Source organism: Cololabis saira, chromosome 15 (assembly GCF_033807715.1).
Source record: "Cololabis saira isolate AMF1-May2022 chromosome 15, fColSai1.1, whole genome shotgun sequence".
NCBI classification, from domain to species: Eukaryota; Metazoa; Chordata; class Actinopteri; order Beloniformes; family Belonidae; genus Cololabis; species Cololabis saira.
The window spans coordinates 42,070,452-42,142,540 of record NC_084601.1 but is presented as its reverse complement, the minus strand read 5'-3'; the positions used below and the strand labels follow the sequence as shown (position 1 = coordinate 42,142,540).

The 72,089-nt window shown below is 44.0% G+C and overlaps 3 protein-coding genes and 2 non-coding genes across 5 annotated transcripts; 3 read left to right on the top strand and 2 right to left on the bottom strand.

The window, feature by feature from the left end:
- Positions 1–6,666: 6,666 nt before the first annotated feature.
- LOC133460786 (zinc finger protein 502-like) lies at positions 6,667–7,613 on the bottom strand (the record flags this gene model as incomplete). Its single annotated transcript, XM_061741561.1, has 1 exon — positions 6,667–7,613. A coding segment is annotated over one exon (855 nt), but the record flags the coding sequence as incomplete, so codon positions are not given.
- A 21,652-nt stretch (positions 7,614–29,265) lies between these two features.
- Positions 29,266–48,309, top strand: LOC133460954 (zinc finger protein 501-like). The gene is made up of 4 exons (XM_061741667.1): positions 29,266–29,313; positions 31,223–31,369; positions 47,063–48,050; positions 48,266–48,309. The coding sequence occupies exons 1-4, from the start codon at positions 29,266–29,268 to the stop codon at positions 48,307–48,309; spliced, it is 1,227 nt and encodes a 408-aa protein (XP_061597651.1).
- A 2,148-nt stretch (positions 48,310–50,457) lies between these two features.
- On the top strand, positions 50,458–50,529 carry trnaw-cca (transfer RNA tryptophan (anticodon CCA)). The gene has a single exon. It is a non-coding gene; the product is annotated as a tRNA-Trp (tRNA).
- A 1,109-nt stretch (positions 50,530–51,638) lies between these two features.
- trnat-agu (transfer RNA threonine (anticodon AGU)) lies at positions 51,639–51,712 on the top strand. The gene has a single exon. It is a non-coding gene; the product is annotated as a tRNA-Thr (tRNA).
- Positions 51,713–55,179: 3,467 nt separating this feature from the next.
- On the bottom strand, positions 55,180–56,697 carry LOC133460953 (zinc finger protein 665-like). Its single transcript, XM_061741666.1, has 2 exons — positions 56,487–56,697; positions 55,180–56,318 (listed from the first exon to the last, which is right to left on the bottom strand). Exons 1-2 carry the CDS (start codon positions 56,632–56,634, stop codon positions 55,180–55,182), a joined length of 1,287 nt encoding a protein of 428 aa, XP_061597650.1. The 5' UTR covers positions 56,635–56,697.
- Between the last annotated feature and the right edge of the window lie 15,392 nt (positions 56,698–72,089).

Sequence of the window (72,089 nt, the reverse complement as noted above, 5' to 3'; positions counted from 1 at the left end):
TTTTTTTTTCACACCCATGACATCTCTGTGGTGAGTGATTTTTTATTCTACCACAATCGTACAACTTATATAAAGCCATACATTTATTTCTAATATCATTGATGTTGTGCCACAGGGGAGGTGCTGGTTCAGTTATCAAAGAGTCATTAATGATTGTCTAAGGACAATCATTAATAATTTATAAAGTAGATTATTTATCAAATTGAATTATCAAAATGACTTAATCAAAACGAGGCACCAACTGATGTAATCAGGAAAATGATAACTAAACAGCAAAAATCAGTCTCAAGGTAGATTATTCTTCAGAATAATAGTGAAGGGAGGAGTTTGAACAAAGGCCTTGCAACAACAGTTGTGACAAATAAGCACAAACAACTTCTCTCATTCAAATTAATCCGAATTTATTTACACAAGTGTCAAGAAGATGGTAAAACAACACTTCGGATAAATTCTGATGGCTAAACTACCCAAAAACAACAACTAACTAAACATGTACACAAAACTTCAGATTACCTATGTGTGTGTGTGTGTGTGTGTGTGTGTGTGTGTGTGTGTGTGTGTGTGTGTGTGTGTGTGTGTGTGTGTGTGTGTGTGTGTGTGTGTGTGTGTGTGTGTGTGTGTGTGTGTGTGTGTGTGTGTGTGCGTTGGGTGGGGGGTAGTAGGAGCAGAATGAAGGGAGAAAACATTAAACAAACACACTCAACTAATGAGCACAGTTGTGACGGGATCACCAGTCCGGCTCACAACGTAAAACTAACTTTTCAAATGTGTTACTAAGTTTCTCTGCCCAGACACAGAACAGCCTCTTACGTGAATCTTTGTAAATGAAGAGAAAGTGGTTTGATCCGGCTGGTCAGTGTTTCTTGATGAAACAAAGAGTAGTTACGCTCAGCAGGGGATCCTGATAAAGAGCGTCTCTCTCTCTCTCTCTCTCTCCTGGTCCAGATGAGGATCAGTGTGGATGAGGGGAATACATGGGCACAGCAGCTGGGCCTCCTTCAGCTCCAGGTCGGTCCAAAGGCGTTCACGTCGAGGCCTGCAGGGACCCTGGTTCGGCTCCTGTTTGGGCTCAGAAAACTCGCTGCAGCGCTGCAAAGAAGAGAGCGAGGAGAAGAGAGCTTTTCCTTTTATAGCTGGCCCAGGAAGTCAAGGCCCCCCCCTGTGGCTTGGGGTCTGTGTCCAATCAGGGGCTGTTCCTTATCACTGCAGGGCCTTAGATGTAAATCCTGGTTGAGCTTTGCGTCCATGGGGTTTCCTTTGTTCCAAACCATGCGGTCAGGTATCATAAACTCGAGGCTGGTCTCAGCCTGAGGCCCCAGAACTGGGCCTCAAAGCTGACCCAAGGCCTCAACTGTTCATATAATCACACAATCCATAGTTCATATCGGACTGTGGCCCAACAAATATTTCTCTTATCTTTTCTCATCATTTGTATTGTGCTGGCCGATCGAGACGGCTGACTTCCTCATTCTGCGCTGGGTGAGGGGATGGTGGACTGTAAAAAAGTATAGTATTATTAAATTGTTATATATTATAGTATGGTGATATCATTTTGTTATGTTGTATTATAAAAATTATGTTATATTAGGATATTACTATATTTATATGCTATTATAGTATTACATATATTTATATTATGCTACATCACTCTATATGATAATTATTTCTTTATTTATTAATTCTCAAATTAATATTCTAAATTTTTCTTCTTTCATCATATTATTCACACGCACGCACGCACGCACTCTCACACACACACACACACACACACACACACACACACACACACACACACACACACACACACACACACACACACACACACACACACACACACACACAGTCTTTTGTCACTGTTAGTACTGTATGTTAATAAAAAAAAATGCTTTTATGTATAGATAATTACAGGGACTCATGGTAAATAGTGTTTATATAGAGGGGCATGTAACTGCAAATGGCCATAATCACCCAGGAATCCACAAATTTATACTCACGTATACCACAATATGTTTACACTGTCTCAAATTCTTAAAGGAGCTTGCGGCTGCTTTTAAGAAATGAGACTCTCTATCGCCACCCTTCACCACGACGGCCGTTGGGGGTACTGCAGCCAACAGTGAAGCCGGCACAGGAGAACGGGGAGAACGTGCATGCAGCGTCATGTGACGTCACATCCGCAGCCCAGCGCGGGAAAATCGGGACCGAATTGCAGCATATTTTGCAAATAAAAAAAACAGCCTCAAGCTCCTTTAATATTAATTTGTATAACTTCTCAATACATCAAGATTTTTGACATCTAATAACAAGGGTCTATGTGAAAACATGGTATTGAGTTCAAGGGGAAGGAGACATTTTTTTTACTTCTTACTTCTTTTTTAACATGTCAAAACTTCTGCTGCTTCAAAAAAAAAATCTCTTGCATTCATTGTTCAAGTATGCTCGAGCATGTCTGTGACTTACACTACCATCATGTTCAAAATAAAGACTTTTGAATTGAATTCTTGTACTTGCAGCTGTAAGAATCTGCTGCTTTTTAGAAAAAAATATTTAAAATCTTTGCCACAATCGAACCACCAGAATTATTTCTTTCAAACTAAAATAACTAAACTAAATTGGTGCCTTTTAACTGAACTCTCAAAATAAATGATGGCCCTAGCACTGAACCCTGCGGAACACCCTGCGGCATTACAGAACCAATATTTAAATTGCAAAAAAAAGCGCTTCGCATCATTCATTCTGTCCCAGCCAGGGCACATACGAACGAACTGTTCATAAAGACGAAATATCTAAAACTGAGAGAGATACTTCATTTTCAGATGCTACAAACAATTTACAAAGCAACACAGGCGGCATTACCAGTAAATGTTCAGAAATTGTTCACTCTTAGTCAAGGTCCTCACAGCATGCGCAGCTTGCTGCAGTTTCAACAGAAAAAGATAAGGACAACGATGGGAAGCCATAGTTTGTCAGTAGCTGGTGTGAAAATGTGGAATAGCCTAAACAATGAATTAAAGTTAGCAAGAAATGTAACTGTTTTCAAACATGGGTTAAAGAAACTGTTATTGAAGGATTATCAAACCTAGGTACAGGAAGGCAATGTCTGGCTATGTGTACAAAACAATGGCAATGTGGGAAATTCAGAAACAAAACATGGAAACAAAACAAAGTCACTATAAAATGTGTGTGTGACATTGAGCTCTATGTATGGTCGGAGGTGTCCAAAGCTCGGGAAGAGATGAAGTCAGTACGAGCGGAGGGGGCAAAGGCGGCTAGAGAGCCAGAGGACGGCGACTAATCAAAATCTGCATTGACACACGCACCTCCATTGCAAAGTGGATTGCATGCAAAAAGAGGCTTGGACATAAAAATAACTGAACAGTGGACACAGTAGTAAATCACAGGAACGGTGATCAGGATGAGTGGACTGGACACGTGTACAAACATACATGCTATCTGGACTGTGAAGGATGAAATTAGACAAATTGCTATGTGGTAAACTATGTATCTTACTGAATTCTGTTGTTGATGTGATCATGAATCTTACATAGAACGGGGCGGGACTTTGATAAGCGTCAGCTTCTCCCGTACCCTTTTCGTCATGTGCTGAGTATGCAATGTATAATGTTCTGGAGATGAAATGTGTCTATATAAACATGCCGAAATAAACGAAATAAAAAAAAAAAAAAAAAAAAAAACACCATAACAGACCCTTGACTGTTCTGAAGAAACCTCATGTACATGAACAAACTGGAACCTGTCAGATAGATATGATTTAAACCAACGTAGAGCTGTCCCTTTAATCCCAACAACTTGCTCTAACCTGTGCAGTAAAATGTCATGATCTACAGTGTCAAAAGCAGCACTGAGGTCCAGTAGAACCAATATGGACACTAATCCCTTATCTGAGGCCATAAGGAGGTCACTCGTGACTCGAACGAGTACTCCCCAAGTATTTGGGAGAGCAAATCATCCCCACTTATGAAAACCATGTCCTCCACATATATTCCTATTTCCCACAAAATTCTCAATGTTCCAAGCACTTCTTATGGACCTCAAGTCCTGCATATGCTATACGTCCCACTGGACTATTCTCTTGGTACTCAGACCAACCATGGCGCTCTGGCCATTCTCTCTTTAATGTTACCCGAGATATTAAACCTTTTTTAGAAGAGCGAGTTAAATTCGAAGGCAGGAGAAGCAAAGCATTCTCACAACACAATCAAAGTCAAGTGTTATGAAATTGCAAGCGTTCCTAAACATCTCTACAATAACGTTCTCAATAACCTCGGCTCACAACCACACAGCGGACTTACCTAAAATTTTGGGATGACGTCAACCTTTCTCTGGTACTCCAGTTCACAGACTTTCGACAACAGCCCAGCAACAATAATTTGGGATTTTATAAATGGACCCCTTTTACCTCTGAGTAATTGGATAAAAGTCACTGGTGTGTCGTTGGACTGGAAAGAGGAGTTTCCATCGAAGGTCTATTGTCATCCGGGTCACAGCACCAAATTGTTGAAGAATAATATAAAATCCAGTTCAGGAATCCTCTGTGGGGTTGAGAGTTTTATTTCAGTAAGCCGGCGGTGGGCAGGACCAGCACAGATCGTGTCTGAAGTTGGTATGCCGACCCAGAGAGGTTTGACAACAGGGCTTTTATACAAAAAGTTCAAAGCACAGAGTGCAAGAATCAACAACCCAAAGGTGAAAGACAAGGAGCAATTAAAAGCTATTTACAGTCAGATGTGATCGTTCAGTTTGGAACTACCCCATAGTAAGTCAGGAAGTCCATCATATGGCATCCCCGAGGATCAAGTCCTCGTCTCTGCAGGGGCAGGAAGCCAAAGCCACTTCGATGGTGCCATCTCAGCAGGGGTGCAGGAAGCCGGAAATTGCGTGACAATGTGTCTCAAGCAGGAGTATGAGGCTGAAGCCACCTGCAAGGCGTCGTCCCTGCAGGGGTTCAGGAAGCTGACATTCAGGTCGACCACGGTGCTGTCACAATGCCTCATCACATGGAATTTTTAATTTTGCATACTGATTTCAAAGAATGTCAGTTTCTGTAGTTCAGAGGGAAGCAAGAGTTAAAATATGTCCCTCAGCATGAGCCTCTCAGAGCATGCAGGAGAAAACCTGCAGTATCCATCTTGCTGTCAAGACTTGTAGCAGAATTCTTTTACAGGATTTTTCTTGTTATGCCCGCCGACTTTGCAGGTCAAAGCATGTCAGTTTCTGTAGTGTAGCGGTTATCAAGTTAGCCTAACACGTGAAACGTCCCCTTTTTGAAACTTGATGGAAAATTGAAACTTTACAGTGTCATTATTTGGACTTGGAAAACCACTCCAGTCCTCTTCAGGACAGGAAGGCCGACCATCTCTTTCTTGCATTGGCTCTCATTGCAGTTCCACAACTGTCAAAAAGAAAGTCATTCACCTACATTTAAAAAGGCCAACTTTACAGGAAAAAAGAAACAAAAAAAGGCAAAAATTGTTTTTTCTCAATGTTTCTTTTCACACCCATGACATCTCTGTGGTGGATGATTTTTTAATTCTACCACAACAGGACAACTAATATGAAGCCATACATTTATTTCTAATATGATTGATGTTGTGCCACAGGGGAGGTGCTGGTTCAGTTAAAGAGTCATTAATGATTGTCGAAGGACAATCATTAATAAAGTAAATTATCAAATTGAATTATCAAAATGACAATCAAAACAGCAATGTAATCAGGAAAATGATAACTAAACAGCAAAAATCTGTTTCAAGGTAGATTATTCTGCAGAATAATAGTGAAGGGAGGAGTTTGAACAAAGGCCTTGCAACAGCAGTTGTGACAAATAAGCACAAACAACTTCTCTCATTCAAATTAATCCGAATTTATTTACACAAGAGTCAAGAAGATGGTAAAACAACACTTCGGATAAATTCTGATGGCTAAACTACCCAAAAACAACAACTAACTGAACATGAACACAAAACTTCAGACTACCTGTGTGTGTGTGTGTGTGTGTGTGGGGGGGGGGGGGGTTTGGTAGGAGCAGAATGAGGGGAGAAAACAATAAGATAAACAAACACTCAACTAATGAGCACAGTTGTGACGGGATCACCAGTCCGGCTCGCAACGTGAAACTAACTTTTAAAATGTGTTACTAAGTTTCTCTGCCCAGACACAGAACAGCCTCTTGCATGAATCTTTGTAAATGAAGAGAAAGTGGTTTGATCCGGCTGGTCAGTGTTTCTTGATGAAACAAAGGGTAGTTATGCAGAGTTTTGGGGCCTCAGCCTGAGGCCCCAGAACTGGGCCTCAAAGCTGACCAAAGGCCTTAACTGTTCATATAATTACACAATCCATAGTTCATATGGGACTGTGGCCCAACAAATATTTCGCTCCGAATTAGAGCACTTTTATCGGTAAAAGCCGCTCCACACTGATCACACCTGTAAGGCTTGTCTCCAGTGTGAATACGTTGATGACGAATTAGAGCACTTTTATCGGTAAAAGCCGCTCCACACTGATCACAGCTGTATGGTTTATCACCAGTGTGAGTTTTCTTATGGATCTTCAGCCTGAGGCCCCAGAACTGGGCCTCAAAGCTGACCAAAGGCCTTAACTGTTCATATAATTACACAATCCATAGTTCATATGGGACTGTGGCCCAACAAATATTTCTGATATCTTTTCTCTTTTCTTGATGCATGTTAACTGAACTCTCAAAATAAATTATATCAGCACTGATCACAAATGTACAATTTTTATCCAGTGTGAATACGTTGATGTTTCGTCAATTGATCGTGCCGGGCAAAAGCCGCTCCACACTGATCACACCTGTAAGGCTTGTCTCCAGTGTGAATACGTTGGTGACTCGTCAAATGATCTTGCCGGGCAAAAGTCGCTCCACACTGATCACACCTGTAGGGCTTGTTTCCCGTGTGAATACGTCGATGTCTCGTCAAATGACCTTGCTCGGCAAAAGTCCCTCCACACTGATCACACCTGTAAGGCTTGTCTCCAGTGTGAATACGTTGGTGTCTCGTTAGAGTACCTTGCTCGGCAAAAGCCGCCCCACACTGATCACACCTGTAAGGCTTGTCTCCAGTGTGAATACGTTGGTGACTCGTCAAATGATCTTGCCGGGCAAAAGTCGCTCCACACTGATCACACCTGTAGGGCTTGTTTCCCGTGTGAATACGTCGATGTCTCGTCAAATGACCTTGCTCGGCAAAAGTCCCTCCACACTGATCACACCTGTGAGGCTTGTCTCCAGTGTGAATACGTTGATGTCTCGTCAAATGACCTTGCAGGGCAAAAGCCGCTCCACACTGATCACAGCTGTATGGTTTATCACCAGTGTGAATACGTTGGTGATTCGTCAAATGACCTTGCCGGGCAAAAGCCGCTCCACACTGATCGCATCTGTAAGGCTTGTCTCCAGTGTGAATACGTTGATGACGAATTAGAGCACTTTTATCGGTAAAAGCCGCTCCACACTGATCACACCTGTAAGGCTTGTCTCCAGTGTGAATACGTTGATGACGAATTAGAGCACTTTTATCGGTAAAAGCCGCTCCACACTGATCACAGCTGTATGGTTTATCACCAGTGTGAGTTTTCTTATGGATCTTCAGGTTTGATGAAGTGGTGAAGACTTGTTCGCAATCATCACAGCAGTATCTTTTGGGTCTTCCTTTATGATTCTGTAATAGAGAAGATGACTTACATTATCTTGGCTGCATTATCAAAAGCCTTTTCGGTTTCAAGTATGGAGCTAGAACAGTCTCATAATTCACACATGGACAGTACAAAATTCACAAATGCACACGCCGATCCACAAATGCAAAAGCACAAATTCACACGTGCTTAGGACAAGATACACAAATGTATTTTTGATTCACACACAAATATAACCTGATTTACAAACGTTTTTTTTTTGTCTGTGAACTGCGCTGGATTTGCGTGCGACTTTTGAGACTCCCCTGACTTGACTCGATTCACAAATGCGTTTTTTTTAACACAGAAGGATCTGCAACCAATCAGATATCTTCCTTTGTTTCAGCCAGTCATAAGAGCGCACCCTACGTGGGAGATGATTTACTCGTAAACCAGTCAGATTATAGGGCGGATACACCTGCCGTTTGAGCTGTGTCACGCCGTTGGCTTAGAAAAGTGATTCAATACTTCAGAGTTGGTGGAGTAAAGATAAATAAACAAGACAGCAACACAGGATGGAGAGGAGATCACTGCTCTGCTTTTCTTGTGATCCCGGTAAAGAAAACAGCGTGATCGGAGAATGCTTGTCGGGCCGTTCAACCAGAGCCGCCGGGAGACTGGAGAGCTCAAGTCCTGCCGATGCAGCAAATGATGATGAGAAACAGCGGAGATATTTATGTACGTATTACCACCCACTCGCCCCCACTAGGTAATGAAGCCTATAATCGGGGACCAGAGAGAATGCAGTTCTGCCGGATGATGTTTAGTGGAGGCAGACATTATCTCATTACTGATATCATTTAACAGAAGATTCCTAAATTGATTAATACATAGATTGGATTTTTGTTTCCAGTTCATTAGAATGGTTTTCTTTGCGATACATAAGGCAGTGAGAACCAAGTGAGCCAGGTTTTTTTGATTTGATTTATTTTATTTTTGTACATGTAAAAAAAAAAAAATACACTTCATGAGAAGTTTAAGAAAACAAAACATCAAAACAAAGAATTTCATCCTTTAAAACTTGCTATCTTGATTTACATGTGCCAAAAAAGGAGAGGGAGGGGAGAAAAAAAAACATCTTCACACTGAGTATAATATACAGTGTCAAGGTGCAAAAAACACCTCGGCACACAAAGCAACAAACATCATCACAAGACTTGCATGTGGGGGTGGGGGGGTTGGTGGGGGGATCCCGGCACAGTACATCCAAGTAATCGCCGCGGCTTCGTGGCGCTCGAAACCCGGAGACTGCGTTGGGGGGGGGGGGCGGCGTTGAGAATAAGAGAGGTGTGGTTATCAGCAAGTGTTTGTGTGAGCGGTAGGTCCGTGAACTTCGCTCAGAGCTGCTCCTCAGCCAATGTCCTTGATGTTATCAGACGGCTCAGTCAGTTCTGAAAACAGGTCCACAGATGTTCCTGGAGAGGGGAGGATTAGTGGGGGCAGAGTCCCTTGTTTACATTCCACCAGAGAGATTGTGACTAGAGCGATCGGCCAAAACCGCTCTGTCAAGGCCAGATTATAGAATAAACTATTATATTGCAAAGAACAGAGAGACTCAGTAATTTTCCGTCTGCCTTTAGTCTCTGGTTCATCAATGGCGACTCCAAACAGGGTTAGGGTTAGGGTTAACCCTAACCCTAACCCAAAGCCGAGCTTCCAACTTCTCCAAGGTCTTCTCCATCTTGCCAATGAGCTCAAAGACCGCCGCTAGCCTGCAATTCTGTTCAAGAATTGCATCCAGTTTACGGCTTTGCTCCCCCAGCGTTAAAGTCTGAGTGTTGATCGCCGTGCTTATCCCCTCGGCCACGTCCGGCAGCTCGGAAAGGGCCAAAACAGCTGTTGACGACTTGCGCGTTTGTCGGTAGATCAGGATTCCCCCCCCGGGTGGGGCCGGGTCCGGGGAGCGGGCCTCCCCTGACCGGGGGGTGCACGGGCGGGCGCGGCGGCGGGGTGGCACCATTCCCAGGTATCTATGTCTTATGTTGTCAGTATGAATGGGAGGATGTTGGACCGTTTCCCCCTCCGTCTGGGGGCTCCGGCGGCGCCGGGGGCGCCCTTGGAGGTACGGTGGGGCCCTTGCCCGGCTCGGGGGGCCGGCCCCCGTCTACTGGACGGCCGGTGGGGGGACGCGGGTGTCTTATCAGGGCCGGCTTTGCTGGTCCTGCTTCCTGGCTTCGGCCTCCGCTCCCCCTCTTGCCCCCCCTACACGATTCATACGCACATAGGCGAAAGGCGGGGGGTCAGGGTCGTGGGGGGCACTGTCCCGCGGGGCCTGGCACTCCCCGCCTCACGGTTTTAACAGCAAAATAGACACTGCACATTCAACATTTTATAAATACACTTGACAAGGACACGTAGTTCGGGAGGGGGGGGGGGGGGGCGGGGTCGGTGTCAATCGATACTTGGCCCTCCCTCCTCCCTGTTTTTATGGCATTAATCACATGCACTCAACACAAGGGGCGGGAGGGGGTCCCACATCACCCGCGTTCCCTCACCGGCCTGGGCCTGGGACGGGTGGGTCGGGTTACCCGGGCCTGGCGGGGCCCGCCGTGCAGCCTGGGGTGCCTTCTGGTGGTGCTGGACCCCCCCGGGGAGGGGGAAACGGTGCGTGATTGTATGTCTGTGTCGGTGAGAATGCGGTATGGAAGGGTCCTGCCATGGAGGATTTGAGCCTCCATTGGCAGGACATCAAAAACTTAATAATTTATCAATATTATATTATACAAAGATGGTTATTATTATTATTATTATTAGTATTATTATTAGTATTATTATTATGTATAGTATATTATATTATTATTAGTATAGGTATCGGATAGGTGAATGGATGAATGAATGGGATGCCTGGGTCTGGGGCCCTCCGTTGTCGGGCCTGCGCGGGTGTCGCCTTGTTGGGGGGTTCCCTCTCTCCGGGCCCGTCTCCGGTCCCCCCCGCTGCCTCTACGGCGGGGCGCCCCTCTGGTCTTGGAGGGCCACTTTCGTGGGGGACGGGTGCGCCTGCCCGCGTCGGCGGCCGGGGCGGCTCTGTCTCTCCGGGCAGGCTGGCCCCCTGCCGGGTGGGGGTCGTTGGCCTGAAGGGTGAGGGCCTCCTGGCCGCGTGTCCGGCCCGGACCGGGTGGCCGGGGATTGCCTGGGTCGCGGTCCGCCGCCGCGGGATCCCTGGCTGCTTCTTTCCGCGCTGTGGGGGCCCCGCCCGCGGGCCCCCTCGGCCGCCGCCGGGTGGGGGGGGGGCCTTGCAGGCGGTGGGTTGCCTCCCTCCTACTTCTCCCCTCTGTGGGGTTGCCGGTGGCCTGGGTTCCGGGCTCTTCCTTGTCGGCCTCTGGTCTCGCGGGTGGCGGGGTTGCTCCCCCCCCTCCCCCACTATAGATACACTTCAGGTGGAGCTTTGTTTGGTTTATTACACACACACACACACACACACACACACACACACACACACACACACACACACACACACACACACACACACACACACACACACACACACACACACACACACACACACACAGTCATTTAGTCACATGCGCGCGCGCACACACACACACACACACACACACACACACACACACACACACACACACACACACACACACACACACACATGATCATATACATACACACACACACACATAGACATACACACTGGCTTGTTCACCTGCATGCTGGCTCTCTAGTTTTTGGGTTTAGGTAGCGGTAGCGATAGCTTAGCTCAGACTGCGATCAGATCTCAAGATTTAGGTCGATTGCTGTTCGTGTTTTGGATGGCTCCGTGCCGGTTTCGTGCTTTGTTTGTGGTTTTTTGTTGCAGATTTCCAGTGCTTGACGTGTGTCTCCGTGTGTTCCTGCTTCCTGGATTGGCAGTGGATGTCGTCACCCCCCCCCCCAAAAAAAAAAAACACTGGGTTTGTATGTGTATATTTATGTATGTGTACGCATATGTGTGCGTATATATATGTATATATTACATACAGTAATAATGCACATATATACACTTTTGGTTTCTACCGTCATGGTATCAATCAATAATATGTGTGCAGACAAGGTGAAAAAAAAAAAAAAAAAAAAAAAAAAAAAAGGATTCCCCCCCCTCCGATTAGGAGAAATCCTGCTATCATACATCCAATTATGAAGGCATCTTCAATGTCCTCGACAGACAGGATCGCCAAACACAACGGTTTCCAATGTTTCCAGGAATCCATTGTGTATCCAGCAAAAAATGTCCCATCGGGGCAAGAGGGCTCTCTTATCCCCCGACTTCTCATCGCAAAAATGTGGTCAATTGTGCTGAGAGACCAGTTAATCAATTCCATGATTGTAGAATTTCGGAGGAGTGAAAAGGAGAGAGAGGACAAAAAGCAGTAGCAGGGCAGATAGATAAGGGAGAGGAGCAGAAAAGAGTCCGCCTTCGCCGAGAGCCGGAAGAACACACACACACACACACACACACACACACACACACACACACACACACACACACACACACACACACACACTTTGCTGCCCATTTCTGTACATAAATATACACAGATCTACCCATTCACCTTATAGTGTATTCTGCAGGCTCCTAAAGGCCGTTAAACCCCTTCCTCTTTGTACCTCATGAGAATCATGTTTTTATATTTGTTTTTTAAACTGGTTAATGTTTGGACATTGTTTTAATTCTCAAGGTGGCCGCCGAGGGCAAAGGTGGTTTGTTGGGCACCATTCAGGCCATTTGTGTTTCACAAATAATTGTACTGTTCCTTCTTGTTTGGACCTATAACGTTTTAGCACATGATGGTACTTTGACCAATCTGCCAATAAGTGAAACTGGCAAGCTCTACATGTTTGGACATGGACACAGCACGCTTTACTCCACATGGTTCTCATCTTGGTGGAGCAGCAGTAAGACATCCATTACCTATAGGACAATTTCAAGGCAACAGGGATGGGTGCGCTCATACAAGGCACTCTTGGTGCTCCTGCTCCTGGCTGGTGATATACATCTTAATCCTGGCCCGACCATTATGGAACAACAGGCGAGCTCTATGGCGCAGGTGAGGCCCATGTCGCTGCCACGGCTCCTGCGAGCTGAGCCGCCCGGAGCTACAGCGCAGCAATGCTGGTCCAATCGGCTGCTGGCCCAGATCCAGGAAGCACTGGAGCAGCAGTGCGAAGAGCGGATTGCGTCTCCAGTCTGCCGCGGGGAATCATGCAGCCATGAGTCTCCAGTTCCGGGTGCAGAGGCTGAGCATGCACCGCTGACACCCACAGGTCCAAGCTACACAGCGCCGGGCGATGAGCGCGCAGCACACAGGGAGCTCAGCCAACCAGCCGGGGAACATCGAGGGAGCATCGAGTTGCGCGCAACTGTGCACGGGGAACCAGCAGCACACCACAACCCGGAGGACACATCTACTTGCCTGCCAAAGCGAAAACTAATCTTCGGCCTGTGTGGACCAAGAAACCAATTGACGCCAAGGTAAAATATATTCAACAACAGACGAAACTGTTCCAAACTATAAATCATGCAAAGATTCTCTGGGACCCGGATGCTAAACCTAAAGGGGTTTTTGGTGGACATATTAATATTAGGAGTCTTCCATCTAAAACAGAACAACTGAAAAAAGTATTGAATGACTAATCTTGATTACTTGGGGCTTTCAGAAATATGGCTGGGCAAGAATACTCCTGCAGGTGTCTATACTATGCCAAACTACAATTTATTCAGAAGAGACAGGACCCACAAAAGAGGTGGTGTGGTACTCTTGTATGTTAAAAGCCGTATCAGATGTAAACAGTTAGATTTTCCCTCAAATGATCTGGATTGTGTGGGAGTCACAATGTTTTTGTCCCCTGAGATGTCATTCAATGTTGTTGTGCTGTATATGCCACCAAATGAGAAGAACTCTGCTTTTTTGACATATTGAAAGATATATTGAAAGCTTGCAACAATAGAGAAACTATTTTAATGGGTGATTCTAATTTAAACTGGTTCGATAAAGCATGCTCTGAGAAGACTGATTGCCAAACAGTTTAACTTAACTCAAATGTTGAAGACCCCAACCAGAATAACTAGCTCCTCTAAAACTCTCTTGGACTTGATTTTCACAAATGAAGTGGATCGTATTAACAAAACGTATAATTTAATTACGGGGTTATCAGACCATAACCTCACTCTTGTCTCAAGAAAACTTTTGAAGACCCGTTGGAGAAACCAAAACAGGAATAAAGTATTTACCTCTTTTATTCCTAAATGGGACTTGGAGCTATTGGTTATGGAAATTAAAAATACTGTTCATAATGACCTTGTTTCTGGCCAGGACGCTGAGTTGGCATGTGGCATTTTGAAGGCGCACACCACCACTATTTTATCTAAATTCACCAAAACTGGACTGCGAAGATCTAAAAGCAGAAAACAATTACTGTAGGAACAAAAAAGGCTGCTGAGGCCGCTTGCTGACGCGTCACTCAAAAAAGGTAAAAATAAAGTCCGTTGAATTGGTGCTTAAACTGATCCAGGTTTATTGTAACAGAAATATCACTTGGCAGCAATCGATTATTATAGAGCAAAAATAAAATAACAAACAATGAATATTTACGTGGCTGAAGCAAAGCAAAAACGGTGACGGTCAACAAAAAATATATCAGCCTACAATATGAACGCTTTGTCTTCCACCCGCCACCACACAATCAAACCAACCAACCAACAAATTAAAGCCACACCTATAAGCCCCAACGTGATGACGTAACACAAGTATAATTTCAATTTATCCATAACTTAAACTTAAAGTACCATTATAATTAAGCAAATCAAGAATGTTATTTTTAGCTGCTACAATACCGGCCCCTAATTATTATGCCTCAAACAATAATAATTACCAATCTAACAATAATAAGTAAAGCATACAACAACAGACACACACATAAGTACATTTCAATATTAAACAATCTATAATGGAGATCTTTCTTCTTTGCACCCAGTCAGTGAATAAGAGGAAGCTTCATCTTCACTCTAGATCAGTAAAGAGTCCATAGTGTATGTACTGTGGTGTAGTGTATGCAGGGGCAAAGGTCCAAAAAATAAAAATAAACACCAAGTCCATCTGGGCTTTTCAAAGTTCTTCTGCCTCCAGCAAAAGACTAATCTTGTTGATCGGCCTGTTCAGGAATCCAGTCTTGGTCTTTATCCGAACATGGCGTACGAGTCCCTTTTTGTCCAAGATGGTCTCTGCAATATTTCCAGTCAACCAGGTGTTTCGAGGTGCTGATTCATCCATTATGACCACGATGTCTCCTGCGGCTGCTCCACGCTTAGGTCGACCTTGTGTGGTGATGATGTTTCCAACATCAAGCTCAGCCAATTCCTGAGCTTCTTCTCTCTTCGTTTTGATTTTTTTTACATTTCTCAATAGATGGCAGGCCTTTGACACCAAGATCTTCAAGTTCCTTCGTTAGAATAGCGACTTCAGCTTTAATGGAACGGCAGTCTCCGAGCAGCTTCTTATAGTTTCTTTTCCCCCCACACAGGGCAATGTAGCGTTTGAGTCTAACAACTGATTTGGGATCACCCTTCTGCTCTCTGGCACCAGCATCTCTTTTTCCTGTTTTCCTCCTATTTTTCTTTTTGCTGTCTTTCTTTTCCTCCAAAGAAGATGAATCCGAGTTCGAATCATTATTTCTCTTCTCCTCTGAGGCTTTGTTTCCTTTTTCACTGTCAGATGTGTCACTGTTATCCGTGTTGTCATTCTTTACTGACTTGTCTTCATCACTCTCATTGCTTTCCCCTTCTGGTGCTTTCTTTTCTTTGCTTGCTTTACCAATTTGTGTCTTTGTAGCAGGTACTTTCTTTTTCATAATTTGCTTTGGACTGTCGTCGTTATTCTCATCCTCTTCTTCTGGTTTGTTAGTGTCCTCATCTGTAGACTTTTCTTTGTTTTCATGCTCCGTTTCACACTCCTCTGGCATTGCTGCCCTGCAAAGTCGTCCTCCAACTCTCAACACATTGTTTTCCAGGATGGGGTTGAGTTTGAGAATGTGGCTGGTCCGCTTGATGTTCATTCCTTTCCTGACACACGAGATTTCATCTGCAAACCCTTTTCTCTGACAAAAGCAGATTATCTCCATTTCAGCAGCCACCAGTTCCTCCATGGTGAGACGAGGGTTTTCCTGAGTCTTGAGATTTCTTGTGTTCCTTTGTTGCACGTTTCTCTGATGGATGTTAGAGTGAAGTTGAGCATGAGCACCAGTGTTTTGTTTCCTCTTTCTGCTGAGATGCAGAAGAAGTCCTTTTAGTCTGAGCACCCATGCCACAGCTGTTTTCAGATGAGTCCATGATGAGAAATGGTGGATGAAGTGCGTTACTGGATCCACTGTGTCATTTGTTACCCGAGTGGCATTTGCAGTAATGCTCCTGACTTCAGTGTCTTGAGGTGAGATTTTTTCCAATCCATCAGGATTTTGAGGCCAATCCTCCTGAGGCTGAAGAAGAAATTGAGGTCCATTCAGCCATGTTTCTTTTTTAAGAAAAGTTGCGACTCTTAAACCTCTGGAAGCCATGTCTGCTGGATTGGTAGCAGTGTTGACATTTCTCCACTGTTGTGCGTGTGAGACTTTGTGAATCTCTTCTTCTTTATCTTCTCGGACACACTCGGGAAAGTCATTCCTGAGCTGTTGCTCCCGCAGTCCATCCAGTTTCACAACTGATATCCTATTCATGCTGACTATTGATTGGTCCTGAGCATATTCAGTCCCTTTTCCTAGTGGTCCATTTACTGTCCACCCGAGCATAGTTTTTACAGCATAAGGTCCATCTTCCACACTCTGGACAACTTCCAATGGTTCCAGAGCCTTTGGCACATCTGAGCCAATCAGCAGCTCTATCTCAGAATCAATGTCAGGCAGATAAACGTTCTTGAGATGAGGCCGCTGTTCTATATCTGTTTGGTGTGTGATGTTTCCTAGATGCACAGGCATATTCCTTTGAGTGTATATATCTGGAAGGTCACAAAAGTAGCTTCTATTTAATCCAGCAACTTTGAGGCCTGAAACAATGTTGGTTCCAACAACCTTCTTCTGACCCATAGTTCTCAGTAGGATACTGGACCTTCTTCCTTGGAGCCTTAGCTTGTTCATCAAGCCCACTGTACAAAATGATGCAGTGCTCCCTGGATCAAGGAATGCATATGTATGCACTATTGCATTTCCCTTCTTGGCTTTCACCTGTACAGGCACAATTGACAGTTTGCAGTTGTCCCTGCCGGCCCCAGTAAGACCACTGGTTTGCACAGATGCTACAGCAGTCCTTTGAGTCGTCTCCTTTGCCTCTGTTTGCTGTTTGTCCATCTCCTTTCTCCTTTGGTGGATATGCAACATCCTGGGGTGTTTTAAACCACATATGTTACAAGTAAGTCGCTTTCTACGGTCTCTGCTGAGGTGCCCTTTACACAAACAGCCGAAACACAATCCATGTTCTCTAACGAAAGCAATCTTCTCATTATGTGTTCTCTTTTCCAACTTTGAACACATATCTAAAACATGTCCACCATCACAAAACAAACAGCTTTTGTAGGTAAGCAAACTTTTAATTTCCTTTGTGTCTTTTTCATTTTTATCTTTATCTGCAGGTGTAACCATGGTGGCAAAGATACTACTTTTCACTCTGGGTTGAGGCTGTGATTGGGATCTCCTCACATCTTTGCTCACTGCAGGGAGGTCTTTAATGTCGCCAAACACTGGGTCTGTCAAAACCTTCACTTGTCTTTCCAGGAATTTCACCATGTCCTTGAAGATAGCTCTGCGATGATATTTTCCTGGAAATCACACACTGCTGATCTCCATTTGTCTCTCAGTCGATAAGGGAGTTTCCTCATGACAATTAGCATGTTGGAAGGCATGTCAAGTTCTCTCATGTAATTTATATCTTCCATAGCGTTACAACATCCTTTGAGAAAAAGAGTGTATGCTTGAAGAGCTTTTGTGTCATCTGGTTTTATTGATGGCCAGGATAGAGCTTTCTCCATGTAGGCTGTAGCGATCTTGTGCTCATTGCCAAAATGTTCCTGAAGTAAAGACTTTGCTTCTCTGTACCCTCTGTCCGAGTCCATGTGCAGGCAGCTTCTTACCATCTCCCTTGGCTGTCCTCTTGTGTGTTGCTCTAAGTAATATAGACAATCTCTGGAGTTCTCACTTTTGCTCTCAATGCTATATTCAAAGGTTTTGATGAATGTCTGATATTGTAGCGGGTCACCATCAAAAACTTGAATTTCCCTCTTTGGCATCGAGGAAAGACGTTGTTGTTGAACTAACAATGCAGTTATTTCATTTTGCTTTTCCAAAATTGTAAAAATGTTTCTCTGTTCACATTCACCACTGCTTAAATGAGGTAAGGTGCCTGGAGATGTCACATGATCATCTGCACTCCTAATGCCTGCATGGAGTGTGATGGGTTCCGTAGTGGAAGGCTGCATTTGAGTTGCAGCTCTGTCTGTTGTTCCAGGTCCTTTAAAGGTTTGTGGATTGATGATACCTTTCTCTGTGATGATTTGTCCTTGTGGATGCAAGTCTTGTGGTTTATGCTCCGAAGATTTTTTCTTAGCATCATGTGTTTCTTTTTCTGCTTGTTTCTTTTCAAAATATGACATCATTCCATCAGACGCTCTGGATGGTTTGCTTTGAACACTTGAGCTTCTTGCAGCTTCCAGCACTTGCACTTTTGCCATGTTAGCAGCAATGTCCGCTTCCAGCTCCAACAGCTCCTTTTTCCTCCTGAACGACTCCTCTTGCTCCTCCTTTTTCCTCTTGAACAACTCCTCTTGCTCCTCCAAAGCATGTTTCTGTTTCAGGTGTTTCTGTCTTACAAGTAGGGCAGCCATATCAGCTTCAGCTTTAATGCGTAAGGATGAAGTACTTGATGTTCTAGAGCTTGTTCTAGAACCATGCTTGCTTGAATTGTTGCTTCCAACGTTTGACGCACTGTCACCTGGCTGAATATCTTCTTGCATGTCAGATGATGGTTGTGAGGTTAACTGAGGAGAGGTGTTGTCATTAGTCTCAATTTGGGGAACATTGACTTTAAGTTCAACAGGTGCTTCTGCAAGTAAGATGGGAACAGTGTCTGTGTCTGCAGCAGTTGAGATGGGCAGCTGGGGTGCAGTCACATGACCTGTTTGCATAGAGAGTGTTTCAGAAAGTCTTTCAGGGTGTTTTTCAGTCTCAAAAAGCCACATTTTTACATCCTCCACAAAATCATTATTTCCTTTGGTTATGCGTTTGAACCAGTCATTTTGGGTTTCCTGATCCTCTTTGGGAAGCAACACAACAACTGACTTGTGTGCCGTCTTTGCCTTTTCATATAGCTGCATCAGTGTTTCCAAATTGGATTGCACATACTTTGCATTTTCGTCATTTCTCATGAGCTCTCTAACTTCGCGTGTGAGTCCTTTAAGTTTTTTCACCGCTGCCTGACGCTCCGCTTGAAGTGTATCAATCTTATACTCCAGCGCTTTAGGTGTAAGCCAAATCGTCCGCTTCACCTCTACTTCTTCATCCGCTTCATTAGTCTCAGGCATTTTTACATTTTCCATCATGCATACACTGCTCACACTCTTAGTTCATGCAATCCTTCAGTCCACTTCAGCAGCCACAGTGTCACAACATTAAAAAAAAACAGTGTTTAAGATCCGCGGACTTCAGCGCATGCAGCGCGCACAGACAGCCAAACAACAGTCCACTTCAGCGCATCCAGCGCGCACAGACAGCCAAACAACAGTCCACTTCAGCGCATCCAGCGCGCACAGACAGCCAAACAACAGTCCACTTCAGCGCATCCAGCCACGGAGCCAAATAATCCAAAACAGTTTTAATATCCGTCCACTTCAGCGTATCCAGCGCGCACAGACATCATCCAAACAACCGTCCACTTCAGCGCATCCAGCGCGCACAAACATCAGCCAAACAAAAGTCCCCAATGGACAAGCGACATCCGATCCGTTTTCCACACTGCGTCCAAACTTTCAGCAAACATATACGGAAGGAATAAACATACCGCTTCTCATGGCTGTGATGCGCCGCCGGTTTCCAAGACTTTCTCCTTTTCCTTTTACGCAGCAGTCGGCATTGTTCTCCGTGGCTGTGAGCTACTCCTCGCAGCTGATTGTCAGAGAACAGCTGATTGACACGTGAGCGGAGCCGTGAGGAGCCGCTGCTGTCAAAACTCCAAGATCCAAAGTGTTCATAGATGCGGATATTTTTTGTTGACTAAATGTAGGAACAAAAAAGGCCGCCGAGGCCGCTTGCTGACGCGTCACTCAAAAAAGGTAAAAATAAAGTCCGTTGAATTGGTGCTTAAACTGATCCAGGTTTATTGTAACAGAAATATCACTTGGCAGCAATCGATTATTATAGAGCAAAAATAAAATAAACAATGAATATTTACGTGGCTGAAGCAAAGCAAAAACGGTGACGGTCAACAAAAAATATATCAGCCTACAATATGAACGCTTTGTCTTCCACCCGCCACCACACAATCAAACCAACCAACCAACAAATTAAAGCCACACCTATAAGCCCCAACGTGATGACGTAACACAAGTATAATTTCAATTTATCCATAACTTAAACTTAAAGTACCATTATAATTAAGCAAATCAAGAATGTTATTTTTATCTGCTACAATTACCTTGGCTCAGTGAGGGGATATGGCTTTTAATGAAGGAAAGAGATGCTGCCCTTAAAAAGTTTTTAAAATCTAGACTGAATACAGACAAATTTATTTTTAAAAGCCTGAGAAATAAAGTGATAAGTCAGTTAAGAAAAGCAAACTTTTTCTTGGACGTTATATCGCAAGCAAAAGGAAATGGTAAACTGATTTGGAAGTGCAGGGACAAATTATCTGGGAAAGAGCGGACTGCAAATGGTCCCCTTGAACTCAACATAAACACTATTGTTAACAAGGCCCAAGTACCTGATACACAAGCCACAGTTACTGACAGCCTCACTGTTGCTAATATGTTCAGTCATTTTTTTGTCACCTCCTTGTCAGAACTGTGTGGCCCACAGAAAATAGTGGTGTCCCCCGCATCAACTGCAGCTCCTGTTAATCCAATTACATATGATCATGCAGGCCCACCTAAACTGATTACATTTTGTAGTGAATAGCCTGAGTAAGTAAGGACGTACCGTTTTTATGGTGACAAAAGAATCATCATGGTGAGCTCTGCTTGTTGCCTCCGAGTTCCGACACATTCACTCCACTGAGCGCGCGCACACACGCACGCACGCACACACACACCCCCATGTCGGGGCCGCGGAGTTTCTCTCAATCAAGTCGGCGGTGATCAAATCAAATCAAACTTTATTTATATAGCACTTTTCATACAAATAATGAAACACAAAGTGCTTAACAGAAAAAAAAAAACAAGAAAAACAAATAAACATAAAACGTATTAATGCTGCGATTATTACACCTATCTTTTTTTTTTTTTTTTTTAGATTTTTTTTGGGGCTCTAGTGGCCCTTTATTGGAGATGCAAACTGGAAAGGGGTAGAGAGAGAGAACGGGGAAGACACGCAGCAAAGGTGCGCAGGCTGGATTCGAACCCACGACCGCTGCAGGAGGAGGACTGTAGCCTCAGTATATGAGCCGCTGCTTAACCCACTACGCCACCGAGCGGCCCGCTTATTACACCTATCTTTAAAGCAGGTAACAGGAAGGACATCAATAACTACAGACTGATGAATATACTCCCCTCTGTTTCCAAAGTTTTGGACAAAATTGTTGCTGAACAGCTGATTGAGCACCTCAACAATGGAAAGCTGTTAAATTCCATGCAATTTGGGTTTCGACCAAAACATTCCACCAATACAGCATGTTGTTATTTTGTTGATGTTATCAAATCTTGTCTTGACAGGGGGGGAGTTGTAGGGGCTGTTTTCCTGGATCTTCGTAAGGCATTTGACACGGTCAACCACTATGTGCTCTTAGGGAAACTACAAAATTTCTATCTTTCCTCCAACACCATCAGCTGGATTAATTCTTACCTCACGGATCGCTTTCAATACGTGAGAGTAAGCGACAAAATTTTGCCTATCACAGCCTGTACTTCAGGGGTGCCCCAAGGGTCTATCCTGGGACCGTTGCTTTTTAGTCTGTATTTTAATGACTTTCCCTCCATCTGTGATGGTGTGGAAGTCCTAATGTATGCAGATGACACAGTTCTCTTCACGCATGGCACCGACGCAAACGTCGTCGCTCAGAAACTCTCGGTGGCCATGGGAAAGGCAATGAAGTGGCTTAACAAGTCCTGTCTTACACTGAATATAGAAAAATCGGTTGCAATGTACTTTTCAAACAAACAATGCCATAGAGTCCGTCCCAATATATTGATGGGTAGTTTCATAGTGAAAAATGTTGGAAGAGTTTAAATATTTGGGGGTCATTTTGGACCCAAATCTTAGTTTTAAGAAACATATTAAAAAGACCTCTCATATTTTAAAATTTAATATTGCCAACTTCCGTCACATCAGGAACTCCCTATCTTTAGAAGCAGCTAAATCCTATTTTAATGCCATGATTTTATCCCATATTTTTTACTGTTTGTCTTCATGGTCACAGGCCAGATCATCAGTTAAAACCTCTGATCCTGCCCCTTTTCAACCTTTACCCGACCCTGCACCCCAACCTGGGACTTGCTGATTGGGCCGGAGCTTCGGGAGCTGCGTGCTGGCCTGCGGTCCCCACCCCTGGTCATTCCGTTGCTGCTTCCACCTGCCTGCTGTGCTGTTGCCATCCCTGACCCCCAGTCTGGCCCTCGGCAGGAGGGTCCCCCCTTATGAGCCTGGTCCTGCTCAAGGTTTCTTCCCTCCTAAAGGGGAGTTTTTCCTTGCCACTGTTTGGCTTAATTTTTTTTCTCCCACTAGGGGAGTTTTTACCTGCCATTGTTTATGTAATAACTGCTTGGGGGTCATGTTCTGGGTCTCTGGAAAGCGTCTAGAGACAACTTTTGTTGTATTAGACGCTATATAAATAAAATTGAATTGAAATCTTAGATCTTTGCACAATCAGGCTTTGAAAATTATTGATAGAAAGCCACAACGTTTCCATCATTGCCACATAATGTTAAAACTTAAAATTTTAAGCTTTGATAATTTAATCAGGTACTCCAATATCCGCCTAGTACACAAAATCCTGCACGATGCTGCCCCACCCCCCCTAAAGGCCTATGTTCAGCCACGCTCTCAATCGACCAGTAGAGTGCTAAGGTCTGTCTCCAGGGGTGAGTGCAATGTTCCGAAAAGGAAATCCGCCTTTTCTCAATCAGCTTTTTCATATAAAGCTATTAAGGAATGGAATGGGCTCCCGGACAATCTAATGAACGTGGCTGACTTCCATAGTATTTCTAGGGCCGTCAAAAAGTGGCTTTTGGATCGTCAGTCCTGTTCTCACTGAAAATACCGGACGGGTATTTGGCCATCAGATGGTTCCCTTGTGGGTACCATCTGATGGCATTTGGATTTTCTGATTTATTTATTTTGACCCAACCTTATTGTAGGTTCAATTATTCTAATCTATGTTCTTTTAATCAGTCTGTATTTTGTACTTGCACTAAGTGCTTTAAATGTTAACCTTTTATTGTGGTTTCAGGACATTGTACAATAGTCTGTTTCTTGTATTTGCATTTGAATACTGTCATTGTAAACCCTAATGTGTAGTATTTATGTTTGTCAAGGACTACAGATGGAAATTAGCTTGTGGCTAACTCTGGTGCAGCCATCTTTTTAATGTACCTGCACATTGTCCTTTAAATAAATAAATAAATAAATAAATAAATAAATAAATAAATAATTCTAAATCCATTCTGTTCCATAGTTTAACTCCACTGACTGATATAGAAAATCTTTTCATAGTTGTTCATGTTCTACGAGTCTTAAAATGTAGAGTACCCCTTAAATTATACCTCCCCTCTCTGTCATAAAACATTTCCTGCAAGTGAGATGGTAATAAGTTGTTCCTAGCTTTATACATGAATTGTGCAGTTTGGAATTCTACTATGTCAAAAAATGTGATTATGATAGATTGATGATTGATTCGATAGGTTAGATTCCATGTGGATGTCACCCAGGTGACCTAGTATACATAGTGTGGGGCACACTGTAATTGAGCCATGTGGATAAATCCTCACATCTCCATCCAGAACTTCTGTACCGGTGCACAAAACCATGAAGCATGTATATGATTATCAGGGCTGTTCTCTGTACACTGTGACCAGATATTAGAGGTCGCAAAACCCATCTGGAACATCCTTTGTCCTGTATAATGTATTCTGTAAAGAACTTTGTACTGTATAAGTTGCAAGTTTGGATTCTTGGTCATAGTGAAATTATTTAAACATATTTGTGACCAAGAGATTTGGTTATTGTTAAGAGAGAGGTCAGCCGCCCTTTTGGAAATCGGAAGAGCGACTATCTATTTTGGACATTAACCTGTAGAGTTTCGATAGTAATTTTGGGGTGTTTACATTAAGTAACTCTAATTTCTTAGCAGGAAGTTGCAGATCCAGTTGGTTGAGTTTATTTTTTTTATTATTATGGACTTAAAGCGACACTACGTAACTATTCCACCTTAATATAATATTTCCAGAGTCATTGTGATGGTACATCAACTTCCAACAGGTTTAATGACACCTTTGTCATGGTCTGAGGGGATCTTTATCGGCTTCACTGGCACTATGTAACTTTGAGGAGCATGGTAGGAACCCTGCCACACTACTGGTAAAGCACTACCGCTTTTGTCCAAAGGAGACGCCAAACTCAACAAAAGCTGAAAGTTACGTTGTGCTGCTTTAAGTTGTTGGTATTCTAAAAATGTGTTACTGCTAATTCCATATTGAACAGTGAGTGTGTTAAAAGCTACAAAATGTCCACTTATGATTATATGTTGTAGATACTTTATTCCTTGGTCTCTCCATTGAGTAAAGTTTACCCTCTTTTTTTCATTTTTCAGAATGTCTTGGTTGTTCCAGATGGGTGTGCGATCACATGGAAAAAGTGGGACTTGGGCTATTTTAAGGAAGTCCCACCAGGCTGTCAGAGTTGAGCTAATATTAATGCTTTTAAAGCATTCATGATGTGTAATATTTTGACTGATATTGAATCTACATTTATAAAGAGATATTGGGCGGTAGCTCGATGGGAGCATAGGATCCATATCTGGTTTCATCCATCCATTTCCCGCCACTTATCCGGAACAGAGTCGCGGGGGCAGCAGTCTAAACAGGGATGCCCAGACTTCCTTCACCCCAGACCCTTCCTCCAGCTATTCCTCCAGCTCTTCTTCCAGACACTTTCTGCAGACACTTCCTCCAGCTCTTCCTCCAGCTCTTCCGAGGGGAGTCTGAGGCGTTCCAAGGCCAGCCGAGAGACATAGTCTCTCCAGCGTGTCCTGGGTCTTCCCCGGGGTCTCCTCCCGGAGGGACATGCCTGGAACACCTCCCTAGGGAGGAGGGACATGCCTGGAACACCTCCCTAGGGAGCCGTCCAGGAGGATCCGATACAGATGCCCAAGCCACCTCAGCTGACTCCTCTCAATGTGAAGGAGCAGCGGCTCGACTCCGAGCTCCTCCCGGGTGACCGAACTCCTCACCCTATCTCTAAGGGAGCGTCCAGCCACCCTGCGGAGGAAACTCATCTCTAAGGGAGCGTCCAGCCACCCTGCGGAGGAAACTCATCTCTAAGGGAGCGTCCAGCCACCCTGCGGAGGAAACTCATCTCTAAGGGAGCGTCCAGCCACCCTGCGGAGGAAACTCATCTCAGCCGCTTGTATCCGCGATCTTGTCCTTTCGCTCACTACCCAAAGTTCATGATCATAGGTGAGGGTAGGTGCGTAGATTGACCGGTAAATCGAGAGCGTCACCTTTCGCCCTTGTGAGTTATTTTTCATTTTATTTTTTTATTTCATTTTTATTTTATGTTGTACAATAATTAGATTATCAGTGTATATTTTGTAATACTGATGTTGCTCAACCCAAGGCAAAAGTTTGTAATTCTGATATGTGCCTTGTTTGTTTGTATCTATGTTTCAATAAAAAAAAAAAATTCTGTTGTCAAACTAAGTTGAGGATTAAAGTGAAGATTGTGTATGAATTAGCAGGAAACATCAAGATGAGAATATGTTTTCAGATAGAAAGTTTGGGCAAGTTAACCTGCATGGGGACCTTTCTCCAGCAGAGAGCAGCAGAATCTGGGCAAAGGAAACGGCGCCAGCGACCTCCGTCGTCACTTGTGTCCAGCTGGTATCAGACCGGGAACAGCGCCACTCGCGGCCACAGCCAGAACTGCAGGTCGCGTACGCGTTCACTGTCTTTTTGAGAACGTGCACGTCCACGCGCCAAATGAACGCAGGATACGCGTGACGACAACGACGCGTACGCGTTCTGAACTGCAAGTAGAACTGAGCCCTAACTGATGACGGTTGGATTCTTCCTGATGTTGGTCCTCAAAGGCCTTCAAGAAAGCAGCTCAGCGTGAAGTCAAGACACTAAACTGTGGTGTTTGTTTCAAGATAACGGAGCCTGGAAGCAGGTTTACCTTCCTCTTCCTCAGCTTGGAGTCGTTGAGCTCCTCCTTGTCGGTAATCTCCTGCTTGGGCGGCAGAAGTTCCAGCTCCCTCTCCTTGGCTTCTCTCAGCAGCTGCTCGGCGGTGATCTGCACCTCGGCAGGAGCTTCGTTCTTCACCTGAAACACCACAAACACCCTGAAATATCTCTGCAGGAGCTTTGTTCTTCACCTGAAACACCACAAACACCCTGAAATCTTTCTCCACCCACTTTTATGCTCCCTGTGTCTTTTCAGAATCCAAAGAACTGAAAGGACAATCAGGATCTTGTGTTTCATGCCGTCATCCTGAGTCAAAAAAAGCAGTTGTGCCAAGTAATGTAGCAAAACCAAAGCTGGAGTTATGATGGGAGACATTCCTTGGTTTGAGGATTTGAAACACTTTTAAGAGTTCCACCTCCGACCAAACGGGACAGCTAATCACAACAATGTTCATGCTGCTGCTGTAAGACAACGGAAACCTCCAACCTCAGTATGTGTTATATGTCCTTGAATAATGTTTGATGGGTGATGTTTGATAATATCCTTGAATAATGTTTGAGGTTTTTTATCCGCGCTGTATTTATTTGTGCCAAGGGACTGCAGACGCAAATTATCCTAAGGCTAACTCTGGTGCAATGCATCACATGTTTACATTTATGTTTTTAATTGCACATGGTTCCTCTCAAATAAGATTTAAGTAAGTAAGTAAACTCTCTGGTCCTGGTCTGGGTTTAGGGGGTCTTGACTCCAAGTTTACCGACGACTGATATGTTTTCTATGCTGTTGACTGCACATTAGTGCCCCCCCCACCAACTTTGAAACATGTTTTCTCCAGATTTCAGGCAGAAGAACCTGGATGTGATCAAAGTTCTGCTGAAACAAAAACTAACCAAACTAAACTAAACTCTGCCAGAAGTCTGGATTAGGGTCGCCACCCGTCCCCTAAAATACGGAATTGTCCTTTATTTGAGAAAAAAGTGTTGCGTCCCGTATTGAACTAATACGGGACGCGATTTGTCCCGTATTTTCATTAACGCCCCGTCTGTCACACACACATCAACACTAAATTTAACAATAATCAACTAAATAAAACACAGGAAACATTAAGGCCAGCAAAATCTTTGTGGCGGGAAAAAAGGACCTGCTGCGTCTGTGCCAGATCTTTATATATTATTATTATTATTATTATTATTATTATTATTATTATTATTATTATTATTATTATTATTATTATTATTATTATTATATGTGTGTGCCAGACAGCGGGAGGACTCGGGCTTCACCTCCAGGTCGGGGTTGGGAATTAAAAGTTGCGTTCCGTATTGAACCAATACGGACATTTATTATGCTCTTATTTATTGATGTCATAATATACAGATGAAGGTCGGAACATTTGAATATATTGCAAAACGTCATTCGTAGTAAATTTAACTAAAAGGAGAAACAAATATATTATTTCCCACTACATTCAAAGTTAAATATTTCAAGCCTTTATTTGTTATAATTTTGGTGATTATGGTTCACAGTTTATGAAAACCCCAAATAAAAATAAATTAGAGAATATTTTATGAAATCAAACAATTCCATCATCAAAATTATAACAAATAAAGGTTTAACATGTCTTGCTTTGCATGTAATAAGACTAGGTAATATATTAGTTTCACCTTTTAAGTTGAATTATTGAAATAAATTAACTTTTACACCATATTCTAGTTGAATTATTGAAATAAATTCGTTATTACACGATATTCTAGTTAAACTATTGAAATAAATTCGTTATTACACTATATTCTAGTTGGATTATTGAAATAAATTAACTTCTACACCATATTCTAGTTGAATTATTGAAATAAATTAACTTTTACACCATATTCTAGTTGAACTATTGAAATAAATTAACTTTTACACCATATTCTAGTTGAACTATTGAAATAAATTAACTTTTACACCATATTCTAGTTGAATTATTGAAATAAATTAATTTTTACACCATATTCTAGTTGAATTATTGAAATAAATTAACTTTTACACCATATTCTTCACCTGTATATTCTACATCTGGGCTGATGTGGACATACATACATACATACATACATACATACATACATACATACATACATACATACATACATACATACATACATACATACATACATACATACATACATACATACATACATACATAGGAGGATATTTCAGTTACTATATGGTTTTTCTGTCTCTACAGTCATGAAAGTTCAACGCTATTAAAGCACTTTAAACTTTAAATCAAAGCATTTCGTTTTTTCATATAAAATAAACACGTTTTTATGCAGTTTAGAAGTTTTGGGTCTTTTTTTTTGCTCCTGCGCTGCTGAAATCAGGGCGTCCCTTATTTCTATTTGTGAAAGGTGGAAACCCTAAGTTACACCTTTACCATGTTCAACACGTGGCTGCGGCTCAACACTTGCAAAATTGTTAGACTCACAAAATAAACTTTAAAGGTTTCAAACAAAAACTTATTTATATATATTATACCTGGGCCTGAAACTGACCTGCAGACCAGAGGAAGATCCCGCTCTGGTCCTGATGCTGGACTCCTGGTCCTGGTCCTGGTCCTGGTCCTGGTCCTGGTCCTGGTCCTGGTCTTTCTCCTTCTCCATTCTTCCAAAATGTTCCAATCTTCAATGTAACGGGAGTTTCTCCGGTCTGAACCAGAGCAGTGGATAAAACAGAGGCGACGCTTCCATAGGACTCCGTTGGAAATCATGGCGGCAGCACTTCCGGGTTATGGAGCCTTTATTTAAAAAACTTTATTAGCAAATGTTGCTCTACAAACCATAGACATATAAACTAGGACGCCCCGTGGAGCTGCTGCGATACATAGATATAAATATATAAAGATATAGATATAAAGACCACCATGTATCGTTAAAAGCTGCTGTTTGACCCGCTCAGGTTTGATATTCCGGGGCTCGAACCCCCGACACACCGAGGATCATGGCGTCCACCGCGGCAGGGAAGCAGCGGATCCCCGAGGTGGCGAAGGTACGAAACCCGGAGCTTAGGGAAGCTAAGCTAAGCTAAGCTAAGCTAAGCTAAGCTAAGCAGGGTTTGGACAGGGCACGGGTTTTAGTCATGAAGTCTTAGCGTTTTCAACTGTTTCTGTGTCAAACTGGGGCTGGTGTCGGGCTCACATTCATATGAATTAGTGGAATCAGTTCTTATTGATGGATTCATTCAGTTTAATTAGTTTAATCCACACTAGGGTTTCCACCTTTCACAAATAGAAATAAGGGACGCCCTGATTTCAGCAGCGCAGGAGCAAAAAAAAAAGCCCCAGAACTTCTAAACTGCATAAAAATGTGTTTATTTTATATGAAAAAACTAAATGCTTTGATTTAAAGTTTAAAGTGCTTTAATAGCGTTGAACTTTCATGACTGTAGAGACAGAAAAACCATATAGTAACTGAAATATCATCCTATGTATGTATGTATGTATGTATGTATGTATGTATGTATGTCCACATCAGCCCAGATGTAGAATATACAGGTGGAGAACATGGTGTAAAAGTTAATTTATTTCAATAATTCAACTAGAATATGGTGTAAAAGTTAATTTATTTCAATAATTCAACTAGAATATGGTGTAAAAGTTAATTTATTTCAATAATTCAACTAGAATATGGTGTAAAAGTTAATTTATTTCAATAATTGAACTAGAATATGGTGTAAAAGTTCATTTATTTCAATAACTCAAATAGAATATGGTGTAAAAGTTCATTTATTTCAATCATTCAACTAGACTATAGTGTAAAAGTTAATTCATTTCAATAATTGAACTAGAATTGTGTAAAAGTTAATTAATTTCAATAATTCAACTAGAATATGGTGTAAAAGTTAATTTATTTCAATAATTCAACTTAAAAGGTGAAACTAATATATTACCTAGTCTTATTACATGCAAAGCAAGATATGTTAAACCTTTTATTTGTTATAATTTTGATGATGGAATTGTCTATTGATTTCATAAAATATTCTCTAATTTATTTTTTATTTGGGGTTTTCATAAACTGTGAGCCATAATCACCAAAATGACAACAAATAAAGGCTTAAATTATCTCACTTTGAATGTAGTGGGGGAATAATATATTTGTTTCACCTTTAATTAAATTTACTACGAATGACGTTTTGCAATATATTCAAATGTTCCAACCTTCATCTGTATATTATGACATCAATAAATAAGAGCATAATAAATGTCCGTATTGGTTCAATACGGAACGCAACTTTTAATTCCCAACCCCGACCTGGAGGTGAAGCCCGAGTCCTCCCCGCTGTCTGGCACACACATTAATAATAATAATAATAATAATAATAATAATAATAATAATAATAATAACATATAAAGATCTGGCACAGACGCAGCAGGCCCTGTTGTCCCGCCACAAAGATTTTGCTGGCCTTAATGTTTCCTGTGTTTTATTTTGTTCATTATTGTTAAATTTAGTGTTGATGTGTGTGTGACAGACGGGGCGTTAATGAAAATACGGGACAAATCACGTTCCGTATTAGTTCAATACAACACTTGTTTTTGCTAGATTACTTGGCACTACTGCTTTTTTTAACTCAGGGTGACGGCATGAAACACAAGATCCTGATTGTCCTTTCAATTCTTTGGATTCTGAAAAGACACAGGGAGCATAAAAGTGGGTGGAGAAAGATTTCAGGGTGTTTGTGGTGTTTCAGGTGAAGAACAAAGCTCCTGCAGAGATATTTCAGGGTGTTTGTGGTGTTTCAGGTGAAGAACAAAGCTCCTGCAGAGATATTTCAGGGTGTTTGTGGTGTTTCAGGTGAAGAACAAAGCTCCTGCAGAGATATTTCAGGGAGTTTGTGGTGTTTCAGGTGAAGAACAAAGCTCCTGCAGAGATATTTCAGGGTGTTTGTGGTGTTTCAGGTGAAGAACGAAGCTCCTGCCGAGGTGCAGATCACCGCCGAGCAGCTGCTGAGAGAAGCCAAGGAGAGGGAGCTGGAACTTCTGCCGCCCAAGCAGGAGATTACCGTCAAGGAGGAGCTCAACGACTCCAAGCTGAGGAAGAGGAAGGTAAACCTGCTTCCAGGCTCCGTTATCTTGAAACAAACACCACAGTTTAGTGTCTTGACTTCACGCTGAGCTGCTTTCTTGAAGGCCTTTGAGGACCAACATCAGGAAGAATCCAACCGTCATCAGTTAGGGCTCAGTTCTACTTGCAGTTCAGAACGCGTACGCGTCGTTGTCGTCACGCGTATCCTGCGTTCATTTGGCGCGTGGACGTGCACGTTCTCAAAAAGACAGTGAACGCGTACGCGACCTGCAGTTCTGGCTGTGGCCGCGAGTGGCGCTGTTCCCGGTCTGATACCAGCTGGACACAAGTGACGACGGAGGTCGCTGGCGCCGTTTCCTTTGCCCAGATTCTGCTGCTCTCTGCTGGAGAAAGGTCCCCATGCAGGTTAACTTGCCCAAACTTTCTATCTGAAAACATATTCTCATCTTGATGTTTCCTGCTAATTCATACACAATCTTCACTTTAATCCTTAACTTAGTTTGACAACAGAATGTTTTTTATTTTTTTATTGAAACATAGATACAAACAAACAAGGCACATATCAGAATTACAAACTTTTGCCTTGGGTTGAGCAACATCAGTATTACAAAATATACACTGAGAATCTAATTATTGTACAACATAAAATAAAAATTAAATAAAAAAATAAATAAATATAAAAAATAACTCACAAGGGCAATCTCATATTAAATCATATCTTTCAAGTAAAGAAAACAGTTTAAGGGCTTTCTTTTCTTTAACAAGACTCAAGGACTTACTCAAGAGCTCTAGCTCATTTCTCCACTGGGTCAAACACGGTTTGATCTTAAAAAAATCTACATTTGTGAATGAAGAACTTTCCCAATAACACCAAATTATTAAGGACAAAGTCCAAATTCCTGTCTTCAACAAAAACACCATATATATATATTTATATATTTATATATATATATATATATATACATACATACATACTGTGTATATATATAAATGTCTGTATAATAATATAGCAAAATGTTTCTAATGACTTTGTTAGTATATTTAAAGTCACAAAAATCTAAACCTTTAATGCAGAGCTGTCTCAGTTCAGGAGAGACCTGAGAGTGACGAATGTCTTCTTTAACCATCGACCTCAGAGAAACTGCTATGGCTTTTATAACTATAATTAGGGCTGCAACAACGAATCCATAAAATCAATAAAAACGATTATTAAAAGCGTTGGCAACGAATTCCATTATCGATTTGTTGTGTCACGCGATTATTGCGTCACTCACTAAGTCGCGGAGCGGAAGTAGAGGAGCTTGTGCTTTACAGCTCAAAGCAGGTATTTACCCGGACTACATTTAATGCAGCACAGCGCGCTGACGCCGCGCACGTAAAGGAAGAAGAAAGAGGGCCCGGATTTGTTTGGTTTTAGTAACATGCCATGCTCATGCAGGAGACACATGTAGCTCAGTGTCTAACTTTTATTTTTAATCCACGTTATATTCTTCTGGTCCGTTCTTCTATATGTTCCTCCTCTAACCCGGTACATACATAGGTTCCTCTAAACATCTGTCCCTTGCCTCTACAGTTTTAACTGTTTAAAAGAAAATGTGCTCCAATACAGCAGGTCTCATCATTTTATTTTGAACACTGCCAAAAATTCTAACTTAAAACTTAACTAGAACTTAAAATTTGTTGGACACAAATGAAAGTTCAATTGAAACACGTGGGAAAAACACCTAACCTTTTAGGTTATGTGTGTTATCAGGTGTAATGGCATTTTTAGGTTAGAAATAAGAAAACTTCTTGGTAAGATCTTTAGTTTTTTAGTGAAGGCAGTGAGAGAACAAATTGTAATGTTCAAACAAATCCTGTTTCTGATTTGTAGGGGTGTAACGATATACTAATCTCACGATACGGTACGATACACGATATTGAGGTCACGATAACGATACGATACGTGGTGTGCGTGCGCGTGCTCGTTCCCCCGCTCGTGCGGACTCGTGGGAGTGTGTTATGTGTTCGAGTGCTTGTCTGTATTCTGTGTCCCCTTCATTAGCTTGGGCTGGGGTGTGACCTGGAGGCGAGAGGGCGCAGGTGCGTCAGTTCTAATATAACCAGTATGTGAGAAAGTGAGCAACCCCTCCCCTTCTCACCTGACTTGTTTTTAATGTGTGTGGCAGAGTGGAGGATTGGGCGTGGTCTGCGGGGGAGCAGCACACAGGTGTGCCTGGTTCTGCTAATTGGAGCCCACCTGTGTCCAATCAACCTCTCCACCCTGCCTGGGTATATTTAAACAGCAGCTGCATACCGGAAGAGGAGGCTGCTGAAGGAAGCTTGTTGTGAGGCTATGCCCCTTTGTGCCATTCTTGTTAGAATATTGTTTTTGCCTTCGCTTGTATGTTTTTGTGCTTTTTGGCACACAATAAAAAGCCTTATTTTTTGGCATTCTACGCTCTGCAAGGTTTTTTTTACACCTCATCACCCAGCTCCAGTTTTGCCTTGTCCCCTTGTACGTGGGGAGGCCGCTCTGGTTCCTCACATTTGGTGTCAGGAGTGGGATCTTTGGCGCCACCTGAAAACTGGAGAGAAGAGGTGGGAAGCGACGCCGTGGGTTTGGCGGAGTCTGGGAGACCCGGTGACCAGCAGGAGTCTGGGAGACCCGGTGACCAGCAGGAGTCTGGGAGACCCGGTGACCAGCAGGAGTCTGGGAGACCCGGTGACCAGCAGGAGTCTGGGAGACCCGGTGACCAGCAGGAGTCTGGGAGACCCGGTGACCAGCAGGAGTCTGGGAGACCCGGTGACCAGCAGGAGTCTGGGAGACCCGGTGACCAGCAGGAGTCTGGGAGACCCGGTGACCAGGAGGAGTCTGGGAGACCCGGTGACCAGGAGGAGTCTGGGAGACCCGGTGACCAGGAGGAGGTCTGTAACCGGCAGGATGCGTCCTCGGATACCGGGAGGAAGCGTCCTCGGATACCGGGAGGAAGCGTCCTCGGATACCGGGAGGAAGCGTCCTCGGCAACCGGGAGGAAGCGTCCTCGGCAACCGGGAGGAAGCGTCCTCGGCAACCGGGAGGAAGCGTCCTCGGCAACCGGGAGGAAGCGTCCGGCAACCGGAGGAAATGGCCGTTTTTTCTGTCTCGCAACGGGGTTGGCGAGACTCCAGAGGGGGAGGGAAGTGTGAGAAAGTGAGCAACCCCTCCCCTTCTCACCTGACTTGTTTTTAATGTGTGTGGCAGAGTGGAGGATTGGGCGTGGTCTGCGGGGGAGCAGCACACAGGTGTGCCTGGTTCTGCTAATTGGAGCCCACCTGTGTCCAATCAACCTCTCCACCCTGCCTGGGTATATTTAAACAGCAGCTGCATACCGGAAGAGGAGGCTGCTGAAGGAAGCTTGTTGTGAGGCTATGCCCCTTTGTGCCATTCTTGTTAGAATATTGTTTTTGCCTTCGCTTGTATGTTTTTGTGCTTTTTGGCACACAATAAAAAGCCTTATTTTTTGGCATTCTACGCTCTGCAAGGTTTTTTTTACACCTCATCACCCAGCTCCAGTTTTGCCTTGTCCCCTTGTACGTGGGGAGGCCGCTCTGGTTCCTCACACAGTACCAGGATGCGACCCTGAATGTACCAACCGTTATTGCACACGGGGGGGTACTGTCGCCTTACTTTAATGAGGATCTAAATGTGTGTGTGTGTGTGTGTGTGTGTGTGTGTGTGTGTGTGTGTGTGTGTGTGTGTGTGTGTGTGTGTGTGTGTGTGTGTGTGTGTTTTTTTTTTTTTTTTTTTTTCTTCTTCTTTCTTCTACCTTTTCTGCAAAATACTGCTATTGACCTTTTCTATTGTACAGATATACCTTAATGATAATATATGATAATAAAGAAATCATTATTCTGACAGTCCTAAGGCTAATTTATGGTGGGGGGGGAGGAAAGATAAAATATAATAATATCAATAAAAAAAGTAATAATAGTGATAATAATGGTATGTCTTCTCTTTGAATTCCTTGCGCTCTCTCCGCTCCTGTTGCTTTCCATAATTGACGATCTAATATATGTTTAGATGTTTCTATTGGTTCTTTTTCCCTCAGCTCAACCTATCCCTGGGTAAATGTGTGCATGTATGTGTGTAAGCATGGGTGTACGTAGGTTTGTGTGGGTGTACGTGAGTCTTCGTGCCTACGCACATCTGTCTGTGACTTGTTTTTATAGTTATTGTTGCTCATCTATTCCTTTCTGTATTGCATTTTTTTCTCTTTCTAATTGTATATATCTCCCTCTTTAGTATTTTTCATTTCCGTCTTGCCCTACCTCTATTCCCTTCATTATATGTATCCCCTTTTATTCCAGTTGTTTTTTACTTACGAGATTGGCTTTAAGTGCATTTATATGTAGAATAGTACATTCACAACCTTCGTTTTAGCTTCATTTGTACCTTTATCTTTTCAACCACTTCCTGCTCTGTGGGATCATCCATAGCTGTTTGTTCTAACACTTGGGTTTCGTGAAACCCGTCGAACTTGTGTTCGTTTAGCTGCTAGCTTTGTCCTGCGTCCTGGGACTAGGTCCCGGTGACTCCTTGGTTCCAGATGCCTTTCGTTTCTGGCATTTGTTTTCTTTTCGTTATGGCTTTGAGTGTTCTTTCCCCCATATTTCGAGGGGTTCATTTTGAAATATTTTCGGCAACAGCAACTTCATGCCTTACTTTATTGTTTTTTATGAAGATTTCTCTAATTTCAATACGCGAATACTTCTTCAACAACTCAGCTGTATTATCACTACTACAACTATGCTACTGTATCCATTACTATATCTTAGCCTGCCCTATGTTTGCTAATAATGTTTTGGTGCTTCTCTTCTCTCCAACCACAGTCATTTATATCATCAAACCTCCAATACTAGTATTATACCCAAACGCAGTCCTTCCCGTGTGTGCCTCACTTGCATCCCGCTCCCCTCTACAGAGGCTCCCAACGATATCAATATTGAATATGGGAAAAAATGCCTTAGATATCCAACCTAACATGACCAATAGATGGGTTCGCTGAGGGTTTTGAGCTACAACGTCAAGGGTTTACATAACCCAGTGAAAAGGAAGAAAATCCTTAACCAGTTAAAGCAATATAAATGTCAGGTAGCACTCTTACAGGAAACACACTTATCAGATATTGAACATGAAAAATTTAAAAAATCATGGGCTTACAGTGTTTTTCTCATCTCATAAAACTGGAAAGAAAAGAGGAGTTAGCAATTCCTATACATAGACTGGTCAACTTTAAACTAGATTCACTTCATAAGGATTCAGAGGGAAGGTATATTTTAATAAATGGCTCCATTGATGGCACACAAATTTCACTTGTATACGCCCCCAATGAAGACGATCCTGAATTTATTAAGACAATTTTTGATATAACATTGCAATATAGCTCTGGCGTACTTTTGAAAGGGGGTGATTATAATTGTGTGATGTCACAATTTAGGGATAAACAACCCAAAACCCCTCCCTCTAGAATGAACAAAATGTTAAAGCATCTGTCTACAGAGACAGGGATAACAGACGTTTGGAGAAGTAAATATCCTGGCGCTAAAGACTTTACTTTTCTTTCTAATAACCATCTGTCCTATTCTCGATTAGATTATTTATTCACCCCTAAAGCTGAAATGCATAGGATAATGGACACAACCATATACCCGATCACTATTTCAGACCACGCACCAATTTCAGTAGATTGGGATATAGGACACAGATTCACAACCAAACAATGGAGGCTAAACGCTTCCCTCCTGAATGACAAGGATTTTGTTACGTTTGTGAATTCTGAGTTAAAAAAATACCTTGAAATAAACACATCACCTGAAACATCACCTCTTATACTATGGGATTGTGCTAAAGCGTACATGAGGGGCTGTATTATTTCATATGCCAGTGCGAGAAAGAAGAAGGGAGAAGCAAAGCGCCAGGAACTAGAGGGAAAAATAAGAGGTTTGGAAAGACAGCATAAAAGCACACCCAATTTGGATGTATTAAATACTCTTAAACAAGCAAGAAGAGACCTCAACAACCACCCCTCTGAAAAGATTGAGGGCAACCTGAGGTTCACTAACCAAAAATACTACGAGTCTGGAAACAGAGCCAGTAGATTATTGGCCCTGAGGCTGAGAAAACAACAATCTTCTAATATAGTACAAAAACTAAAATCAGGTGAGTCGACATTAACAAAACCAGACGAGATTTCAAACTCATTTGCAGAATTTTATAAAACTTTGTATAAAAACACAGATACGTGCAGAGACAACGACGAACTAAAACGTTTCCTGGAAAACATCAAATTGCCAGAGTTATCAGAAGACTCTGCGATAGAGTTAGATCGCCCAATTACGGCAGAGGAACTGCTGCAAGTAATCGCCATACTGAAAAATAATAAAAGCCCGGGCCCGGACGGATTCATTAATGAGTTTTATAAGACTTTCAAGGACATTGTTTCTCCCCTACTACTTAATGCCTATCATCACGCATTACAATGTGGCAGCATGGCCCCTTCTTGGAGAGAAGCAACAATAGTAGTGATACACAAAGAGGGTAAGGACCCGACTAAATGCCAGTGATATAGACCCATTTCCCTCTTGAATACAGATATGCGTATGTTGACAGCCATCCTAGCTAAACGGGTAAACGTCATCATTAGTATTATCCACCCTGATCAGACAGGCTTCATTACGGGGAGATATTATGGGGACAACATCCGCAGACTACTAAACAAAATGACCCACCCGTCGGTGAGGAGACAGGAAGTGATGTTGCTATCTCTCGATGCACAGAAAGCATTTGACCGCGTTTCTTGGCAATATTTGGTACAAACTCTGGAGAAATTTAAATTTGGCCCCAATTTCATAAAATGGGTACAAACGTTATATAATGGTCCGCAGGCGGCGGTTAAGGCCAATGGCTTTCTTTCTGACAGATTTACTTTAGAACGGGGCTGCAGACAAGGATGCTCGCTATCGCCACTACTGTTTGCAATCAGCATTGAGCCGCTTGCACATTTGATCAGGGATGACATCAATATAAAGGGTATTACAATCGATGGTGAACAACACAAACTTTCTGTATATGCCGATGAAGTGTTACTATATTTGCGAGAACCGGCAAAGACAATCCCATATCTAAAATCTGTTATTTCTAGTTACGGGTATTTTTCGGGCTATAAAATAAACGTGGACAAAACGATGGCGTTAGACATCAGTAGCAAAATCCCACAGACAGTTAAGACTGTGAATTTAGATGGCCTGATAATGGCATCAAATATCTTGGGATTTTTATTCCTCTATCCCTGGACAAATTGTATTCATTTCTTGTAGTTGGTCTCATATAAACTATTAGTGATGACTTACACCGGTGGTCAGCACTCCCTCTTTCTCTCCTGAGTCGAATAGAGAGTATACATATGAATGTCCTACCTGGGCTGCTGTATCCGTTTCAGATGCTCCCAGTGGACATTCCTAAAATGGTATTTGATAAACTGGACAGACTTATCTCTACATTCATATGGCAGGGGAAAAGACCGAGGGTAAGGCTAAAAACTCTACAGCGCTCTAAGGAAGGGGGGCTTAAACTCCCAAACCTCAGGCACTATTTTTGGGCGGCACAGCTGAAACCACTAAAGGCCCTTTTGCACTAGTCTCGCTTCACCTCGGTTCTACCCGCCACGGCCCCGTTTTGCGCATTTGCACTAGGGCTGAGACGGGTAGAGCCGCTCCAAGCCGATACATTTTTCTGTAACCATTCTAGCGAGGTTCTATCACGGCTGAGCCGGGACTATTTGTGACGTCACCACCCTCCTCGCCACCGATTGGTCGGGGGGCGGGGCTGTCATTAAACTACAGGCCCCTGATTGGTCGGGGGGCGGGGCCGTCAAACGTTTGAATCAGGAAGCGGGAGTCAGCGCGATGCGACTCGCGGCAATTTTATTATAAAGCGCAAAACGTCTGTTTGGTGATCCAACTCTGAGGTGCAGATGTTCATAAACCTGGTGGCTGTCGAGAGAATCAAAAAAGGGATGTAGACGGCCTGTTTTTTTCTCAGCCGCTCGCGGCTCCAGCTGATTTCTCATCTGCGCCGACACAAACAAAGGTGTTGCGCAATCGAGTACGTCACAGCAGATTCACCCCACCCCCCCCCCCACTTCTCATCTGGCTGTGGAAAAACAAACGGGGACAAAACGGGTGGAGCCGCGACGAGCCGCGACGAGCCGCTCCGAGCCGGGCTAAGGCGGTACTAGTGGAAAAGTGCCATAACAGTTTGGCTACATGACATTGAGAGTACCAGGTGGTTAAATATTGAAAAAAGCCTTTGCTCCCCACCCCTACATGTTATGCCCTTTTTAGATACTCCACTGATAGAAGTCCAAATGAGTGATTGGACTAGAGTCACTCTGAAAATTTGGAGAATGATAAGAACTACTTTTGGGTTACCTAAACAAATCTCATCATTGACGCACATAGCATACATGAAAGAGTTCATACCATCTCGCTTGGATTCAGGGTTTAGGAAATTGACGGATTACGGTTTAACCAGTATACACCATTTGGTTGGGAAAGATGGACTTAAATCATTCGAGCAACTGCAGATGGAATACGGGCTCCCAAAAACAAATTTTTACAGATATCTGCAGCTGAGAGATTTTCTAACAAAACATAAAGATTGGAAGAGAGCCATGAAACCTACTCCCATTGAAGAGATGCTGCTAAAATTCAAATTTGGGGAGGGCAAGGTAATCAAAGAATTTTACCAAGTCTTCTTGGATCTAAGCCCAGGTGTGTGTGTGTGTGTGTGTGTGTGTGTGTGTGTGTGTGTGTGTGTGTGTGTGTGTGTGTGTGTGTGTGTGTGTGTGTGTGTGTGTGTGTGTGTGTGAAAAATGGTAGGCTGAGTTAGGCATAGAAGTAACATCGGACTCGTGGTTGGATATTTGTAGTGGCGCACACCTGGTAACCAACTCCAATACCTGGAGGGAATTTAAGTAGAAAGTAATATCCAGATTCTTTAGGGCACCTCAAATAGTGGCCAAAATGGGTCACAATTGTTCAAATGTATGTTAGAGAGAATGTGGGGCACACATCGGGAACCACTCTCATATATTCTGGACCTGTACCAAATTAAAACCCTTCTGGGTGGAGGTATCTGAAGCATTGAAACGAGTTTTCGATCAGCCTGTCACAGTGGTGATGCTGCTGGGAGCTATACCGGAGGGTTTGGGGAGCAGAGCCAAAACGTATCTATTGCATATATTACTTACAGCGGCTATAAAATGCATTACTATAAATTAAAACCATGGGGTGGAGAAGGTAAGGGACATCTACCGAATGGAGCGAATTACTTATTCTTTGAGACTGCAATTGGATATATTTTGTAAGAGATGGAGCCCTGCAAATACCCCTATTAATGGAGCGGTAGACTCAAACCATTATAATTCGGTAATTCCTAGATTTGCTGTCCTACACTTCCCACCAGACCCCCTGGCGGGTTCGGGTTTGCCTTGTCCCTTAATGTAGTTTCTGTCGATGTCCTGTTGTACGCAGGGACGGACTGGGACTAAAAAACGGCCCTGGACTTTGACTAGGCCCGGCCCAAAGCAATCGGCGCGTTGAAACTCATCAACAATAACGCCTGGCATGAGTGTCACAATACTTAATTGTGGCTCATGATACTATACCATCCAAATTATAGCAATATCACTGATTTGACTAGATGTGTTAAGAGCATAGTATTCTAGTTTAACTTGAATACTCTCACATAGAAATTAAGGTCTCACTGCAGTCCCTCTGGTTGAACCAATACAAAACAGGTATCTGAAATACACAACACTGTATGAGTTATGATAAATCACAATGTAAAGAGGGTGTAAATATACAGTTTAACTTGAATACTCACATAGAAATGAAGGTTGAATGTTAACCTAAAAAAACAAACCAGCAATGCCATTTTTCTCAATGTTTAGGGATAAGGAGTTTCTTCAACGGGTCACTTTTTTATGCAACTCTGTCATTGTCTAGGGACATGAGGATGTCTTTCTCTGTTGTCATAAGCATGGTGTTCTTGTAACTGTGTGCTCCCCCCTCACAAAAGAAAAACAGAGAAACATATTTTCTCATGAAAAAATTTAATTGTCTGAAAGATGGTTCAAATGTTATTTCATTGCCCGAAAAATATGTTATTTTGTTACTTGGAAAATTTTAAATATGTTTTGTTGGTGAGAAAATATGTTTCTCCATCCATCCATCCATTGTCCACCGCATTATCCGAGTCCGGGTCGCGGGGGCAGCAGTCGGAGCCGGGATCCCCAGACTTCCCTCTCCCCAGACTCTTCCTCCAGCTCTTCCGGGGGGACTCCAAGGCGTTCCCAGGCCAGCCGAGTGACGTAGTCACTCCAGCGTGTCCTGGGTCTTCCTCTGGGCCTCCTCCCGGTGGGACATGCCCGGAACACCTCACGAGGGAGGCGTCCAGGGGGAATCCTATACAGGTGCCTGAGCCACCTCAGCTGGCTCCTCTCGATGTGGAGGAGCAGCGGCTCTACTCCGAGCTCCTCCCGGGTGACAGAGCTCCTCACCCTATCTCTAAGGGAGCGCCCCGCCACCCTGCGGAGGAAACTCATTTCAGCCGCTTGTATCCGGGATCCCGTTCTTTCGGTCATGACCCAGAGTTCATGACCATAGGTGAGGGTGGGAACGTAGATCGACCGGTAAATCGAGAGCTTTGCCTTTCGGCTCAGCTCCTTCTTTACCACGACGGACCGATACAATGACCGCATTACTGCGGCCGCCGCACCGATTCGCCTGTCGATCTCGCGCTCCGTTCTCCCCTCACTCGTGTACAAGACCCCAAGATACTTAAACTCCTCCACCTGAGGCAGGAACTCTCCCCCGACCTGGAGGGTGCAAGCCACCTTTTTCCGGTCGAGAACCATGGCCTCAGACTTAGAGGTGCTGATTCTCATCCCAGCTGCTTCACACTCGGCTGCAAACCACCCCAGTGCATGCTGAAGGTCCTGGCTCGAGGGAGCCAACAAGACCACATCATCTGCAAAAAGCAGAGATGAAATCAAGTGGCTCCCGAACCGTACCCCCTCCGGCACTTGGCTGCGCCTAGAAATACTGTCCATAAAAATAATGAACAGAACCGGTGACAAAGGGCAGCCCTGCCGGAGTCCAACACGCACCGGGAACAGGTCTGACTTACTGCCGGCAATGCGAACCAAGCTCCTGCTCTGGTCATACAGGGACCGTACAACCCTCAGCAGAGGGCCTCCGACCCCATACACTCGGAGCACCCCCCACAGGATGCCACGTGGGACACCGTCGAAAGCCTTCTCCAAGTCCACAAAACACATGTGGACTGGTTGGGCAAACTCCCATGCGCCCTCGAGCACCCTGCGGAGGGTGTAGAGCTGGTCCAGCGTTCCACGGCCAGGGCGAAAACCGCATTGTTCCTCTTGAATCCGAGGTTCGACTATCGGCCGAATTCTCCTCTCCAGCACCCTGGAATAGACTCCCCGGTAGTTGGAACACACCCTCCGGTCCCCCTTTTTGAAGAGAGGGACCACCACCTCGGTCTGCCAGTCCAGAGGCACTGTCCCCGACTGCCACGCGATGCTGCAGAGGCGTGTCAGCCACGACAGCCCCGCAACATCCAGAGACTTGAGGTACTCAGGGCGGATCTCATCCACCCCCGGTGCCTTGCCACTGAGGAGCTTCCGAACTACCTCAGTGACTTCAGCTTGGGTGATGAATGAATCAACCTCTGAATCCTCAGCCTCTGCTTCCTCGACGGAAGGCGTGTCAGTGGGATTGAGGAGATCCTCGAAGTATTACTTCCACCGCCCGACGATGTCCCCAGTCGAGGTCAACAGCTCCCCTGCTCCACTGTAAACAGTGTTGGCGGAGCACTGCTTCCCCCTCCTGAGGCGCCGGATGGTTTGCCAGAATTTCCACGAGGCTGACCGGTAGTCCTCCTCCATGGCCTCCCCGAACTTTTCCCAGACCCGAGTTTTTGCTTCCGCGACCGCCCGGGCTGCAGTCCGCTTGGCCTGCCGGTACCCGTCAGCTGCCTCGGGAGTCCGCCGAGCTAGCCAGGCTTGGTAGGACTCCTTCTTCAGCTTGACGGCATCCCTTACTTCCGGTGTCCACCACCGTGTTCGGGGATTGCCACCGCAACAGGCGCCTGAGACCTTACGGCCGCAGCTCCGGACGGCCGCGTCAACAATGGAAGTGGAGAACATGGTCCATTCGGACTCAATGTCTCCGGCCTCCCTCGGAATCCGGTCAAAGCTCTCCCGGAGAGAGTTGAAGACCTCCCTGACAGGGGAATCTGCCGGACGTTCCCAGCAGACCCTCACGATACGCTTGGGTCTTCCAGGTCTGACCAGCTTCCTCCCCTGCCAGCGGATCCAACTCACCACCAGGTGGTGATCAGTTGACAGCTCAGCCCCTCTCTTCACCCGAGTGTCCAAGACATACGGCCGGAGGTCAGATGACACAACTACAAAGTCGATCATTGACCTCCGGCCTAGGGTGTCCTGGTGCCACGTGCACTGATGGACACCCTTATGCTTGAACATGGTGTTCGTTATGGACGGACTGTGGCTAGCACAGAAGTCCAATAACAAAACACTAAGGGTGTAACGATACACTAATCTCACGATACGGTACGATACACGATATTGAGGTCACGATAACGATACGATACAATATTATAGCAGTATTTCTTAACAACCTTGAATGAGGAACATATGACTGGAAAAAATTGTCTTTTATTTGAAAGACACATAATACAAAACAATGCTGTGCGTTTGCCCTATTGTTTCAGTTTGTAATGCTTTATAACTGTTTAAGTTTTAAAGAGAAAGCCAGGCCAACCATTTTCCACAAACTGAACTAAAAGTAAATGTCAGGTTTGCATTATGCATCTTCAGTTTCATACAAGTACAAATATTTTGCCACAAACTGAATAGTTTCTCTCATGTATGATTTGACTTTTTTCTTTTCCAGAAATGTAACAACTAAAATTAAATAAATAAATAAAAGTAAATAAATAAATACATACAATTTTACATCATAAAAAAGATTGATTCATGCTCACCTTATAAGTGTAAGAGGAGATTTATTTTTGTTAAGGTTATTTTGGTAATTCAGGGTTCATTATTTTATAAATATATTCTTTATATTCTGTAAATCAGGGACTATAATTACACTAGTCAGTATATCAGTTGTTAGTATGTTTTAGATTGGGCGGAGTGATACAGCACTAGGTGTTGTGTTGATGTTCTGAAATCCTACGCTGTTGAGCGGACAGTGAAGTACACGCAAACTCACGCAGAAGTTGTCCCATGTTTATCCTACTCACGACCCCAAAAAGGTTTAATTTAATAAGGTAAGGCTTAACTCTACACCAGACTTAAATAAGTAAAGGTTCAGAGCTCAAAACAGGACCGCAAAACGGGACTACTTTTTTCTGAGCAGAGTAAGATTTTGGTCCGCGCGGCTGCGGCCGCGGTCGGATGCGCGTTTCTAGTCAACACAATAGATTAATATTAATAACCCAATATCGCGATACAGGTTTTCACCTCCACGACACGTATCGTGACGTTTTTGTATCGCGAAATTTCGTGGCACGATATATTGTTAAACCCCTACAAAACACCGCTCGGGTTCAGATCGGGGAGGCCGTTCCTCCCAATCACACCTCTCCAGGTAACACTGTCGCTGCCCACGTGAGCGTTGAAGTCCCCCAACAGAACGATGGAGTCCCCAGTTGGGGCACTTTCCAGCACCCCTCCCAGGGCCTCCAGGAAGGCCGGGTACTCTGCACTGCCGTTCGGCCCGTAGGCCGAAACGACAGTGAGAGACCTATCCCCGACCCGAAGGCGCAGGGAAGCGACCCTCTCGTTAAGCGGGGAGAACTCCAACACATGGCGGCTGAGCTGGGGAGCTATGAGCAAGCCCACACCAGCTCGCCGCCTCTCACCATGGGCAACTCCAGAGTGGAAGAGAGTCCAACCTCTCTCAAGGAGTTGGGTTCCAGAGCCCAGGCTGTGCGTGGAGGTGAGCCCGACTATCTCTAGTCGATACCTCTCAGCCTCCCGCACAAGCTCAGGCTCTTTCCCCCCCAGGGAGGTGACATTCCATGTCCCTAAAGCCAGAGTCGTCGTCCGGGGATTGGGTCGCCGGGGCCCCCGCCCACGGCTGCCACCCAAATCACACACGTCACCTTCCCCTTATGAACCCTCCCGCGGGTGGTGGGCCTACTTCCTTGCTGTTTTCTTCTTCATAAGGGGCTTTGAATATGTTTCTCTATTTTTCTTATTTTTGTGAGGGGGGATATATATTGTTTTTCGGCACTACCTTGTTCTCTATAGCTGATATAACATGAATTACCCCTATGTGGGATCAATAAAGTTCTTATTTTTGCCATCTGAGAAAATTAAATATATTATATTTGGTGCCTAACTGTTTCCAACAATCTTTTTCATGTGGGAAGTCAGGATGACATTCCCTTCATCCAAATGCACTTTTGTTCTTATTCTACCAAAGTCCATGTTGTGCACCTTTCCAAAAAGACACATGTTTACAGCACCAATAATTTCTGTATTAATTCAGATTTTTGATCGATTTCTTTTTATGTTTTGAAGATAATTTTAAAAATAAAACCGGGTTAAACTTTAGCCAAAATGAGGCCTAGTTTAATAGAAAAACACAGAAAAACTCCCACAGGGAACTCAGAACTTCTTCACAAATAATTTAAAAATCACAGAGAGGGAAAAAAAACACCAGTAAACTAACAAACAAAGCTCAGAGTTAACAAAACAAACCAGCAATGAACAACTCGCATCCCTGTTCTTTAACTTCTCCTCCTGATGAGCTGACGAGCTGCAGGTGGTTTAAGGATGATTTATGGTTCCGCATTAAATCGACGCAGAGCCTGCGGCGTAGGTTGCGCGGATTTGCGCGTCGCCACGTAACCTATGGCGTAGGCTCTGCATCGATTTAACGCGGAACCATAAATCAGGCTTCACAGCGCGACTCACTGTCCGCCGCGCAGCTCCTCGCCACGCCGACTCCGTGCTCATATATTTAATAAATTTGTAAAGCCCATATATTTATAAAGCCCCGCCTGGCCGAGCCCTAACACTGTGGCCGGCCGCCGGCCATCCTGGAGTACCGGCCGTTCTGTGATTCTCCAGATCACACAGATGGCAAGTCCGCCCCTGGCTGTACGTGTGTTTTTGTTTGTATTGTCCGACGCTGCCTTCATGCTGCTACTGTGGGTACTTATGTGTATGGAGATGTGTGTAGGGATGTACTGTATTTTATTTTTTTATGTATGGAACAGCTGAGTATGTGTGTATTTAAAAAAAAAAAAAAAAAAAAGGAAACAATTGTGATACGTGGCTATTGTATTCTATATGAAGTTGCCTAATAAAAACAAAGTTAAAAAAATACATTTGTGTATCTTGTCCTACGCACGTGTGAATTGTTCTGTGCATTTGTGAATTGGTCTGTGAATTTGTGAATCTTGTCCTGTGCATTTGTGGATCGGCGTGTGCATTTGTGAATTTTGTCCTGTGCATTTGTGAATCGGTCTGTGCATTGTGAATTATGAGACTGTTCTAGCTCCATACTTGAAACTGAAAAGGCTTTTGATAATGCAGCCAAGATAATGTCAGTCATCTTCTCTGTTACAGAATCATAAAGGAAGACCCAAAAGATACTGCTGTGATGATTGCGAGCAAGTCTTCACTACTTCATCAAACTTGAAGATCCATAAGAAAACTCACAATGCTGATAGACCACATAGCTGTGATCAGTATAGTGCGGCTTTTGCCCAGCGAGGTCATTTGACGCGTCACCAACGTATTCACACTGGGGAAAAGCCTTACAGATGCGATCAGTGTGGAGCGGCTTTTGCCCGGCAAGGTGATGTGACGAGTCACCGACGTATTCACACTGGAGACAAGCCCTACAGGTGCGATCAGTGTGGAGCGGCTTTTTCCCGGCAAGGTCATTTGACGAGTCACCAACGTATTCACACTGGAGACAAGCCTTACAGATGCGATCAGTGTGAGGCGGCATTTGCCCGGCAAGATCAATTGACGAGACATCAACGTATTCACACTGGATTCAAGCCTTACAGGTGTGATCAGTGTGGAGCGGCTTTTGCCCAGAAAACTGCCCTAACGAGTCACCAACGTATTCACACGGGAGACAAGCCTTACAGATGCGATCAGTGTGGAGCGGCTTTTGCCCAGAAAACTGCTCTAACTAGTCACCAACGTATTCACACGGGAGACAAGCCTTACAGATGCGATCAGTGTGAGGCGGCTTTTGCCCAGCAAGGTAGTCTAACGAGTCACAAACGTATTCACACTGGAGACAAGCCTTACAGATGCGATCAGTGTGGAGCGGCTTTTGCCCAGAAAACTGCCCTAACGAGTCACCAACGTATTCACACGGGAGACAAGCCTTACAGATGCGATCAGTGTGAGGCGGCTTTTGCCCAGCAAGGTCATTTGACGACTCACCAACGTATTCACACTGGAGACAAGCCTTACAGGTGTGATCAGTGTGGGGCGGCTTTTGCCCAGCAATGTGATGTAAAGCGACACCAACGTATTCACACTGGAGACAAGCCTTACAGGTGTGATCAGTGTGGGGCGGCTTTTGCCCAGCAAGGTGCGCTAACGAAACACCAACGTATTCACACTGGAGACAAGCCTTACAGATGCGATCAGTGTTGGGTGTTGTTGAATATGAGAAAAAGTGATGGTCGGCCTTTCTGTCCTGAGCACCAAGTAGAGGACTGGAGTGGTTTTCCAAGTCCAAATAATGTTATTGCAAAGTCATACATGTTTCTGCCCAGTTTTGAACAGGGCCCTTTCGCGTGTTAGGAGAACGTGATAACCACTACACTACGGACACTGCCATGCGCTGAAATCAGTGGGCCAAGAGACTCCGATTGCTAAAATGCCCACAGCAAGATGGATACTGCAGGTTTTCTCCTGCATGCTCTGAGAGGCTCATGCTGAGGGACATATTTTATCTCTTGCTTCTCTCTGAAATACGGAAACTGACATTCTTTGAAATCAGTGTGCAAAATTTTAAATTCCATGCAAATAATCTCTGGTTGCCACATTTTCCCGACAGCAGGATGGATGCTGCAGGTTTTCAACTGCCTGCTTTGAAAGACTCATGTTGCGGGACATACCGTGGGGCAAAACAGTATTTAGTCAGCCACCAATTGTGCAAGTTCTCCCACTTAAAAAGATGAGAGGCCTTCAACTATGAGACACAGAATGGGGGGAAAGTATCCAAGAAATCACATTGCAGGATTTTTACTGAATGAATTGATAAATTCCTGGGTAAAACAAGTATTTGGTCACCTACAAACATGCAAGATTTCTGCCTTTCAAAGACCGGTAACTTCTTCTTCAAGAGGCTCCTCTGTCCTCCACTAGTTACCTGAATTCATGGCAGCTGCTTTAACTGGTTATCAGTATTGATAACCAGTAACAAAAGTATTGAGATTAACTTTTGTTATTGATCAAATACTTATTTTAAACTATAAATTGCAAATACATTCTTTAAAAATCAGCCAATGTGATTTTCTGATTTTTTTTTTCATTTTGTCTCTCATGGTTGAGATATATCTGTGATGAAAATTACAGATATATCGGTAACCCTTTTTTTTACAGTACAGTAATAACCAGGTAATACCATGGTAATTACACTGTAATTACCTAGTAGTACCTTCTATTTACAAGGTAATTACATGGTAACTACCGGGTAATTTACCCAGTAAGTACTAGGTAATTATTACGTATTTTCTTGTACCATGTAATTATGTGTATTTACTATGTAATTACATGGTAAATACCTGGTTGTTTAAACTAAACATTACTAGGTAATTACAAAGACATTAGATGGGAACTATGAGGGAAATTACAGGTATTTACTAGGTTAATATTGGTAACTACCAGTCAATTTACCATGTAATTACTCTGAAATTACATGAATTATTTCTAAGTAAGTACCAGGTAATTACTAAGTATTTTTCTGCAAACTACCAGGAAATGATAACCTATATTTGAGGTAGTTACCAGCTAATTACACTTCAATGACCATGTAGTTACCTTGTATTTACTATACATTTCATGGATAACTACCAGGTATTTACCCATTCATTATTGATTTATGTGTTATCAATGGATTGGTGCATGTACCCCCGAGGGTGTAAATGTCTCTATTGACCTTGTAATTAACCTGATAGTTACCATGTTTTACCTGGAAATTGGCAGGTACTTACCTTGTAGTTACTTGCCCAGTATTTCTATTTCCTAAGTATTTACCCAATAAGTACAGACATTTTTACCTGACTTTTACTCAGTAATTAAAGTGAAACTGGACTGTAAAAGAAAGCGTGTGTTGTTTCCATAATATTACCTGGTAATTGTAGATTATAATTATACTTCTATATTATACCCGGGGGGTAAAAATGATCACAAGAACGGTGAGTAAAGATCCCAGAACCACACGGGGACCTAGTGAATGACCTGCAGAGAGCTGGGACCAGAGTAACAAAGGAACTGTCAGTAACAAATACGCCGCCAGCGACTCAGATCCTGCAGGGCCAGACGTTCCCCCTGCTGAAGCCAGTACAAGTCCAGGCCCGTCTGAAGTTTGCTAGAGAGCATTTGGATGATCCAGAAGAGGATTGGGAGAATGTTATGTGGTCAAATGAAACCAAAATAGAACTTTTTGGTGGAAACACAACTTGTCGTGTTTGGAGGAGAAAGAAAGCTGAGTTGCATCCAAAGAACACCAAACCTACAGTGAAGCACGGGGGTGGAAACATCATGTTTTGGGAGGTTTTTCTGCAAAGGGACCAGGACGACTGATCCGTTATTTGCAAATACATTATTTTAAAATCACCCAATGTGATTTTCTGATTTTTTTTTTTTCATTTTGTCTCTCATATATATACACACACACTTACTTTGATCTACTTCAAATCATGTTTCTCTAGTTTGCCCTCTATGATTAGATTTGTGTTAATTAAACAACCTCAGACCGTGTCAGAAAAGGCTCTGTGGTGCAATGGTAGCGCGTCTGACTCCAGATCAGAAGGTTGTGTGTTCAACTCACATCAGGGTCATAATGAACTTTCAGTTTTTTTATTTATCCATCCTCACGAGTTCACCAACCAGACAAACTTTAGCTGCAACAGAAAACTTTGATATGCACCTGGAATTGTTCAAGTCTGCATCATCACGTGACTTGATGAAAAGAGGAACAAAAGATAATCTTTCAAAAAAAGGAATTTCATTTGTTTATCAGGAGACACAAGGCAAGTTTATTTGTATACCACATTTCATGTACAATTTAAAGTGATTTAATAGCAACATTTAAAAAAATGAGGACAAACATTTGTGTCAAAGTGATAAAGTAAAATCATCCAGTTTTAAAAAGTCTCTAAATTGTCTGATTCTGCAGATTCACACATATAGGAGTGGTTGTTGTGGCCGAGTGGTTAAGGCGATGGACTCGAAATCCATTCGGGATTCCCCGCGCAGGTTCAAAAAAAGGCTTGTTAAATCTTGTCTTAACCTCAGACAAAACTGATTTAAAACTCATCCATCAGGGGCCTCATGTACAAAGAGTGTACGTGCACCACTTAGTACGTTTACGGTTGGATGTTCAAAAAGTGATTGAACGTGAAAAGTTGTGGTCCTTCACGCACACATTAATTCTGGCTTACGCACATTTCTGAGGTTTTGTCTGATGGCGACACTCACTGGGGATGCAGTGAAGTCCAACATATGAGGAAAAGTGACTTCAACAACAAGTTCACTACCACACATGAAGGGCACGACAGTCCCCACATCACCAAATAAGTTACACAGGAGTCGAAATGCAACAATTTCACAATTAACCACATGGTCTGAACATAAAACTAAAGGTTGGTGCAAAACAATGTATAACACTAATCCCACTGTCAGCCTTGGCTCTGTTAGAGGACACTGCTGATGGCAGGATGCAGTACGGAGTCTTTAGGGACCACTCTGCTGGTCCAGGATGAAGACTGGATCATCAGCTCATTTTATTCCATGCAAGGATTCACATTTAAATCCATGCACTCTTTGTACATGAGACGCCAGGTGCTGGAAGTCAATCTGGCCTTGCAGCAGAAGATGCTGAAACATCCAAATGAGGTTCTGGAGAGACGTGTTCCAAAACGAGACGAGGTAACTGAGAGGTTACGGAGGCCCTGTGGCTTAGTTGGTCAAAGCACCTGTCTAGTAAACAGGAGATCCTGGGTTCAAATCCCAGCAGAGCCTCTAAACTCATCTGTCTTTTGAGGACAGAAAGATTAGAGATGTCTCCTTCATTCATAGTTCAACCGTGGTGGTGAAATGGTAAAATGACATGTAGCTTAATAAAGAAAGAAAATCACATTGAAGTTTTCTAAACCGAAGTTAGTCAAAGTCAAAGTAGCTTTATTATCGATTCATCACATGTCAGACATACAAAGAATAGAGGACGTTTCCCACTTCCCTCGGTGAAACATATAAAGTGCGCAGGCACAACAGATAAAGATTTAAAAAAGAGTTCACATATACACTACACACAAACGCTGTTAAATACAGAAAATGCACATTTCAAATATTTTTCAAACATGAGCAACGAGAGGCTCCTCAGTCTCTCTGTGAGCGTCGTCGCTCTGACGGATCTGGTCCTGTTGACGACTAAAAAAAGGCTCCACGGAGCAACTTGTAACAGGCAATGCTATCAGAATACGATGCAAACAGTTAATCTTGGATAAAACATCTTTGTCACAGGAGTCTAAGACTTCAATAATGGACGGGAACTCATGTCCGCCATCCACCTTCCGTTTGATGAGTTGTCTGAAGGCTGATTTATGGTTCTGCGTTACACCGACGCAGAGCCTACGGCGTAGGGTACGCGGCGACGCACACCGTACGTTGTGCGTCGCCGCGTACCCTACGCCGTCGATTTAACGCAGAACCATAATTTAGGTTTAACAGTCCAGCTGCCGCGACACATCGCCTGACGGGGGGTTTTACATGCAAAAATAAGATTTTTTATTTTGAATTATTTTGAACATCATGATTACATACTAATAGCCTAGATTTAGAATACAACATGTTAGTAAGACTATACCAAAAAACAAAAAAAAAAGCATCACATTTTTGGGTGTGCCAGCTGTCTCTGTGGGTGGCACTGGCACACCCTGGCACACCCGTGGTTACGCCACTGGTTTGTGGGCATTATTACATTGGCGGGCGTTACACACGTAATCTTAAAGTGAAGCGTAGAAGAAGAAGTTATATTCTTCTACCACTGCATTTGCACCTAGCTTGTGGCCTCTACTTTATTCATTCTCGCAAATATGCTCAATTGGCTGAAATCAGGGAAAATATCAGGTGGGACATCTAAAATCAAAGTTAGTGATGAAGGAGGAGAGGAACCAAGACAGAGTGAGGAATCGGAGAAAACAGAGGAGATAATCGCAACGGATCCGGGAGAAGAAAAAGCGTGAGAATCAGAAAATGATCAGGAGGTCTGAGGACGTAGCAGGCGGGTCAGGAGGTCTGGGGACGTAGCAGGCGGGTCAGGAGGTCGGTCTGGGGGCGTAGCAGGCGGGTCAGGAGGTCTGTCTGGGGGCGTAGCAGGCGGGTCAGGAGGTCGGTCTGGGGGCGTAGGAGGTCGGTCTGGGGGTGTAGCAGGCCGGTCAGGAGGTCGGTCTGGGGGCGTAGCAGGCGGGTCAGGAGGTCGGTCTGTGGGCGTAGGAGGCGGGTCAGGAGGTCTGGGGGCGCAGCAGGCGGGTCAGGAGGTCTGGGGGCGTAGCAGGCGGGTCAGGAGGTCTGGGGGCGTAGCAGGCGGGTCAGGAGGTCTCGGGCGTAGCCGGGTCCTCGGTGCTGGCTGAGGGGGTTCTGGGACCACCGCCGGAGCCAGAACAGGGGGCGATGCGTCCAGGACCACTGCCGGAGCCGGAACAGGGGGCGATGCGTCCAGGACTACCGGCGGAGCCGGAACAGGGGCCAATGCGTCCAGGACCACTGCCGGAGCCGGAACAGGGGGCGATGCGTCCAGGACCACCGCTAAAGCCGGGACAGGGGGCGATGCGTCCAGGACTACCTCCGGAGCCGGAACAGGGGGCGATGCGACCAGGACCACCGCTAAAGCCGGAACAGGGGGCGATGCGTCCAGGACCACCTCCGGAGCCGGAACAGGGGGCGATGCGTCCAGGACCACCGGCGGAGCCGGAACAGGGGCCAATGCGTCCAGGACCACCGCTGGAGCCGGAACAGGGAGCGATGCGTCCAGGACCACCACTAGAGCCGGAACAGGGGGCGATGTGTCCAGGACCACCGCTAGAGCAGGAACAGGGGGCGATGCGTCCAGGACCACCGCTAGAGCCGGAACAGGGGGCAATGCGTCCAGGACCACTGCCGGAGCCGGAACAGGCTGGGACTGCCGCCGCCGTCTTTTCTCCTGAAGCTGGAGACTCCTGGGCCCATTTCAAGCCAGGTGTGTTCCCCAGAAAGGGGGAAGAGACTGGGGTGGGTCCGGGACCACCTCGGGAACAGCAACAGGCTGGCGCTGGCGGCATGTCCCTGTCCCCTTCAACATACGGTGGTAGGACGCCACTTGGTCACCGTAAAAGAGCTCCCACAGATCCATGTTCTTTCCTGGTGGGTCCATGCTGGCTGGGTTCATACTTTTGGCCAGATTGTACTGTCACGGCTCAAAAGTCAGAGAACCCAAATGAACAACATCAAACGGAGTATCAGAGTCCAAGAGGCTTTAATCAGGTCAGAGGTAGGCAGGAGTCAAAAACCGGGAAGACAGGCAGATCAGGCAGACAAATCCAAAGGAGCAGGCAAAAATCCAAAAACCGGGAATCAGGCAAAGTCACAGGCAAGCAGGCAGAAACAGACAGAATCAGGAATGCTCGAAAGCTAGGCATGAACGCTAGACAATCTGGCAACTGGCATGTGGAAATGGGCCGGTATATAAAGGGGAACTGATGATCATGGGAACCAGGTGTGCAGATGGGCGGGGAAGCACAGGTGAGGGGAAAGAGAAGATGTCTGGTTGATGAGGGTGGCAGGATCTGGAACGACAGGAGAGTGATCATGGAAAAAACCTATCCCCAACTGGGAAACCATGACAGGTTGTAGAAGATGAATTCAGCAGGTTTCCTTCTGTGATGTCCGACTGGTGAAATGAATGGTGATGACTTCCTGTCCACTACATAATCTGTGTGAAAGTCATGGAAAGACGTATGAAACATCATAGGATGAACCTGCAGTAGCAACACTTCAGCCAGTGGTGGCAGTGGCTCGGGGTGGAGAGGAGGAAGAGATGTTAGAGATGCGCTAATGTAGTGTTTGTGGAATAGTTAATGCTATAATTAGATTACATTCTGTATCTCAGAATGGTGTAACAATAAATTTGTGCTTTTTGCAGATATATGGATTTTGTCCATCCATCCATCTTCATCCACTTGATGTGGGACTGGTTAGCGGGGGCAGCAGTCTGAGCAGAGATGTCCAGACTTCCCTCACCCCACACATTTCCTCCAGCTCTTCTGGAGGGATCCAGAGACGTTCCCAGGTCAGCCAAAAGACATTCCCTCCGGTGTGTCCTGGCTCTTCTCCTGGTGGGACATGCCAGGAACACCTTCCCAGGAGGTGTCCAGGGGGCATCATATGTTAGTCTTTCAAGTTTTAGGTATGACGTTGTCTGATTATTTTGCTTTTGCATACTGATCAAATCTTTAGAGTTTATCACTCGTGTGAGTACGTTGGTGCTTCTTTAGCTGACTTGATGTGGTAAAAGCTGCCTCACACTGTTCACATCTGAACGGTTTATCTCCAGTGTGAATACGTTGGTGAGTCCTTAGATGGATTTGTTGGGTAAAAGATGCTCCACACTGATCACATCTGAACGGTTTATCTCCAGTGTGAATACGTTGGTGAATCCTTAGACTATCTAGTCTGGAAAAAGCTGCTCCACACTGATCACATCTGAACGGTTTATCTCCAGTGTGAATACGTTGGTGAATCTTTAGCTTTCCTGACTCAGTAAAAGCTGCTCCACACTGATCACATCTAAACGGTTTTTCTGCAGTGTGAATACGTTGGTGAATCTTTAGCTTTCCTGACTCAGTAAAAGCTGCTCCACACTGATCACACCTAAATGGTTTTTCTCCAGTGTGAATACGTTGGTGAGTCATTAGATTACCTGATGTGGTAAAAGCTGTTCCACACTGATCACACCTAAACGGTTTATCTCCAGTGTGAATACGTTGGTGAGTCATTAGACTACCTCGTTGGGTAAAAGCTGCTCCACACTGATCACATCTGAACGGTTTATCTCCAGTGTGAATACGTTGGTGAGTCCTTAGATGACCTTGTTGGGTAAAAGCTGCTCCACACTGATCACACCTAAATGGTTTATCTCCAGTGTGAATACGTTGGTGAATCTTTAGCTTTCCTGACTCAGTAAAAGCTGCTCCACACTGATCACATCTAAACGGTTTTTCTGCAGTGTGAATACGTTGGTGAATCTTTAGCTTTCCTGACTCAGTAAAAGCGGCTCCACACTGATCACACCTAAATGGTTTTTCTCCAGTGTGAATACGTTGGTGAGTCATTAGATTACCTGATGTGGTAAAAGCTGTTCCACACTGATCACACCTAAACGGTTTATCTCCAGTGTGAATACGTTGGTGAGTCATTAGATTACCTGATGTGGTAAAAGCTGTTCCACACTGATCACACCTAAACGGTTTATCTCCAGTGTGAATACGTTGGTGAGTCCTTAGATTGCCTTGTTGGGTAAAAGATGCTCCACACTGATCACACCTAAACGGTTTATCTCCAGTGTGAATACGTTGGTGAGTCCTTAGATTGCCTTGTTGGGTAAAAAATGCTCCACACTGATCACACCTAAACGGTTTATCTCCAGTGTGAATACGTTGGTGAATCTTTAGCTTTCCTGACGCAGTAAAAGCTGCCTCACACTGATCACATCTAAATGTTTTTTCTCCAGTGTGAATACGTTGGTGAGTCCTTAGATGACTTTGTTGGGTAAAAGCTGCTCCACACTGATCACACCTAAACGGTTTATCTCCAGTGTGTATACGTTGGTGAGTCATTAGATGACTTGATGTGGTAAAAGCTGCTCCACATTGATCACAACTGAACGGGTTATCTCCAGTGTGAATCATCTTATGTTTTCTCAGACCTGATGAAGTGGTGAAGACTTTCTTGCAGTGATCACAACGGAAACTTGTGGGTCTCTCTTTGCCTTTATGTTTCTGTAAGTACAGAGAAGAAGAATTAAATCATCTTGTTGGCCGACTCACAAAAGCTTTTCAGTTTCTATAAAGTGCTGTCCGTCTAAAGTGCTGTTATTGACAGCCAGAAACCTTCTGATGAAACATCTCAGTACGTCAAATCAAAAGTGTAAATGGTTAAAGCTACTAACACGAAAACCATCAAAATAGTTCATTAATAGGGATGGGTATTGATAAGATCTTCCAACCATTTTTCATTCTGCTTAACAATTCGGTTTTTATCGATTCCCTTATCAATTCTCATTTGGGAAAAAAAGAGTAAAGAAAGAAAAAATTCCTACAGATACAATAGGGCCTTCGCACTGTAAGTGCTCGGGCCCTAAAAATGTCATACATTCTGGATTCATCGAGCTTCTCTCAGATCCCGGGGGAGGCGGGGGACATCGAGTCCGAGTGGACCAAGTTTGGGCGGTCCTGGAGGCAAAAACCCGGGTCTGAGAGGAGTTCGGTGAGAGCATGGAGGAAGACTTTCGGTCGGCCTCGAGGAAATTCTGGAGGACCGTTCGGCGCCTCAGAAGGGGGAAGCAGTAAGACCGCAAGCTGGATGCGATTCTTGAACAGAATCGCAGGCTAGCGGCGGTCTTTGAGCTCTTTGGCAAGATGGATCTTGGAGAAGTTGGAAGCTCGGCTTGGCGGGAATTGATCACAATTCGTCTGTTTGGAGTCGCCATTGAGGAACCAGAGACTTAAGGCAGACGGAAAAGGCAAGGCAAATTTATTTACTGGAGTCTTCCTGTTTCTTTTAAATATAATTGTTGATTCTATAATGTGACCTTGACAGGGCAGCTTGGCCCGCTGCACCAGTCACAATCTCCCTGGTGGAATGAAAACAAGGGACTCTGCCCCCACTAGCCCTCCCCTCTCCAAGGAACATCCGTGGACCTGGATCAGAACTGTACCGGGTCTGTGGACCTGTTTCAGAACTGTACCGGGTCTGTGGACCTGGATCAGAACTGTACCGGGTCTGTGGACCTGGATCAGAACTGTTACGGGTCTGTGGACCTGGATCAGAACTGTACCGGGCCATCTGATAACATCAAGGACATTGGCTGAGAGCAGCTCTGGGGCGAAGTTTCACAGACTTACCGCTCACACACACTTGCTGATAACCACACCTCCCTCAACTCAACGCCATTCCTCGGCCCCCCCTCTTATCACCCCCCCCACACAGTCAACAGGTTTGAGAGCCGCGCTGAGACTCGTGACTCATGTCTCATGTTATTTGTTTTGTCTGTTATCTTGATGGGTTGTACTGGTCCAAATTTCACGGTGCTGGGACGCCAGTCCAGTGACAATAAAGGCTTTCTGACTCTAATTCTCCTGGACGCCTCCCTAGGGAGGTGTTCCAGGCATGGAAGAGACCCGACAGCCCTTAATAGAGGGTCCCGGACTCCATACTCACTGAGCACCCCCCACAGAATGGCACGAGGGACACGGTCAAATGCCTTCTCCAGATCCACAAAACACATGTAGACTGGTTGGGCAAATTCCCATGAACCCTCGAGCACCCTGCGGAGGGTATAGAGCTGGTCCAGTGTTCCACGACCGGGACGAAAACCGCATTGTTCCTCCTGAATCCGAGGTTCAACTATCGGCTGTAATCTCCTCTCCAGTACCCTGGCATAGACTTTCCCGGGGAGGCTGAGAAGTGTGATCCCCCTATAGTTGGAACACACTCTCCGGCCCCCCTTTTTAAACAGAGGGACCACCACCCCGGTTTGCCACTCCAGCGGTACTGTTCCCTTCCTCCATGCGATGTCGCAGAGGTGTGTCAACCAAGATAGCCCTACGACATCCAGAGACTTGAGGTACTCAGGGCGAATCTCATCCACCCTCGGTGCCACTGAGGAGCTTATGAACCACCTCAGTGACCTCGCCTTGGGTGATGGATGAGCTCGCCCCAGAGTCCCCACCCTCTGCTTCCTCAGTGGAAGGCATGTCAGTCGGGTTGAGGAGATCCTCGAAGTATTCCTTCCACCGTCCGACAATGTCCCCAGTCGAGGTCAACAGCTCCCCACCCACACCATAAACGGTGCCGGCAGAGTTCTGCTTCCCCCTTCTGAGGCGCCAAAACGGTCCGCTAGAATTTCCTCGAAGCCGACCGAAAGTCTTCCTTCATGGCCTCCCCGAACTCCTCCCAGACCCGGGTTTTTGCCTCCAGGACCGCCCGAGCCGCGGCTCGCTTGGCCTGCCGGTACCTATCTACTGCGTCAAGAGTCCCACAGGCCAACATAGCCCAGTAGGACTCCTCCTTCAGTCTGACGGCATCCTGTACTTCCGGTGTCCACCGCCGGGTTCTAGGATTGCTGCCACGACAGGCACCGGAGACCTTACGACCACAACTTTGAGTCACCGCGGTGACAATGGAGGCAGAGAACATGGTCCACTCGGACTCAATGTCCCCCGCCTCCCCCGGGATCCGAGAGAAGCTCTCCCGGAGGTGGGAGTTGAAGATGTCCCTGACAGAGGGCTCGGCCAGACGTTCCCAACAGACCCTCACAATCCGTTTGGGTCTGCCCGGTCTGTCCAACCTCTCCCTCCGCCAGCGCATCCAACTCACCACCAGGTGGTGATCAGTTGACAGCTCAGCCCCTCTCTTCACTCGAGTGTCCAAGACATACGGCCGAAGGTCAGATGAAACGACAACAAAGTCGATCATTGACCTCCGGCCTAGGGTGTCCTGGTGCCACGTGCACTGGTGGACACCCTTATGCTTGAACATGGTGTTCGTTATGGACAAACTGTGACTAGCACAGAAGTCCAACAACAAAACACCACTCGGGTTCAGATCGGGGAGGCCGTTCCTCCCAATCACGCCTCTCCAGGTATTCCTGTCATCGCCCACGTGAGCCTTGAAGTCCCCCAGTAGAACAATGGAGTCCCCAGTTGGAGCACTATCCAGTACCCCTCCCAGTAGAACCATGGAGTCCCCAGTTGGAGCACTATCTAGTACTCCTCCCAGTAGAACAATGGAGTCCCCCGTTGGAGCACTATCCAGTACCCCTCCCAGTAGAACAATGGAGTCCCCAGTTGGAGCACTATCCAGTACTCCTCCCAGGGACTCCAAGAAGGCCGGGTAGGGGAGAACGGGGTGATTTGAGCCTGTGGGGAAGTTGAGCCACCCCTTGTTTATGAACAACCATAGACAAATTTGGTCACGTGACCACGTGTGTTTGAAGAGTCATCCATTGTACTCACCCTATGATGGAGAGAGGCTGATCGAGTAAGTGGTAACCATATTTAAGTTCAAAAAACTTTTTTGCCGTTCTAAGTGAATTTTTCATGTTCAAGGAGTCGTGATTCTTGCGTCTGAACAATTAAAGCCAAGTTTGAACAAATCTCACATATGTGTTAGTGGATTAGGAAGTTATAATATGAGGCTATACTTTAAGCATGATGTTAGCTCTAAACTGCTGGATGATACAAGTTTGTTAAAATGGCAGGGGTGGGGTAATTTTAGCCAAAAGGCCTGGGGGATGTTGAGCCAGTCAGTGGCTCAACTTCACCCACTTATTATTATTATTAGGGCCCGAGCACCTTCAGTGCGAAGGCCCTATTGTATCTGTAGGAATTATTTGTATTTTTTTTATTATTATTTTTCTGACAAAAGGAGGGCCTTTTTGCCCCCCTAAACGTGCCCAAAAAGTCACCAAATTTTGCACCCAAGCCAGGCCTGGCGAAAAATTTGATATTTTATGGTTTGCATTAATGGGCGTGGCAGTACACACCTGTATCATGACGCAACTTAAAGAAAAGTCTCTTGTAGTCATGCCCGAAACCGAACAGGATGTCGGCCATTTTGAATTGGTCGTGTCATTTTGGCGAAATTTATGCCATTCCTTCGGCAGTTAATACGGCCCGAACCGTAACGAGCCCCCAAGTGTGTTATACATCAAAATGTGCGTCTCCATCCTCCGACACCACGCATTACTTTTCTCTTTCAAAAGTGTTACCGTGGCGACGCTAGACGCCAAAAAGCGCGCCACCCTTCATCTGATTGGTCCATATTTGATAGTTCCCCAAAAGTCACCAAATTTTGCATGCAAGACAGACTTGGCGATAAATTTGATATTTCATGGTTTGCATTAATGGGCGTGGCCTAACGGCTCAACAGCGCCCCCTAGAATACTTTTCTCTGCCATAACTTTTGAATGGTTTGACATAGGAAGTTGTGGGTGGTGTCATGGGACTCTGTAATGAGTCCTCAAGCTTCGTTGGCCTTAATTAGCCCCGCCCCTTCTTCTGATTGGTTGTCCCGATTTTCTGCTATAACTTTTTAATGGTTTGACATAGGAAGTCGTGGGTGGTGTCATGGGACTCTGTAATGAGTTCTTAAGCTTCGTTGGCCTTAATTAGCCCCGCCCCTTCTTCTGATTGGTTGTCCCTTTTTTCTGCTATAACTTTTGAATGGTTTGACATAGGAAGTCGTGGGTGGTGTCGTTTCTGATATGCTTATGGGGGGCGGTGGCCGTGAGTGCGAGGGCCCGTTCATCGCTGCTTGCAGCTTTAATTATTATTATTATTATTATTATTAAAGTATTATGTTACTGTAATATGTACATTGCATTCTTACATTTTATCACCGAAATGATGTGACATTTTGAATTTTAGACCAGAAACCATCATGCCACGCCACTATAAACGGAAGACAGACAGGGCTTCAACTCCTCTTTTGACAGATTTGGACAGAGCAGTGGCAGAGGTACAGAATTGGAAGTCCATTCGTCAGGTGGCAAGGGACATGAAGATCGAGAGGATGACTTTAAAGCAGGGGTAGCCAACCTTCTTAAAACTGAGAGCTACTTCAAGGGCACTGAGTAATGCAAAGGGCTACCACTTTGATAAAACACTGCTGAAATAAGAAAGTTACACAGTTTACCTTTAATTTAACATTATTATTAATGAAGACACTAATCGTTAATGATTCATCAAAAATAATTATTCAGAATGATTAAACAAGGTAGGAAACAGATACATTTCAACATGCAATATTTCATTTCTTATACTTTCCAAAAGTTTCATTTTCAAATGATCACTTCCACAACAATTTGCAGGAAATCTTTTTCAATTTTCACAAGCCACTAACAGTTTTTATCAAATCATGAACTCTGAAGCATGTTTGTACAAATGATCAGTCATGTAAGATTTAACAAAAATGGACTCCTTTTAAAATAAATCTTGTGATATTTTACTGAAAAGTCTCTCCACGTTGTGCCGCTTAAGCCTGATTTATGGTTCCGCGTAAAATGGACGCACAGCTTACGGCGTAGATACGCGGCGCTGCGTCCCCTACGCCGTAGGTTCTGCGTTGGTGTAACGCGGAACGTGAAATCAGCCTTTAGCCGTTGCATCGCAAATGAGAGACACACAGTTTTCTTTCACGTTAGTAAAAAAGAACTCTCCCTTCCATTCACTGTGAAAATGATACGTTTTCTTCCTTTGTGGTCGCTGCGGGCCAACCCGGTGCCCATGGGCTTAACATCTAAAACATGCTGGATAGGGGCTCTCAAGGACCAGGATTCGGCACCCCTGATATATATCAACTTTTAACCTTTTATAGGACGTGATTGGTTCATGAGTTTTAGGATGCACCACCATCTGTCATGCCGCACTCCTGAAGCAACCTCTCTCGGAAGAGCCACTGCCTTTAATAGGCACAATGTGGGGGAGTTCAAGCTTCTTTGATTAACAGCACTAATTTTGAATGTTATTTCAGGTACAGTTTCCCTCCACACATGATCTATAACATGGATGAAACTGGTGTTAAAACAGTGCAGACACCGAAGCAGATTGTAACAGAAATGGGGAAGAAGCCAGTGGGTTCTGTAACATCTGCTGAAAGAGGGGAGCTTGTCACTGTGGCCTGTGCAGTAAATGCCACTGGAAATGCAGCCCCACCCATGTTCATCTTTCCCCGTGTCCGTTTCAAGGACCACTTCATTAGGGGATCACCAGCAGGATCCATAGGTCAGGCAACAAAATCTGGATGGATGAATGAAGAAGCCTTTGTCATCTTTCTGGAGCACTTCATACATCACACAAACTGCTCTATTGATCACCCAGTTCTGCTGATTCTTGATAGTCATGAATCTCACATTTCACTGAAGGCTGTGAAAACTGCAAAGGAAAATGGTGTTGTCATGCTCACTCTGCCACCTCACCCCTCCCATCGCTTGCAACCCTTAGACAAAACAGTCTATGGACCACTGAAGACCTACTACAATAGAGCCATGGATGGTTGGATGCGTACAAACCCTGGTAAAACCGCAACAATGTATGACATTCCAGGACTTGTGAAGGAAGCATCCATTTCAGCAATGACACCAAGGAACATCATCTCAGGATTTAAAACAACAGGCATATTCCCTTTTAGCAGGGATACCTTTCCAGATGAAGATTATGCCCCATCCATGGTCACAGACAGGCCAAATCCCGAGGAGCCAGCAAACAGAGCTGACCTGCCTGTAAAATCAACTCATGCCATGAGTCCTGATTGCTCAGCAGTTCCAGACCTAGAGATGCCACCTGCTACTTTATCTGAACCATTGAACCGAATCATCAGTCCTGAACACTCGTTCACAAGTGATGCTACTGGTTCTCCTGCCCATTTGGGGTATGTGTCCCCAGAAGACATACTTCCCTTCCCTAAAGGCACACCGACTAAACCTAGAATAAAAAGGAAGAAAGTGAAAACTAAAATCTTGACCGACACTCCAGAAACCCTGGAGCTGGAGAAGGCACACAATGACAGAGCAAATAAAAAGACTGAAAAGCAGAAGAAAAAGACTCTGAAAGGGTCGAAACAAATCAGAACCAAGAAAAAAACTATTTTCTACAGTCGCTCAGATGATGATAGTGACAAGAATCTGTCTGCTGGTGACTTCGTCATTGTGAACTTTGCAGGTAAAAAAAAAATCCTATAATTACATTGGAATGGTGGAGAATGTTGAGGGCACTGACATCAGTGCAAAGTTTCTGAGGCAAAGTTGTGATGGTTCTGTGAATGAAAAGCCCAACTTCACATTCAAAGAGAATGATGAAGGACTCATCCCTAGAGGTGTTGTGCTCATAAAACTCCTAAAACCGCAAAAATTTGGGGGAACAGCCAGAAGGGAGAAGACGTTCGTATTCCCGTGCAGCATTGACAAGTGGGATGTTGAGTAGTAGCCTTGAAGTTCATTTTTTTCTTCATTGTTAACAATAAAACATTTAAGGAGTCATTTGGTGTTGAATTTGTCTTGCTTTGATATGGCATTAAATGAGGTGAAAATGTTAAGTTTTACTTCAACATAATCAGTGGCACAATTTACCCCCCTGTGGCTCAACTTATCCTCTCCCTAGGCTCAACTTACCCCTCACCGGGGGCAAGTTGAGCCAAGAGACCACTTTTTTTTGAAAAGTCATATTTTGAAAACAGTTCATTTTAGATCAAGGGTGATTATTCCCATGGATGCACCACATCCTGAAATATATGTACATATTTTAGTTGGAGACATTACTGTCATGCCCACTTTAAAGATGCCTTAAGTAAAAACTGGCTCAATTCACCCCGCTCTCCCCTATATGGAGAAAATAATGATTATTAACGGTTTGGGTTCATATGAAATCCCTATCAAAGAGTGGAGCTCCGATGAGGATTTACTGCCGCAGTTCTGCAATGTTCCCTCTAAGCTGCGCGCTTGCGCAATCGCGCACTGCCCGCATATTCTCAGCGCACAAGAAAGTCTATCCAGCGCAGTGCTTTAAGTGGGCTGGTACGCGCCGGTACGGAGTACCCCCACTTCTCATTATTAGCCTCTGGCGTACCGGGACCTTTTACGCCGTACCGGGACTTCTCATGAGCTCACAGTTCTCTGTTCTCTCCTTGTGATTTGGCTACAGTGGCGTCGCAACGCGACTGCCCCTCGTGAGACGTTCACTCGCAAAGCCTGATTTATGGTTCCGCGCTAAATCGACGCAAGGACCACGCCGTAGGAAACGCTGCGACGCGCAACATACGTGCACGTCGCCGCGTACCCTACGGCGTAGGCTCTGCGTTGGTGTAACGCGGAACCATAAATCAGTTTATGGACGTCCCGCGAGTCGAGAGGAGGAGAAGTGTTGAAGGATTTGGGGAATACAAGGAGCTGTGGGGATCCCGGACACGAGAAAGTCTGAAGCCTCTGCTAAAAGCTGTCCATTCCCTTGCTGTGTATACCAGCAGTACTGGAGTTGAGGGGGGATGAGGGGGGGTGGCATCCCCTCCTGAAATAAAAACGGTCCAAATCATCCCCCCTGAAATAAAAACGGTCCAAATCATCCCCCCTGAAATAAAAACGGTCCAAATCATCCCCCCCTGAAATAAAAACGGTCCAAATCATCCCCCCCTGAAATAAAAATGGTCCAAATCATCCCCCCCTGAAATAAAAATGGTCCAAATCATCCCCCCTGAAATAAAAACGGTCCAAATCATCCCCATCGAAATAAAAACGGTCCAAATCATCCCCATCGAAATAAAAACGGTCCAAATCATCCCCATCTGAAATAAAAACGGTCCAAATCATCCCCCCCTGAAATAAAAACGGTCCAAATCATCCCCCCCGAAATAAAAACGGTCCAAATCATCCCCCCCTGAAATAAAAACGGTCCAAATCATCCCCCCCTGAAATAAAAACGGTCCAAATCATCCCCCCCCGAAATAAAAACGGTCCAAATCATCCCCCCCCCGAAATAAAAACGGTCCAAATCATCCCCCCCTGAAATAAAAACGGTCCAAATCATCCCCCCTGAAATAAAAACGGTCCAAATCACCCCCCCCCCTGAAATAAAAACGGTCCAAATCATCCCCCCCTGAAATAAAAACGGTCCAAATCATCCCCCCCCTGAAATAAAAACGGTCCAAATCATCCCCCCTGTAAAACCTCAATCCCCCCTTTCCATCCCTTATGTCATTTCATCAATGAATGTGGTTTTACTGCTATTTCAACATTTACAGTCATCACCAGAAAAATAACACCAGAAAAATAACTTATTTGACAATTTTCACCTGTTTTAAGTAAATTTTCACTTGAAATAAGTAGAAAAATCTGCCAGTGGAACAAGATTTATCTTCTTATTACAAGCAAAAAAAAATCTTGTTCCACTGGCAGATTGTTCTACTTATTTCAAGTGAAAATTGACTTGAAACAAGTGAAAATGGTCAATTAAAACAAAATTTTGTCGACATTTCAACTTTTTTCATAAAATCTTTGACTTTTTTTTCTGAAAATTTCAACTGTTCCCTGGACATTTTGACTTTTTTTCTCTAAATTTTGACTTTTTTGACACAACACAGTAACGGGTTACCATGGTTACCATGGTTACAGAATAACCACAACACAGCAACGGTTACCATGGTTACCATGATTACAGAATAACCACAACACAGTAACGGGTTACCATGGTTACCATGGTTACAGAATAACCCACAACACAGTAACAGGTTACCATGGTTACAGAATAACCCACAACAAAGCAACGGTTACCATGGTTACAGAATAACCACAACACAGCAACGGTTACCATGGTTACAGAATAACCCACAACACAGCAACGGTTACCATGGTTACAGAATAACCCACAACACAGCAACGGTTACCATGGTTACAGAATAACCACAACACAGTAACGGTTACCATGGTTACAGAATAACCAACAACACAGCAACGGTTACCATGGTTACAGAATAACCACAACACAGTAACGGTTACCATGGTGTTTTAACTTTAGATTATGTGTTTTAACTGTAGATTGTGTGTGTTTTTCTATTTAGTCATGCAGTCTTTGTATGATTGTATAGATATACATATTATATTTATATCATAGTTATATTATATTTATGATAGAGCTTACATTTGGTATTAAACAGGTTATTTTTGTAAAAATGATATACATTTATTTATACAAATAAGTGTAGAGTATAAAGCGTAAATACAGGCATATCATTTATGTTGAGTTGTGGAAAGGGGGTGGGATTAAATAAGTTTATACTTCCTCCCACTCCTTTTCCAACATGGAACTGAAATATGTTTTTTCATGTGTTTTTTTTTTCTTTATGTGGCGGAATGTCCACCTGTATTTGTTTCTCTTATCTTTTTTCTTGTTTTTTTTTATATATACATGTTCGAAATAAATAAAAACGAACGAACAAAGATTATGTGTTTTAACTTTAGATTCTGTGTTTTAATTTTAGATTATGTGTTTCAACATCACAATAAAACACTAAAGGCTGAATTATGGTTCTGCGTTAAATCGACGGCGTAGGTTGTGCGTCGCCGCGTACCCTACGCCGTAGGCTCTGCCGCGGAACCATAAATCAGCCTTAACTGCTGGTCCGTGTTTCCTCCACATTCACACATTCAGACGGAAACACGTTTAAAACACGTTTCTGACCTGCAGAACCTGCAGAACCTGGACCTGAAACTGACCTGCAGACCAGAGGAAGATCCCGCTCTGGTCCTGATGCTGGACTCCTGGTCCTGGTTCTGGTCCTGGTCCTGGTCCTGGTCCTGGTCCTGGTCCTGGACCTGGTCCTGGTCTTTCTCCTTCTCCATTCTTCCAAAATGTTCCAATCTTCAATGTAACGGGAGTTTCTCTGGTCTGAACCAGAGCAGTGGATAAAACAGAGGCGACGCTTCCATAGGACTCCGTTGGAAATCATGGCGGCAGCACTTCCGGGTTATGGAGCCTTTATTTAAAAAACTTTATGATCAAATGTTGCTCTACAAACCATAGACATATAAACTAGGACGCCCCGTGGAGCTGCTGCGATACATAGATATAAATATATAAAGATATAGATATAAAGACCACCATGTATCGTTAAAAGCTGCTGTTTGACCCGCTCAGGTTTGATATTCCGGGGCTCGAACCCCCGACACACCGAGGATCATGGCGTCCACCGCGGCAGGGAAGCAGCGGATCCCCGAGGTGGCGAAGGTACGAAACCCGGAGCTTAGGGAAGCTAAGCTAAGCTAAGCTAAGCAGGGTTTGGACAGGGCACGGGTTTTAGTCATGAAGTCTTAGCGTTTTAAACTGTTTCTGTGTCAAACTGGGGCTGGTGTCGGGCTCACATTCATATGAATTAGTGGAATCAGTTCTTATTGATGGATTAATTCAGTTTAATTAGTTTAATCCACACTAGGGTTTCCACCTTTCACAAATACAAATAAGGGACGCCCTGATTTCAGCAGCGCAGGAGCAAAAAAAAAGCCCCAAAACTTCTAAACTGCATAAAAATGTGTTTATTTTATATGAAAAAACGAAATGCTTTGATTTAAAGTTTAAAGTGCTTTAATAGCATTGAACTTTCATGACTGTAGAGACAGAAAAACCATATAGTAACTGAAATATCCTCCTATGTATGTATGTATGTATGTATGTATGTATGTATGTATGTATGTATGTATGTATGTATGTATGTATGTATGTATGTATGTATGTATGTATGTCCACATCAGCCCAGATGTAGAATATACAGGTGAAGAATATGGTGTAAAAGTTAATTTATTTCAATAATTCAACTAGAATATGGTGTAAAAGTTAATTTATTTCAATAATTCAACTAGAATATGGTGTAAAAGTTAATTTATTTCAATAATTCAACTAGAATATGGTGTAAAAGTTAATTTATTTCAATAATTCAACTAGAATATGGTGTAAAAGTTAATTTATTTCAATAATTCAACTAGAATATGGTGTAAAAGTTAATTTATTTCAATAATTCAACTAGAATATGGTGTAAAAGTTAATTTATTTCAATAATTCAACTAGAATATGGTGTAAAAGTTAATTTATTTCAATAATTCAACTAGAATATGGTGTGAAAGTTAATTTATTTCAATAATTCAACTAGAATATGGTGTAAAGGTTAATTTATTTCAGTAATTCAACTTAAAAGGTGAAACTAATATATTACCTAGTCTTATTACATGCAAAGCAAGATATGTTAAACCTTTATTTGTTATAATTTTGATTATGGAATTGTCTATTGATTTCATAAAATATTCTCTAATTTTTTATTTGGGGTTTTCATAAACTGTGAACCATAATTACCAAAATGATAACAACTAAAGGCTTGAAATATCTCACTTTGAATGTAGTGGGAAATAATATATTTGTTTCACGTTTAGTTAAATTTACTACGAATGACGTTTTGCAATATATTCAAATGTTCCAACCTTCATCTGTATATTATGACATCAATAAATAAAAGCATAATAAATGTCCGTATTGGTTCAATACGGAACGCAACTTTTAATTCCCAATTCCCAACCCCGACCTGGAGGTGAAGCCCGAGTCCTCCCCGCTGTCTGGCACACACATATATTATAATAATAATAATAATAATAATAATAATAATAATAATAATAATAATATATAAAGATCTGGCACAGACGCAGCAGGTCCTGTTGTCCCGCCACAAAGATTTTGCTGGCCTTAATGTTTCCTGTGTTTTATTTAGTTGATTTTTGTTAAATTTAGTGTTGATGTGTGTGTGACAGACGGGGCGTTAATGAAAATACGGGACGAATCGCGTCCCGTATTAGTTCAATACGGGACGCAACACTTTTTTCTCAAATAAAGGACAATTCCGTATTTTCCGGGACGGGTGGCGACCCTAATCCAGACTTCTGGCAGAGTTTAGTTTAGTTTGGTTAGTTTTTGTTTCAGCAGAACTTTGATCACATCCGGGTTCTTCTGCCTGAAATCTGGAGAAAACATGTTTCAAAGTTGGTGGGGGGGGGCACTAATGTGCAGTCAACAGCATAGAAAACATATCAGTCGTCGGTAAACTTGGAGTCAAGACCCCCTAAACCCAGACCAGGACCAGAGAGTTTACTTACTTACTTAAATCTTATTTGAGAGGGACCATGTGCAATTAAAAACATAAATGTAAACATGTGATGCATTGCACCAGAGTTAGCCTTAGGATAATTTGCATCTGCAGTTTCTTGGAACAAATAAATACAGCACAGATAAAAAACCTCAAACATTATTCAAGGATATTATCAAACATCACCCATCAAACATTATTCAAGGACATATAACACATACTGAGGTTGGAGGTTTCCGTTGTCTTACAGCAGCAGCATGAACATTGTTGTGATTAGCTGTCCCGTTTGGTCGGAGGTGGAACTCTTAAAAGGAGCGGCGCGAAGTGTTTCAAATCCTCAAACCAAGGAATGTCTCCCATCATAACTCCAGCTTTGTTTTTGCTACATTACTTGGCACTACTGCTTTTTTGACTCAAGATGACGGCATGAAACACAAGATCCTGATTGTCCTTTCAATTCTTTGGATTCTGAAAAGACACAGGGAGCATAAAAGTGGGTGGAGAAAGATTTCAGGGTGTTTGTGGTGTTTCAGGTGAAGAACAAAGCTCCTGCAGAGATATTTCAGGGTGTTTGTGGTGTTTCAGGTGAAGAACAAAGCTCCTGCAGAGATATTTCAGGGTGTTTGTGGTGTTTCAGGTGAAGAACAAAGCTCCTGCAGAGATATTTCAGGGTGTTTGTGGTGTTTCAGGTGAAGAACAAAGCTCCTGCAGAGATATCTCAGGGTGTTTGTGGTGTTTCAGGTGAAGAACGAAGCTCCTGCCGAGGTGCAGATCACCGCCGAGCAGCTGCTGAGAAAAGCCAAGGAGAGGGAGCTGGAACTTCTGCCGCCCAAGCAGGAGATTACCGTCAAGGAGGAGCTCAACGACTCCAAGCTGAGGAAGAGGAAGGTAAACCTGCTTCCAGGCTCTGTTATCTTGAAACAAACACCACAGTTTAGTGTCTTGACTTCACGCTGAGCTGCTTTCTTGAAGGCCTTTGAGGACCAACATCAGGAAGAATCCAACCGTCATCAGTTAGGGCTCAGTTCTACTTGCAGTTCAGAACGCGTACGCGTCGTTGTCGTCACGCGTATCCTGCGTTCATTTGGCGCGTGGACGTGCACGTTCTCAAAAAGACAGTGAACGCGTAGCGACCTGCAGTTCTGGCTGTGGCCGCGAGTGGCGCTGTTCCCGGTCTGATACCAGCTGGACACAAGTGACGACGGAGGTCGCTGGCGCCGTTTCCTTTGCCCAGATTCTGCTGCTCTCTGCTGGAGAAAGGTCCCCATGCAGGTTAACTTGCCCAAACTTTCTATCTGAAAACATATTCTCATCTTGATGTTTCCTGCTAATTCATACACAATCTTCACTTTCATCCTTAACTTAGTTTTACACCAGAATATGTTTTTATTATATTTTATTGAAACATAGATACAAACAAACAAGGCACATATCAGCCAGCAGCACCTGAATGCAACACGGCTGTGGTCGCACGTGTTGCTGCGGTAGGAGGATGGACGCCGGCGGCAGCGGCATGGGGCCCGGTGGTTGGAAACGACGCAATGATTTATGGAAATATTTTAAATATAACCAAGCAGAAAGAACGACTGAATGTATCGTGGAGGGAGACAGCAATAAATGTGGCCACAAACTCGGGGGAAAGAACACCACCAACTTCAAGTGGCACCTGAAGACTCGCCACGCGGATATTTTTTCAAAGGTAAGTTAGACCAAGTCCTGTTAACATTTCATATACATACAGTGTTACTCCACAGTCAACTTGTTATCAATTTCATATTATCAATTGCTGACTTCAGTCTAAAAATATATTGGTTGTGCTGCTAACCCAGACTTAGATTAATTTAGTTGTGCTGACATCAATTTAGTAGCTTGTGTGTGTTACTGGTAGCCGAGTGGCTGATTTGACCACGCGAGTACGAATGACAGCTAGCTTAACCGCAGTCTGTGTAGTACATGACGGGGTTCTGGTCGGGCTGCAAGTGTAATAAGTCATATTTACCCATGTTTTAGTGACTGTCTGAAACGTAGACAAAAATATAGCATTTGAGACGTGTTGCTGTTCCCCACGTGTCTAAATGAACAGCACACTTAGCTCTCTTTGTAACGTTAGCAGCATGTTTAACCATGTTTACATCCAGTGACGGTGTGGTCCTCTCTGCGTTCATTTTCCATCACCACATTGATATGTTAAACTGGTCGAGTTATATGTACAGCTTTATCATATGTAGAGTCTGCTAGCTTTAGGCTAAAACAGAATATACCGTTCTGGGCTAAAAGCTGCGACCTTGACCTATGCCGTTTGTGGTGCGCTTACAATAAAGTTGGATGGGAAAACGCACACAAAAAAAACAATCTCAACAGTACAAATGCATTATAATTTTTGCTATTGCTCAGAAATAAATCTCAGAAGGTTTAAGTACATAGTATGTGCCAGTCATGTGGTTAATAAGCTATTAAAACATATTTTTGTTTT

Coding starts and splice junctions, on each gene's coding strand:
- LOC133460954 (XM_061741667.1), top strand. CDS start 29,266: ATGGCGTCCACCGCGGCAGGGAAGCAGCGGATCCCCGAGGTGGCGAAG. Junction 29,314..31,222: donor GGATCCCCGAGGTGGCGAAG/GTACGAAACCCG, acceptor GTGGTGTTTCAG/GTGAAGAACGAAGCTCCTGC. Junction 48,051..48,265: donor GGCGGCTTTTGCCCAGCAAG/GTGCGCTAACGA, acceptor TTCGCGTGTTAG/GAGAACGTGATAACCACTAC.
- LOC133460953 (XM_061741666.1), bottom strand. CDS start 56,634: ATGATTCACACTGGAGATAACCCGTTCAGTTGTGATCAATGTGGAGCA. Junction 56,319..56,486: donor AGCAGCTTTTACCCAACAAA/GTCATCTAAGGA, acceptor TTACCCAACAAG/GCAATCTAAGGACTCACCAA.